The sequence below is a fragment of the Peromyscus leucopus genome, unplaced genomic scaffold (genome assembly GCF_004664715.2).
Source record: "Peromyscus leucopus breed LL Stock unplaced genomic scaffold, UCI_PerLeu_2.1 scaffold_1438, whole genome shotgun sequence".
NCBI lineage: Eukaryota > Metazoa > Chordata > Mammalia > Rodentia > Cricetidae > Peromyscus > Peromyscus leucopus.
Window position 1 is genome coordinate 5,996 of NW_023504598.1, and position 72,089 is coordinate 78,084.

The following is a 72,089-nucleotide window of genomic DNA, read 5'->3' on the forward strand; positions in this document are numbered from 1 at the left end:
GATAAAACCATCCTCCCTTTGAAGACCTAATATGAGAAACATGTGGCTGCAAAGGCATGGCCAAGGAAGATCCAATATTTCAATTGTCATATTTGGAAACAAAAATTAATAAACAAACAAACAACTTATTGTATAATCTTTGAGAATAGAATGTAAATGAAGAATAACATATGATTAAATAAGGAATTTTGGATGGGAAGAGGGTATTTCATGATAAAAATAAGAAGCATAAGAGCTTGAATACACATATCACCTGGGTCATTTGTAACATGAAATCTGAAACAGCATAAAGGAACAACAACACTTACTGTATGTGAAAGTCAGTATAAACGTTTGGCAGATAAGGATGTGGAACTTTGTTGCCTGTATACATAGTATGAACTGGGAAAAATACACCAATGGTTACATCTCCTTCATGGTGAAATTCTTCTTTGATTCTGAAATAACACTCAGAGGAGTTATAGGCATATGCATGACTGTGATTAAACAAGATCCTGATAATAATAACCAAAAGAAAACATCCCAACAACACACATGTCTGCTTAGACATAAGTCTGATGGATCGAGATCTCACAATGTCCAGCAGGTTTATACTTAGCTCAAGTGTTTGTGACCATGTACGCTTCTAATTTGTTGATGGGTGAGGCTGTCACAGTAACCCAGAGAGCTGTCACACTCTGAGCACTTTCTTATACCTCCTCCACTGCCACTGAGAATTCTGGAACTCTTTCTTCCCTTGGGCTATGCATCTGAGGCCCTGTATTCAGGTGAAAAACAAGCTGGAAAATAAGTTTATAGATTTTCTTCTGCACCCATAGGCACCATGATTTCAGCTAAAACAACAGGCAGTAAGAGCTCAGGGATGAATTCCTCTTTGGATAATTTGTTCACAAGAATGAAGCAAGAAACTTTTCATATGAAAACAACTGAGATTGGTGTAAATAGACTACATCAGAGGATGACATTCCAAGTACAGTGGGTAGAGAAAGGGCCAAAATTCCATGATGGAAGAAACCCATCAAAATGATTGAGACATCATGATTTTCCAAACCAAAGCAAGTCAGTGGATTCTACCTTGCTTAGTGTCTGTGTCTCAGAGAGTCTTTGCTTCTAGGATACATCTATATATGAATATTAATATAATGTCCACATCCAGTAAAATCTGTTTCTCACTTTGAGAAAATTAATGATCTTACTAAATTATTTAGTTCCAAATGGACCAAGTAACTGAGACATGAAGTTTCCTTTGAGTAATTAGCTTTGAGCTACTGCACATTTGCTTTCCTAGTTAGTCCTCAGGAAATAATTGGGTAGATGTGTTATTCTGATAAATACCTGTGCCTAGTGCAGTGGGTTTACCAGCTACTTACCCTGTTCTGAGAACATGAGGATGATAGGAAATCCTTCTCTTTTCTCTATAAAGAATAGTAATTTAATAGCCTCTAAATGTACCCTTCACATAATAAACCAAATGAAGCTGTTATGAGCAGCATTCTATTTCCTAGTTCACAGGATAAGTTAACACAGTGAAAGTCTTTTGTAGTATGTTGTATAAATGAGTGGATGCTCCAGCACATTAATAAGTTCCCTAAAGAAAGGATGGAAGAGTGGAGTGAATAAAAACCCACAGACAATTGTCTGAGGATTGATAAACCTTATTATTTCTTTTTCAGTCATGTGCATTAGAAGACAAACTGAAACAACTCAAATAGTCCAGTTGGCAGTGAAATTAGTAAATCCCTACATCATTCGTGCTTCACATATGGAACATAGAAAGAAGGAGGAACTAAGATAACCAAACAGGATATCTAGATGCTGTGTGAATGCCTCCTAAGGGATTGCTATTTATGCACAACACTATTTGGACTTTGTCACTTAGATCCTACAATATGTCGGTTTTTGTTTTAGCATATTATATCTTAGTTTATATTTTGTTGTTACATCTTAGAAGGTCATTCTTTTTAAATGAGAGACAGAAATCAAGTGGATCTCGATATGATGGTAGAGTGGGTGGGACTGGTATGAGTAGAGGGAAGGACAATTTATCAGGATATATTGTATGAGAAAAGAATCTGTTTTTAATAAAAGGAAGAAAGTTAAAAAGAAGAAAGCAAAATGATTTCAGCTTAATGGACTAGTTACTTATTCTTGTTATGAATTTGCTTATCCAGAGCATAATGCACATGTCAAAACTAACATCGAGTGCCTTATTGAGTATCTTACACACCATCATTGCATTCCAGACAGCATTGTTTCTTTGTGTGTGTTTATGTGTGTGTGTTTATGTTTATTTGTTTTTTCTTTTTAAATCCCAATCAGGTTTCCCTCCCTCTCCTCTTCACCAGTCCTCCTCTGTCCCTATTCACCCAACATACACATCCACTTCTCTTTCCCTGTTTCTCTCCAGATACATGGTGGCCTCCCATGGATATCAGTCAGCCATGGTATATAAAGTTTCAGTAAGACTGGGCACTTCCTCTTCTATCAATAATAGAAGAGGCAATCAGAAGGAGGAACCAGGTAACAGAGTCATACACAGCCCCTCAAATCACTGTTAGGATTCATACAAGAAGACTAAGTTATACCACTGTAACATATATGCACAGGGTTAAGGAAAGTCCCATGTTGGAGAGATAATTTGAATCTGGGGGCATTTCTTCTATGAGCTAGAAACCTAGAGCACGGGAGTCTCCCAGGAATAGATGAGGGTGACCCTAGCCAAGTCTCTTAGCAATACAGGATATGGAGACTAAACCAATCATCTCCAGTAACAAGGCACATCTTTCAGTGGAGGAACTAGGACACTAATAGAGCATTATTTCTTACAAAGGAACTCTCTTCACAGGAAGAGAATTATAACATTATGCCCATATTCATGAAAACCAGTAGTTTAATATGGCCTCTACCATCCTTTATCAACAAGCATGGTATAATGATAACATAGCTCTTCAAAGGTAATATACCATTTATGTGGTGTTTGCATAAAGGGCTGTGACAGTGCTTTCCAGAAGGTGGTATATGCTTTGAATCAGGATGTAGTATATTGTATGCTGTCTTTCTTAGCCATCAGTTATGGTTCAAGGAATTCTAGTGTGGAAATTGGAATGTTTCCACTCAATGTCACCTCTTATGACCCAGGGAAAAATGCTTACTGCTGCAGTGACTTTATGGTTTGCTCTCCTAGAAATGTGCTATCAGGAGCTGGAGTACTACTACCTGGAGACACAATAAATATTTCTTCAAATTAGAAACTGACATTTAACCCTGGTCAACTTGAGCTTTCAATGCTCTGATGTGAACATATTACTAAAGGATTAACAGTGCTAGGAGATGTGATGAGTCCACACTACTGAGGGAAACTTGGTTGTTTTCTACAATGAAGGAGTAGAAGATTATGTCTGGATTACAGCAGAACTTTTAGGACTATGGTCTGTATAACTATGTCCTGTGATTAATGCCAGTGGGAAACTGAAACTTGAATTAACCCATGTAGGATGATACAGAGCCCATGATTTTCAGAATGAAGTTAGACATCACACATTCAGGGAAATTATGAAGACTTTCAAATGTACTTGGCTATTGTGTGGAGAAATAAATAATGAGAGGTAGTAGTGTAAGTTCAGCAATATCAGCTAAGATCACATGAACAGCTGTGGAAATAAGGATTTTTGGTTAAGAACAACTTTTGTGTATAAACAAGCATATATATCAGTATTTATGATTTAATTCAATAGTTCTTATGGGTGAAGACAGTGATTGATATATTCATGGTTACTAAAGTTATGGGGGGAAAAGACTAAGTATTCCTCAAGGGACATCACCATCTACTTTTAAATGTATAATGAATTTGACATTGTATTTAAGATTGTTGTATCATATTAGTTGAAACATGTGACCTGGTTATTGTTTTTATAAGGAATAAAACATGACAGAAAGATTTGATTGTGTGTCATATTGATGTAGGATGGATTTTGATTGGTTAACCTTTGTTTACAACTGTATTGTGTCACAAGTAATCTAACAATCTATTAGGAAGTCCTGTAACATATTATCTTAATGAGATTACTGGAAGCAGAAAGACCTACAATAGACATGGGCATCATTTTCTGGTAACAGACCACACAAAGTGTATAGGATAAAAAATACAATTTTTAGAGACATGTCCTCACTCATCTACCAAGTCAATCTCTATTGCTGCTCTGGAATTAGTTCACTGGTATTAGTTACAGAATCTTTATAATTTCAAGACAAAATGACAATCAGCATCTCTCCAGCAATCTTCACAGACTACCAAACCATATTTGGACTGCTGAGACATCTAGTCTCTTGAATTGAATTACTGGATTTTCAGTCTCTAAAGTGTGAGATATGTATTTCCATTGCTGACCAGCATAGAACACAACATGGAAATCTATCTCATAAATCCCATAAATATACACATATATGTATTCATTCTCTATGCTGTCTTACTTTAAAGAATGCAGACTAATACAGTGCACTTTCTGTACCCTCATCCTCAACTGTGTAAGTAGTGGATATTGTAAGTAATTATTAGCCTACTCACCAGACCTACTACTATCTGTCCATTCATATGATGATCTAAAATTTCTCTAAAACAAAGAAATAAATAGTACTATGTGTTTTTATAACCTTCATACCACATAAACTCTCATAAAGACAGAAGTAGATAAAGCAAATACCTAACAGTTATTTTCTGCTGGGCATACCTTTCTTGCTTTGGATACATGCACTGATGTATTTGCAAAATTCTGCTGCAATAATGAAATGCTTGCCGGGTGGTGGTGGTGGTGCACACTTTTAATCCTGGAACTTGGGAAGCAGAGGCAGGCAGATCTCTATGAGTTCGAGGATAGCCAGGTATACAGAGAGATCCAGGAAAGGCACAAAGCTAAACATATATATATATATAATGAAATGCTTGACCTGCAGATATAAACATTACAGATGTGAATTTACTTAATATGTTTACAGTCTGAGAACTCAAACATCATTTCAGTGTCAGAGAAGTACTTGTCACCAATGTCTTTTGGTAGATGTAATGCAATTGAATGGAGAGAGAGACACACACAAAAGGAAACAGAGAGAAAGAAAGACAGATAGAGACAGAGAGATTAAAGAAAGAGTAACATTGAGCATAGTGAAATTTTTGCATGTTATTTTAATACATTGGCATATCTTTGTAATGTAAAAATATTTTAAATTCAAATGTATTTCATTCATGTTCTTTCCCTCTCACAAGTCCTTCCAGAATTTCTCCTTCTCCCTATCCTCCAAATTCATGTCCAGTCTCAAAAAACAAACAAGCTCAATAAAAGAAAACACCCAAAAACCAAGATGTAGACAAATTTCTAAATAGTCTTTTAAAATAAACAACACAGAGCCAAATATAGGGGTGAAGGCCTTAGATTTCAGGAAAGTAGGAATAGCCACCAGCTACCTTACCTCCTCAGCTCTGCAACTTCCAAAATTGAGCTACTTCCTGTCTACCCATGCCTTCATTACCTTGCTGTTCTGCCCTCTCATTGGCTCTTAGCAGAGCTACTTCACTTCCTTGTCACTGCCTGTCTATACAGACCTCCAAGTCTCTATCATTGCTACATGGATTAAAGGCATGTGTCACCATGCTTGGCTGTTCCCTAGTGTGTCTTTGAACACACAGAGACACTGCCTGCCAAGTGTTCGGATTTAGGGTGTGTGCTACCCCTGCCTGAATTGTGTTAATGGCATGTTATTTATATCTACATTAGTTGGTCCAATGTTTACCTTTACCACACCTTCTGCATAATCCAGAAGGGAGGGTCAATGTGTTGTCATTCCTTGAATAAGCATCCTTTCTAGGAATGTCCTGTTTATACTCCCTTTTCAAATAACCTTGTTTACCACAACCACAACATCTGACATTTTAACTCAAAGCTTTTGAAAATAACTCTCCTACCCACATATCACCATGGTCATGAGACTCAATATTAATTATGTCCCAGATCCAATCCTCCAAGGGTGCTGACCTTGCCTTTAATGGGAAGATTATTCTTTTACAAGCTGCATTTGTATTCTCAAAAACCAAAGATTCAATTGTTACCTGTTTAGCTTCTGAATTTGGAATCATTCCATTTACTGCTGAAGACAGCCTTTCTAAGAAATCCATGAAGGTTTCTCTGGATTCCTGTAAAACTTTTGTGAACGATTCAATCTTTTTTCCTACTTTCTCAATTCTGTCCCATGCATTCATGGCTGCCATGTGGCATAGAATAAAGGTTTGGTTATCACATAAACATTGTTTTTGTATATCATAGTATTCATCTCCAAGAAGCTGATGCTGGGAAATGTCCACACCTCTAGTTCTCCACTGGTGTTCTATTTTCTTAGCCTCATACTTAAGCCACATTTGCCACTATAATTGTTGTCCAGACTCCAGGACAGATGTTACCAAACCTTTTCAGTCCTGAGGAATAATTCTATTACAAGTTGACCATGAGTTTACCATTTGCTTTACAAATAGAGAATGCATGCCACATGATAATATAGCTTCCTTAAATCTAACATTTCCACTGGAATCTAATCAGCAAGTACATGCCCATGAGCAAGTAGTTCCTAAAAGGCTATCAGATAAATTTAGTTTGGTTGCTTAAAAACAGACTGTCTCTCTGTATCCATATAATTCAATCCTGAAATAATTTCACCTTTAAATTCATTTGTCTGGGTCTGAATTTCTCTATAATTCATTTTAATAGGTTTTTCTAAAGATTTATCTTGGCACTTAAATTGACCAACATTTTTAAGAGTAAAATAGGACAATTAAACAAATAATATTCATAATTGATGTTACATACATTCAATCAACATTAATTATCCTCCCATTCAGTTTTTCCATTTTCAGACTGCTTAATGTGTTATCAAACAAAGACCAATTCCTTTCCATTGTAAAAATATTTCCCATTTTTAAATGTGGATAAAATTCTTCTTTAACTAGTTTCTCCTTATAAGTTATCTTAATGGACTTACCAAGTCTGCATAGAAAAGTAGAAGTCCAAGGGAATTTCAAAGCAACTATCTAGTGTGGTCGCAGTCTAAAATGTGAAGAGGGAGAGAGAGAGAGAGAAAGAGAGAGAGAGAGAGAGAGAGAGAGAGAGAGAGGAGAGAGACAGAGAGAGAGAGAGAGAGAGTGAGAGAGACAGAGAGAGAGAGAGAGAGAGAGAGAGAGAGAGAGAGAGAGAGAGAGAGCCTACTAGCCACCAAGAGAAAAAACAAGCTTAAGAAAGTCCAGTCACGCCGGGCGGTGGTGGCGCACGCCTTTAATCCCAGCACTCGGGAGGCAGAGCCAGGCGGATCTCTGTGAGTTCGAGGCCAGCCTGGGCTACCAAGTGAGCTCCAGGAAAGGCACAAAGCTACGCACAGAAACCCTGTCTCGAAAAACCAAAAAAAAAAAAAAAAAAAAAAAAAAAAAAAAAAAAAAAAAAAAAAGAAAGTCCAGTCACATGTTCTGGCCTGAGCTATGCAGGGACTGAGACAGGGGCTCTGTATCCCAGTAAGCAGTTTGGCTGCTTGTAGCTAAGGCTGCTTGCACCTACAGTCAAGTGCAGCACTGGCTATATGTAGCCTGGATTGTTTGTAGCACAGGCCGAGCTTGGGGACTTGTAAGCTCCATCAAAGCCAGGGGCCTGTAACCCCTGGCCTGAAAGGCCATCAATGGTTATTTAATGAATTCTTGCTATCTGGGCACCAATTGTAGACAAATTTCTAAACAGTCTTGTAAAATGTAAAACACAGAGCCAAATATGGGGGTGAAAGCCTCAGAGATCAGGGAAATAGTGATAGCCACCAGCTACTTTACCTCACCATCTCCAAAACTTCCAAAAATAAGCTACTTCTTGTTTACCCATTTCTCTATTGCCTTGCTATTCTGTCCTCTCATTGGCTCTTAGTCCAGCTACCTCACTTCCTTGTCACTGCCTGTCTCTACAAACCTCCACATCTCTATGGTTGGTACTGGAATTAAAGGCACATGTCCCTATGCTTGGCTGTTCCCTATTGTAAGTAAACTGGTTGCAACAACTCTGGGTTTGGTTCTGGATGTTGGCACCAAAACATGAGTTTTGCAACTTTGGGAAAGGTGTCCTGACTACCTGGGAATCATGCAACACCTTGATCTGCTTAGAACAGCTCTGATTGCTAAACTGCAAGGTATCCCAGACATCTCAAACTGCTCAGAAAAGCAGCTCTTCCCTGAAGGTGTCCCAGACACCTGGAGCTGTTTAGCATAGCTGTGGTGGATGGAACTGCTAGGAGACAGTTTAGCTCTGGAACAAAGTTTTTCTGACTTTTCAGGAAAGTCAGGCCTGGAACTGCTTCAGCAAGGAAGGGTATTCTGACTGTTCAGGAAAGTCAAGATATCTGGACTGTTCGGGAAAGTCAGGCTATACCTGGTGCGATGGGGGATGGTCTCTCCACAGGATATAGCAACCCTGCTCCTCTTCTGAAGAGCCAATACAGCTCAGGTTTGCTCAGCCCCCACTTAAGGGGCTTCCTAGCAGACCTTTGCTTCTCAGGCCTAAGAAATTGAAAAATGTTGCAATCTCCTCCAGCTCAGGAGAAAAGCATTACTTTTCAGCTCTCTCTTGCTCTGTCCACTGAGGGATGTCTCAGTACAGATCTTCTGTTCAGCCGCCCCTTGATCAATCCACTATGGGATGTCTCAGCAAGGTTCTTCTGTTCAGCTCCCCCTTGCTCAATCCACTATGGGACATCACAGGAAAGTTCTTCTGTGCACCAGTGAATGAAGGTCTTCACACCCAAAACTCTTTTGAGAACGAGATTTATTTGTGAAGGAAGTACAGGGCAATAGCTCCCTCTACCAGGTTAGAGAGAACAGCTCACAACTGATCAGGCAGGGTGGTTTATATAGGATGTCCTGGAGCAGAATCAATCTGTGATTGGTTAGATAAATTCATCTCTCCTAAACATAGGGATCTGTGGGGAAAGTCTGTAGAAAGTTTGTAAAAGCCAGAGTATATGGACAGACTGATGGAAACATTGTTTCCGAACACCACAGGACAAGTGAATAATATGAAGTTACAGTGATTGTGACAGTATTCCCAAGACCTGTGATTGCTTAATTGAGAAAAAAAATCTAGCTTGGCACTGGGAAGTAGGCACAAAATCCCATGTTTCTTTTATTTTTCTTTTATAGAAAATAGATTGATTTCTCAAACAATATATACTGAATATAATTTCCCCTCCCTCCACTCCCAGTTCCTTCTAACAATTCCTCCTCTCTGGATCCACTCCCTTTTTTCTCTCATAAGAAAAGAATGGGCTTCTAAGAGAAAGCAACCAAGCATGACAACCTAGAATATAGTGAGATGAAGAGAAAATATAATATCCAAATTCAATATAGAGTGAGTTGCCTTTATTTGTTCCTGATTTTCCTCGAGTTTTTATGATTTTCTCTCTATTTAAGTTCATGCTGGTTCTGGGCTAGCTGTAAATTGCCTTTATTATACTGAGGTATATCACTTGTATCTCTAATTTCTCCAGTAATTCTATCATAAAGAGGCATTGAGTGTTGTCAAAGGCCTTTTATGCATTCAGTGAGATGATCCTGTGGGATTTTTTTCTTTCAGTTTGCTTATATGGTGGATTACATTTACTGATTTTCATCTGTTGAAGCATCTTTGCATTGCTAGGATGAAGCATAGTTAATAATAGTGAATGACCATTTTGATGTCACCTTGGATCTATCCTATTGGAATATAGTGAGAAAATATTCATCTGTGTTCAGGAGGGAAATTGGCCTGTAATTCTTCTTATTTGTTTTGTGCTCATTTGGTTAGGACAAAGAATTGGACAAAGTTCCTTTCTTTACATTTTGAGAAATAAAATGAGATGTATTTATGTTAATTCTTTTTAAAATTCTTTTAAAATGCTGCACTGAAACCATCTGATCCTGAGATGTTTTTCTTTTTCTTTTTGGTTGTGAGAGCTCAAATGTTTGCTTCTATTACAAAACTAGCTATGGGTCTGTTTCCTTGTTTGTCTGATCCTGATTTAACTTTGGTAAGTGGTAAGCATTGAGAAAAATATCCGTGTCTTTTACATATCTATGTCAAGTGGAATCAAGTTATTTAAAATTTGTCCTTACATTTTCTGCATTTCATTTGTGTCTGCTGTTATGTCCTCCTTTTCTTTTTTAAGTTTGCTAATTTGGGATTTTTTTCTCACAAACTTGTTTAATTTGGACAAGAGTATTTTAGTCTTATCAAATTGTTTTTTATGGAACCAACTCTTGTTTCATTTATTCTAGGATTTATATTTGTTTTAGTTTCTAGTTTATTGATTTAAGCCTTGAGTTAAATTATTTCTTGCTGTCGAAATTTGGGTGTGATTTCTACTTTTTTCTACAGATTTAATGTGTACCATTATGTTAGTAGTATGTTATCTCCACTTTTTCCATGTAGACATTAAGTGCTTTGGACTCTCCTCTCAGTACTGTCTTTACTGTTTCCTATACCTAATTATGGTATGCTTTGTAATAATTTTCAATCAATTTTAGAAAGTCTTTAATATCTGTCTTAACCCTTAACCCATTTTTCATTCAGTAGTTAGTCCTATGTTTTCTAAGGTTTATAAACATTCTCATGTTTCTATTGTTGTTGATTCCAGATATAACCATGGTGCTCACATAGGATGCAAGGTGCGATTTCAATTTTTCTTGTAACTATTGATACTTGCTTTGTGTCTGAGCATGTGGTCAATTTTGGAGAAACTTAAATGAGCTGCTTTGAAGAAGTATTTTTTTGTGCATGTTTGAGTCAAAGGTCCCAAAAATAACTCTTTGAACCATTGTTTTTTTTTTTTAATGTCAGCAAGCTTCAGTATTTTTCTGCTTAATTTTTGTCTGCATGCCTGGTCCATTGATGAGAGTTGGGCATTATAGTCTTCCACTATCACTGTTTGAGAGTCAATATATCACTTAAGACATAGTAATATTTTATTTATGTACTAGTTTATTCTTAATTTTAGTGCATAGATGTTAAGAATTGCAACGTCCTCTAGGTGGAGTATTTCTTTGATGAGTATGTAGCGACATTCCCTATTTCTTCTCATAAATTTTCTTTTGAAGTGTATTTTATCAGATAAGATGGCTACACCTGTGTGCTTGTTAGGTCCTTTGCTTGGAATATATAGTTCTGTTCTTTTTATCTGAGGTGATATCTATTCTTGATGTAAATGTGTGTCTCTTAAGCAGATGAATGGATTCTGTTTTCACATCCATTCTATCAGTGTGTGTAATTTTATTGTGGAATTGAAATCATTGAGACTGAGAGATAGTAATGACAAATGTTTGCTGATTCCTGTTATTTTGTTGTTGTTTTGGTGGTGGTGGTAGTAGTAGTGCCTGTGTTCTGTGTGTATATGTGTGTGTGTGTGTGTGTGTGTGTGTGTATGTATGTGTGTGTGTGTGTGTGTGTGTGTCTTTACTTTTCTGATTTGCTTGTCTGGAATGATTTATTCCATGTGTTTCCTAGGGTGTGATTAACCTCTTCAGGTTATATGATTTCTCTAGTGCCTTATGTAGGGCAATATTTATAGACAGTTATTGCTAAAATTTAGATTTATTATCAAATATCTTATTTTGTCCATCAATGATGACTGTAAATTTTACTGAGTATCATAGTCTGTGTTGGCATCAAAGGTATCTTAGACTCTGTATAATATTTGCCCATGACGTTCTGACTTTTAAAGACTTCACAACGCCCCCACCCAAAATGCCAGGCAGTGGTGGAGCACACATTTAACCCCAGCACCCAGGAGGCAGAGGCATGTTGATGTAACCAACCATCTTATTAAAATAAGAAACACAGAACCAATGTAAAAGAGAAAGCCGAGAGGTCAGCGTTCGGAGCTAAAATCTTACCTCCTGCAGTGCTCCTATCTCCCCAAAAGAGAGCTACTTCCTGTGTGTCTGTCTTTTTATAGTCTTTCTGTTATGCCTTCTCATTGGTTGTAAACCCAAACACATGACTGACTCGTCACTGCCTGTAAGTACAGCCCTCCAGGACTTAAAGGTGTATGCCTCCAATGCTGGCTGTATCCCTGAAAACACAGAGATCTACCTAGCTCTTCTACCAAGTGCTGGGATTAAGATGTGCGCCGCTGCCACCATCACCACCACACTCTTGCTATGGCTCTAATAGCTGTGACCCCCAGGCAGCTTTATTTATTAACATACAATGAAAATCACATTTCAGTACAAATAAAATACCACCATAGAGGCAGGTGAATCTCTGTGAGTTCGAGGACAGCCTGGGGTACAGAGTGAGTTCTAGGAAAGGAGCCAAAACTACACAAATAAATCCTATCTCAAAAAACAAAAAAAAGAAAGAAAGAAAGAAAAAGACTTCACAGAGAACTCAGGTGTTAGGCTCTGCCTTTATGTGTTAATTTGTTAATTGATCATTTTCCATTTCATCTTTTTATAAAATACTTTGTTTTATATTTTCAGTATTTTTATTATGTTCCCAGGGAAATTGTCTTTCTGGTCCAGTCTACTTGTTGTTCTGCTTGCTTCCTGTGCGTTTTTAGGTACTTCCTTCTTTATGTGGGGAAATTTCTTGGTATGATGTTGTTTAAATATTTTCTATGCCTTTGATCTGAGTTTCTTCTTCTAGTCCAATTATTCTCAAATTTGGTCTTTCCATAATATTCCAGATTTCCTGAAAGCTTTGTGCCAGGAGTTTTTAAGATTTTATGTTTTCATTACTAAGGTATCTGTTTCTTATATTGTATTCAGTATCTAAGATTCTCTTTTCCATGGTTTATATTTTGTTGGTGAGGTTTGTATTTGAGGTTGCTGTTTGAGTTCCTATATTTTTAATTTCCTGATTATCCTCAGTTACAGATTTAGTTATTGATTCTATTTCCATGTTCCTCTCTTGAACAGTTCTATGCATTCCTTCCATTGTTTATATATGTTTTCATAGATGTCTTTAAGGGATTTATTCTTTTCATCTTTAAAAACCTCTATTATATGCCTAAATGACATTTTCACATCTTTGTCATGTGATCCAGTTGTGTTGCCCAAATCAATGGATACTGCAGTAGTGTTGTGGGGCTCTAGTGGAGACATAGTGTTCTGATTATTATTGATTGTATTTTTACATCGATGTCTAGGCATCTAGGTTTAGCATGATTATAATTCTAGGTATTTATATCTGGACTAGTCTTTATTTTGTGGACACTGTGTTTTTTAATTTTATTTGCCTTCTCCTATTGTTAGGAGAGTAGTGTGTCTGATGTTACCAGGTTTAAACACTGGCAGGTTCCTGGCGTGTGCATTTTACCAGCAGTATGGTGGAAATGAGGCTTCTGCCAGTGGCACATTAAGCTGTGTGGTAGATTTAGGCTTTACTATTATTTTTTAAAAAAATTAAAAAAAAAAAGGTTTCTGAGCTACACGCTGCTTTGATAAAAGCTTAGACCCACTATTTCTGAGACTTGATGACTCCCAGAGCTGGTGGAAAACGTACCACTGCCATGTTGGGAAGCTAAAGTGGGCGGAGCCAGCAGCCACACAGCCGTTTCAGTTTTAGAATGGTACAGTTTAAAGCAATAGGCTCAAGGTAATATAAAAAATAAGCCACGTAAAGATGACTACCACACAAAAAAAATCTGGATTATGTTCTCTTTGATATTCGTAACTGAAGAAAAACATTTGATTGTAAAAGCTGTTGAGTTATGCAAAAATGTAAATTTTAAAGGTACCTTGACTTCAAAATTTGGATATAAGGATATGTTACTTTGGAAAAGAGGTTCTGCTTTTGTTTCCACAGAAAGCCAGAGGCTATGGATTTGTTCCAGATTAAGATATATCAGGTTTGACCAGCCAAGACCCCCTGAAAGATCTCCGATGACACCATGGCCCAGATGATCCAACATCCAGAACGGTTTCAAGGCAACTGGCTCCCACAATACAGCCTCAAGGACTACCCCATAGTCCTAAAATATTCTTTGTGACCCCATAAGATACAGCGCCCCCCTCCAGCAGGAAGTAGTAAGAGATGCTATGCCCAAATTCCCAAATATACCCAAAAATACAAAGCTGGCTTTAGAGGTGGAATTGGCTCACTCCCCCTCTAAACCCAGACATATTGCTTTAAAAAAATGGTTAAGAGATTCTTGTGTCCCAAATCAGAAGAGCCCTCTGGTGTGGGACAGAGAAAACCAATATTTTTATTTATAACAGGTTGATTATAAATGTGATCTCTTTCTAAAAAAAGAAAAGGGGATATTATATAGATATATAGGAGGATATAGAGATGATAAGATAAAAGGGTAGATTAATGAACCTACTTTTAAAGAACAACTTGTTTAAAATGTTTTACATTGGTATAGATTTTAGTTTATGTTTAAAATGTTTTACATTGGTATAAATTTTAGTTTATTGATACAAACTTGAAGTTAATTTTGTTATACTGTATATATATATATATATATATATATATTCTTGTTTGAGGTATTATGTTTATGTAACTCATTTAAAACTGTAATGGATAATTAAAAATAGATTAATAATTAGTCATCTATGATAATCATATCTGTAGCCATGTTAGTTAAGTCTTCTAGGTATACATAGATATATTTCAGATAGATAGGTAATCTTCAAACACTTCATAGACCTAGAGAATATGGCATTTAAATAACTTAAATTTCTGTTGAGGTGAGACACAATTACTCCTGGCTGCACCAATTGATCCCAAGAGAATGTTGGGCTTCTAAGACATTTCCATTTGGAAGTTTGTCTTTTTGGCACAAAATGGCCTACTGGGCAAAGAACTGCCCTTGCCTTGATGGCTGACAGTACAAATATAATGTTGTCCTTTCTGGACAAGTGGGACACAAGGAAAGGGACCACTGTACCACATGTGGCTGACATAGCTATGAACGTATAGGGTCAAGACCTGTTACAAGAATGTAATATTCAGATTAACATCCCTCCAAACTCAGAAACAAATCATAAACTAGCACATGTTTCTGAGAGAAATATTAGAAGATATTAGTCTAATAAGTGCTCGCCAGCCATCCAGATTGTACAAGAACAGAGCACAACAACTGATGATCTTCCAAAGACACCAAAAGCTCTACCTTTAAAATGGTTAACAGACAAGCCAGTATGGGTTCAGCAATGTTAAAGCCTTTAACAATAGAGAAACTCCAGGCTTTAGAAGAACTGGTAGAAGAGCAGTTAAATGCTCAGCATATTGAAGAATCAAGCAGCCCTTGGAATTCTTCTGTGTCTGTTATTAAAAAGAAATCTGGTAAATGGAGAATGGTAACAGACCTTAGAGCAATTAACAAAGTAGTTCAGCCAATGGGCTCTCTACAATCTGGAATTCCTTTGCCTACTCTTGTTACCTAAAGGATGGCCTCTTATAGTCATGGATTTAAAAGACTGTTTTTTCTCAATACCTTTAAAAAAAGACAGAGAAAGATTTGCCTTTATGATGCCTACTTATAATAATTCTCAACTGGTTAAAAGATATCAATGGAGGGTCCTCCCACAGTGTATGTTGAATAGCCCAACCCTGTGCCAATATTTTGTACAACAGTCATTGGAAGTGATACATAAAAAATTTCCTAAATCTATAATTTATCATTATATGGATGATATTTTATTAGCTGACTCAAATTCAGATACTTCAGAAAGAATGTTTGAAGAAGTAAAGAAATTTTCGCCTTGCTGGGGATTACAAATTGCTCCTGAAAAGATACAAAGATGAGATTCTATTAATTATTCAGGATATAAAATAGAGCTACAAAAAATTAGACCAAAAGCTGTAAATTAGGAAAGATTGATTATGGACTCTTAATGACTTTCAAAGATTATCTGGAGACATTTCTCATCTATGAACTATTGTTAGGGTAAAAAATGATGAACTGAATAATTTATTCAAAACCTTAAAAGTGACAAGGACTTAAAAATCCAAGAGTATTATCACCTGAAGCAGAGAAAGATTGGCCTTAGTAGAAAAGAAAGTACATGAAGGACAGGTGGACTGTATTGATCCATAGCTGGATTGCATTTTGGTTATTTTACACTCTAGGCATTCTCCTATAGGAATTTTAATGCAGAGGGAAGATATTATATTGAAATGGATATTTTTACCAAATAAACCGAATAAAAAAAATAAAAACCTATGTGGAAAAAACCTCTGACTTGATTTTGAAATGAAAATTGAGACTTTGTCAATTAGCAGGAATACACCCAGCAGAAATTGTCATGCCTTTAACTAAGGAGGACATTGAAAAATTATGGGAGGAAGAACCGTGTCAAAGAGCTTGCAATAATTTTTTGGGAGAAATTAACAGCAAATATTCCAAAAGTGATAGACTTGATCTTATAAAGAAAACTGATTGGATTTTGCCTTGAATTGTATGGGAAACACCCATATCTGGAGTTCATACATTTTATACAGATGCCAACAAACAAGGAAAGGCAGGTTACAAATCAGAAAATTTAAGTGAAATGGTTCAAAGTCCTTATAATTCAGTTCAAAAATCAGAATTGTATGTTATTCTGTTGGTATTAATGGATTCTTCATAACCTTTCAATATACTGACTCTCAGTATGCTGAAAGAGTGGTATTACATATTGAGACTGCAGAATTTATCCCTGATGCTTCAGAATTAACTTCACTATTTATTCAGTTACAAGATATAATCAGGAAAAAGAGTTATCCTTTATTTATAACTCACATCTGATCCCATATGTGTCTGCCAGGCCCTCTAGCACAAGGTAATGATGAGATTGATAAATTAATTATTGATAGGAAATGTCCTAGAGGCCTCAGAATTTCATAAAAAATATCAGGTCAATAGTAAAAGTTTAAAAAAGGATTTTTCCATAACCTGGCGACAAGCCAAGGAAATTGTAAGAAAATGTCCTACTTGTTCCTTTTATAATAAGACACCATTACCAGCAGGATGTAACCCAAAGGGTACTCAGAGGAATGAAATTTGGTAGATGGACGTGTTTCACTTTGCAGAATTTGGAAAATTGAAATATGTACACTATACCTTTGATACTTACTCAGGATTTCAATGGGGAAATGCTTTGAGTTCTGAAAAAGCTGATTCTGTAATCACTCATTTGCTAGAAATTATCGCCATCATGGGTATACCTGAACAAATTAAAACTGACAATGCTCCAGCATATGTCTCTTTTAAAATGAAACAGTTTTTTGCTAATTACAATATAAAGCATATTACAGGTATACCACATAATCCTACAGGTGAAGCAGTTATAGAAACATCAAACAGCGCTCTAAAAGATATAAAAAATAAACAGAAAGGTGTAACAAAACCCCTCAGAAATAGACTGCATAATGCTCTGTTAACTTTGAATTTTCTCAATGCCAATGAGAAAGGAACAACAGCTGCAGAGAGACATTGGTTAATAGAAAAAACTGCAGAATTAAATCAGCCTACACACTTAGAGATGTGCTGATCTCAGAATGGAAACCAGGATATGTGTTACATTGGGGACAAGGTTTTGCTTTTGATTCTACAGGAGAAGATAAGCTGTGGATACTATCAAAATTGATATAGGTTCTATTTGAATAAAAGAGACCTCTTAATTAGAAGCGGTGGTAATTCATCAACCAGCATGACCATCCAATTTCAACTAACTTATACCAGTAACACATGCCTTTTCATTTAATCAGATATAACTTGCCAAAAAGGAACCTCCCCAAAGTTAGTCTTGGGGAAAGGTTTTTGTTTTTGTCTTTTAGGAGAATGAAGGCTAAGGAATCTGAAGAACATTGGACAAATGAGACAACTGAAGAAAAAGGACAAATCATCTATTCCAGGAAACAGAGAAAATGGTCTAATGGTATATCATCTATAAAATTTCATAAGTCTTCCTAAATGTTTGCTTCTGCTCTTCTCTAAAGAAATTTATCACTTTTGATCTGTTCCAAGAAAAAGAGTAGAATGGCCTATTGGTATATCATCTATAAAATTTTATAAATCTTCCTAAATATTTGTTTCTGCTCTTTTCTAAAGACATTTAACACTATTGGTGTTCTTGCAGTCCCATTTAAATTAAAATTTAAAGCTGCTTTTGGAGTTAGAGAATGGCTCTCTCCTTAATTAAACCCAAGCATTTTGTTAAAAGTAAAATACAAACTCCCTCTATCATGCCAGAAGAAATAAGGGACTATTCTATTACGCCTAATCTCAATTCTTTTGTTCTATTCTGATTCTTTAAACTTTTCTTAAAGTATGAATTTTTAAGTCAAAATTTACTATATATATATACATACATACATACACACACACACACACACATATATATATAAATAAACTTTGTTAGTATTAATTGACATATAGACTACTAACTAATTCTAGAAAAAAGGCTTCAATTAGCTGCCTATACATGTCTTTGTGTTTGAGTCTTTATCAGGTTTCTGCAGGAAATCATGGCCAGGCCTAACATCTAATTTGAAGTCTCCAAGAAGAAGATGGAGCCCCACAACAACAACAATTCCACGTGGGTAGTAATAATATCACTAAGTTGGCAAACATCATCTACAGATCAGTTTTGGACTACAAACTGCTTAGAGAAATTTTGAGATGGCTAGCTGAGATAATCCAGTTTCAAACACTAATTTTGACCATCTTTACCTGCCTTTAATTAAGCAGGATTATGATTATCATTTCACTAAGGATCACCGCTAATATTTTATTAACTGGAATGACCTTCATTCATGCTTGAATGTCCTCCTTTATAACTCTGGTGGTCTGGACCATTTCCAAAACAAACCTTGGTAATACAGGTCACCTGAACCAGATTTTGTATATTATACCCTGAGCAGAAGCAAGATCCAATCATATCCTATGAATGAAGGTTTATATGGTCCATGATGGGACCATTCATGTTTCTTTCACAATAGATAATAATTTGGGGCTTTACTGATTCAGTTGATATAGTCCAGTGAAATTTAATTTGTAACCTATTCATAGATATGTCATTTGTGATCATTATATTGAGGAAAACATAGCTTCCATGTGAGGAAATGAAAGCCAAGGAACAGCCATCTGCCTCACATTTAGATTTATATTCTTTTGACCAATGATTGCTCTGATAACATCTGGGACACTTAGTAGGTGTCTTTGTGGATGTCCACTTGTTCTGCATTGAGTAGTATCACTTATAATGCCCCATTTATTGACATGACCAACAGGGGGCACTATACTTTAAGGCTGCTACAAGAACTCTGCAATCACTTAGACAGTAAATGTCTGATTCCCTAATTTGTGACATGCCAGAATCCTATCATCCATTTTTTATCTTACCTAACACATTCTTCATCTCTGCTGTGGCACCATCAAAATTAAGTTGGAGTACCAGTAAGCCAGCCTCTTTAGCATGCTGTAGTTTCCTTTCCATGGAACTTTGTACCTGATTCAAACATTTAATAAAAGTTTCAGGTCTCTGTCTTAAGTCTTTGAAACTCGCTGTGACAACTGAAGAGGGTCATAGCCTTCTAGGATCTGGTGTCACACCAACAAACTTGGTCTAAATACTTAGAAAATTCCAGAGCCTGTTCAGCAGGGGATGGTACTAATATTTCTCTCTGTAACACATCCACATGCTCTGCCTGGACTTTACATTCTTTCAGCCTGAATTTCTAATGGACCAGCCTGATTCTTTCTTAGGGTAAGAAGACATTTTGTTACAAGGTCAGAATAAGTTGTTTTTGTTTACTATAAAATGCAATTTTTACTTATACAAACTCTACTATAAAAAGATAAGGTGTTCTGTCAAGCCATCTTGAGATGGGTTCTGTTTTCAGAATGAAGGTTGATCCACACATAGTTCATCCTGATATGATAAGGAACTCTGTCAAGGAAGTTTGCCTTGACCTTTCTTTCCTTCCTTCCTACCTTCCTTCCTTTCTCCCTCCCTCCCTTCCTCCTTTCTTTCTCTTCCTTCCTTCCTTCCTTCCTCTCTCTCTTCTCTCTCTCTCTCTCTCTCTCTCTCTCTCTTTCTTTCTGCTTCTTTTTTTTAGCATATTTCTTGGTCCCTGGTATCTTTTTCTGTGTTTTGTGTGTCTTTTCTATTTTATTTTTGTTAAATCTTCCATGATCTGGGCTTGGTTCCACTGGATGGACAGACAAGATTGACAACAGGACTAAGAAGCCCGACACTCCTTTAAGCTGTGCTTTATTAAATTTTGACACACTTTACCCTCCATAATAAAGTTATTCTATCATCAAGAATCACCTCTTATTGTTCTGTGAAGTGGATGGCTTCCATTTGGGATGTCTGACCCCAAAGGGCACCTTTGACACTCGGGTTACCTGGCCCATGGACTACATTCTTCTTGGTATTCCTGGTTTCCCAGTTCAGATAGTGAATTATCTACCCTGGGCATAAGGATGATTAAATCACCCTCACGGATGAAGGTTTGTAGGAATATAGATATATACATAATACCAATACATAATATATAATTTATATTGTATACATATATAATCTATACATAGAATTTAATTACAATATGAAATTTATATGATTCATATATATATATATATATGCACACGTTCACTCATATATGGAATAACATGTAAAAAAGATTGTACATTATAACCAACTCATGTTTTTAAATGAAGAACACATACCAATTCAAGGAAAAGAAATAAATTGGGAGAAGCATTCAGATGAAAGATGTGTGAATGTCTATGTTTAAAGAGAAGTGGTGGCAGTCAGTAAGACTTAAAATATGCTTTCACAGTGTAAAGAAGGGGTTCACATAGTTAGTCCTAAGTTACTTGCTCTGATGGACTGACATTTGACATTGAGTAATAAAATAAAATTCTTAGTGAGTCTACATTTTAACTTAGATGCATTATATTATGCAATGATTGATATAATATTGTGTTCATACAAGATTATGTTTAAATTTTGAAAACCCTGTATTCTTAAGCATAATCACACAAACCCAAAATGAAAGAATAATAATTTAATGAAGGGCCTTGTGGTCTTAAGAAAAAGATTGATGTTCTTGTACAAATATGGTATATTAAAAGTTGAAAGTAAAATAAAAGTAAAAATCTACATATTTTAACACAGTGATTGAATGACCTGCTGAAATTTTACAAGGGTCCACTTTCCAAATTCAAGATATGTGATTCATACAAGAGGAAAAGAGAATATACATGGAGCTCTTGAGAAATTTAAATCAGTAACATGAATATTAAATGTCTATTTTAAGGAAGAGTATAAATTTTCATTATGAGTCAGGTGTGGGGCTGGCCATCCTTAATCCCAGAAAAGTAGGGAGAGAGATAGGAAGATCTCCATTAATTCAAAATATCATGGTCTTCACAGAAGGTCTCAGAAAAGGCCAGATACATAATGAAGTTCTGCTCATATCAAAATATAACCTGGATTTTAAGCATAGAAAATTTCAATGGCTCCAGTATAAAGAGGCTCTAATACAATTGGATGAACAAAGAACAGCCCAAAGAATCAAACCCATACTATTATTGCATAACACATTTGCAATAGATATCAACTGGTCTTCATCTTTGCAATTCATCTCTTAAAATAAGAAGTATGTTTACTTTTGAACTAGGTTTTGAGAAAGGTATTCCTTCTAGAATGTGGCCTGTTCCTGATATGATGAAGTGAATTCTTCTCTGGCCTTATTAAGATAATATAGCACTTAGGGACAAAAATGAAGCCAAACAAGGCTGCACTAGAAGCCAAGATGGAGAAGACTTCCATAGCCACCATGACCTTCCCCTTGGTGCTGTGGTAGACAGGGAGGAATGTGACCCAGACACAGAAGAACACCAGCATGCTGAATGAGAGGAACTTGGCTTCATTGAATGTGTCAGGCAGATTCCGGGACATGAATGCCATAGTAAAGCTCCCAAGTGCCAAGGAGCAGAGGTATCCCAGGACTCCATGGAAGGCAAAAGTTGAGCCCTTGTTGCATATGATGATGATATTTTCATGTTCAGCATGATAATCTTGCTCAAGGAATGGAGGAGAAGTCCCTAGCCAGATTCCACAGAGGACAAGGTGGATCAGAGTACATATGGGAATGATGAAGTTCGGAGCCTTTGATACTATTAACCACCTCACCACTCTCCTTGGAAAAGTGACCTTGAAGGCAATAACCACAGTCATAGCTTTAGCCAACACAGTGGCAAGAGCCACAGTGAAAGCACCTCCAAATATGATCTGCTGTAGGATACAGGTTGTGGTGTTGGGATGGCCAATGAAGAGCAAGGCACAGAGGAAACAGACAGTGAGTGTGATAAGCAGTGTATAACTAAGGGTCCTATTATTAGCCTTGACAATTGGAGTGTCTCTGTGCTTCACAAAGAGTCCAAGAACCACAGCTGTGAGTATAGAGAAGCACAGAGCTATGGTTGTGAGAGTCATCCCCAAGGGGTCCTTATGATCAAGAAAACTCACAGCTTTCTGGAGGCAGTCTTTCTTCTCTATGTTTGCATAATGACTTTCTGGACACTTCATGCACTGATCCACATCTGATCAGAAATGAAAGTGATCCTTAGTCCAAGCTGAAGGCATTCATTTTTTTCTAAGCTCTTTCTCTGGGCGTGTTGACAGGACTATTACCTACATTACTTTGCTTCTTCTCAGGTATAAAGAAATACAAACTTTGTGGTGAATAATTTATTTATACCACACAACATTTTATTAAATATTTTGGTTATTATTTATATGTATATATAACTTGTGTAAATCCAACTAAGCTCTTTTTCCTCCTGTTCCACTCCTCACCTTCTCCCACTTTTCCCTCACAACATAATGTGCTTACTATTTCTCCTATTTAGATATTAATAAACAATGAGCGTATTCAGTGATGCTAATATATACATGCTGTGGGGGCACTTACTTAAATATCCGTAACATTTCAGAGTTCATAATGTTAAAGAAAAGTGATGTTCCCCTTTTGGTAGTATTCATCAATTTCCACCAGATTCTCATACAACTCATCTTGTTTATAGGGATATAAATCTAACACACCTTACACCTTTTATCTCTTATAAACTTTTGCTGCCACTAGTGCTATTGGTGCAACTCTTTTGGAAGTCATTAAAAGACTGAGTCTACCAGGTAGTCCTCGGGGGAGGACTTGTCCTGGAGGAGGTGGGAATGGGAGGTAGGCTGGGGGTAAGGGGATGGTGTGGGATGGGGGAGAATAGGGGAATGCATGGCTGATATATAGAACTGAATGGTATTGTAAAATAACACACACACACACACACACACACAATATATATATATATATGAATAAAAAAATACTGAATTGCAATACATAAACCTACTTAATTTCTGATACACATCATAAGTTATATTCACATTATGAATTGGACATATGAATACTGCAAAACGCTTTGAAATTATTTTCATAAAATGGTGTTTTTAAGCATGAGTTTCTAATTTTCTTATCTTTATAAAATACTTTGACTATTCTCTGTTGAGGCTTTAATGAATAGGCATTACTACATTGCTAAATGCTTGAATAGTTCACAAATAACTGTTCTTATTCTTATTGGGGAAAGGTCAGACCTATTGAAACAGTTTTAAGTTGTGAAATAAAACACTCTTATTATATTCTTCTCTTGAAAATTTGTAAAGTTCCTCTTGAATTTGAAGTACATGAACACTGATTTATGCATGCCAGATTTTCACTTTCATTTTTTGTGTGCATTTTAAAAACTTATAACCAGACTTTCAATTTTATTTTGTTGATAAAATTTATTAACAGATAATCTAATTTGATTTATTAGAATAAAACTTATTATACTTGCACTTTAATCAATAGCAACACGATCTTATGACACTTACAAATAGTAGAAAAAAATACAGAAAACTTCTCGAAAAAAAAAAAAAAAAACTTATTTCTATATATCTACTAAATATTGTTTCCTTGAATTACTGTCACTCATTGATATACCTGTTCTCAGGAACTAATTTCAAGATATGATGTCATGCTCTGTTACTTCCTTCTCTTTTTATGTGTAGGTATTTACTTTCTTTTGCTTTTAAACTTTATAAAGAATGACTGACATGTATAATTCCATCCTTTACTAAAGACACATAATACTCATAATAAAACACACACACACACACACACACACACATATATATATATATATATATAAATATATATAATCTATTTGAAGCTACTGTAAACTTTTTGTATATTAAATCAGTAAGCTATTTTACCTCATAGCTAATATAACATGAAAATTCAATCTTTTTGTTTATTTATTTATTTTTATTTTTTGATTAACTTCTTTCTGTAGTGGGAGATTATCTAGATTATTTTTCCCTTATTTTATTTAAGAAATGTCTTATTCATTTTACATACTAACCACAGATACCCTATTCATCCGTCCTTCTGCTCTCCCCCAGCCCTCCCATTCTAACCCACCCTCCATCCCTCCTCCAAAAGGGCAAAGGCTCCCATTGAGAGTCAGCAAAAACTGGGACATTCAGTTGAGGAAGGACAAAGCCCCTCCTTCCTGCATCAAGGCTGAGCAAGGCATTCCACCAGAGCAAATGGGCTCCAGAAAGCCAGCTCACACATGAGGTATAGATCCAGATCCACTGACAGGGGCTCCTAAAACAGACCCAGTTGCACAACAGTCTCCCATATGCTGAGGACCCAGTTCAGTCCCATGAAGGCTCCACAGCGGTTGGTCTAAAGTTTGTGATTTCCTACCAACTTGGTTCATTTGCCTCTGCAGATTTCCCCATTATGACCTTGACCTTCCCTGCACATACAATCCCTCTTGGAGAACAGTGGATGATATATCTTGATAGAGGAAGATATTATGAGGTTAGAAAGAAACCAGGTGCTGGGGAAATACACAGGAATCAATGAGGATGACCCTTGATTAGACTACAACCAATAGTGGAGAGGATGCCTGAACTGGCCTACCCCAGTAATCAGATTTGTAAATATCTAACTGTGATCATTGACCCTTCATCCAGTAATTGATGGAAGCAGATCCAGAGATCCACAGGGAAGCACCAGGCTGAATTTTGGGAGTACATCAAAGAGAAGGAAGACCCAGTCTTTTAGAGTGTGGCTATTGGTAATTAGTCCATACTCAACAAGGGATCATGCACCAAAAAGTATTAGAGTAACAAAAACTGAATTCAATGAGTCTTCCTATTTTTTTAAAGAGAGAGAAGTTAGATAGGAAGAAAAGTGGAAGACTTCAGAGGGTATGAAAATGAACAAAATATATATATGAAATTCTTAAAGAATAAAAATTAATAAAGTTTTCAAAATTGATATACCCCTGGTCACAAATTTATTATTACATAGGGAAATACTAGTTTTAAAGATTTTTATTCCCAGTGTAATATGCTGTGAACCTCTTATTCAAAATGGAGATTCTATTTTCGATTACAGCTCTTAGGTACAGCTCTCTATAACAGATTATCTAAGCTGCCTTGAGGATATCGTTTCATATATCATTTCTCAAAGTTGGAACAGAAAAAAGACATAATCATACTCACTAAGGAAATTTTGGTTACACTGTACAATCAAAAATTATATACTGGTGGTATCAAACACAGATTTCTAATCTTCTGTTCTGTATGAAAAAGCTTGCTGGGAAGAATCATTATGTCAATAACCTATCCTACACTTAGGTGAGTCAAAATCATTATTGAAATAAGTAAATCATTATTGAAACATCCACGTTTGTTATTTTATTACCATGTGTTAAATTACAGGGGGAAATAAAGCATAATGATCATTATAGAGCAACAATATCTGAAGTTGATCATGAACATAAATCAATTATAAATTTCTATGCCAATAGGCATGATTTCAAGACATGGTGATGCACATTTCATATCCTAAATAAGAGAAGGAATAAATTTATCAACTTCTCTCCAGATATTTTTCAGATAAATGTGAAACTATTATCTGTAAGATTTCTGCTTACCTGTCTCATTGGAAATCTCATTGTCTGCACATGGAGTGCAATCATAGCAGCAAACAGCCTTGCCCTCCTGGGAAACTTTCTTGAATCCAGGCCCACAGCTCTCACTGCACACAGACTGAGGAATCTGAGAAAAATGGGAGCAAAGTTAACAAATGCTCATGGTTTATTGAAAACTACAATAAATATTGTTTTTCAATATCATGTAATTAACTTCCAGGTTTTATTTCTATAAATGTAGAAAATTATTTTGAACATCTGTGCCCTACACAAGGTTGGTCTGAGAATTATCATAGTGTTGGACAGTTTGTAGCTTACTGAGGAAGGAACAAGTTTGATGCAGGTAGGTCAGTGAAGACATGACCTAGAAGGTCAAGTGGTCTTTCCAGAAGGATCCTGTCTGTGTAGTTACTTCTAATGTGTTGAAAAATGTTACTTCCACCATGATTGTGAATCTTGTTTTCAACCTAATAGGACTTATAATCACAATGGAAAATTGTTAGGCATTTCTGAGTATAATCTTAAAGGGAAGTTTAAATGGTTAACTATAAAAATGAGTGTCACCATTCCATTGATGGTTGTCTCAGAATGAATGAGAATGAGAAAAAGTTGATCTATGGTACTTGCTTATATCTACTTACTGAGGATATGAAGTCATCAGGCACATCATGCCCTAAAGCAATAAATTTCAAAAGATAATGGCTGAAACCTCATACTGTCAACCACAGAAACACTGTCTTAAGTTTTATTAGGTATGCCTTTATTTGCAGTACTAGAACAGGAGAGAAACATACACACATGCACACTATAGTATTTTCCCTTTCAAGAGATAGAGGAAAGGAAATAACTGAGTATGGTCTGTAACTTTCAAGCATGAAATAAAAATGACCTACTCAATTTTAGATACAGTGAAGGACTTCTAATGGAGACATGGACATTGGTTTGAAGGAAAAGCAGCAGTTATAGGGACAGATATGTGACTACACATTTCCTCAATGGTGGTGTTACCTGGAGAGTTATTGAAATTTTAAGATGTGAATGCTTATTGGTATAATTATTTCAGTGTTGGTGGATTTTGAACATGTATGAGCCTTACTCCAATTCCAGTTTTCACATTTTGCTTACAATGTGTGGCCTGAGAAACTTTGTTTCCAGTTCCTTCCCATCTTTGTATGGATGCCACACACTGGCATGCCTCTTGACCATAAAGGATCCCTTGTACCTCCAGAATCATAGTCAAATAAACTCTTTTTTTCAAAAAGTCACTTTTGGTGATGGTGACTGATCATAGCAAGAAAACATAACTTATTTAGTTTTGTGCTGTGAATGTAGAGATTTTCTATATCTGAGTGTCCTGTGAGACATTATGAGGATTGTACATACCACTTCTCAGGTGTACTTAATTTGTGTAACATTAACAAAAATCTAACCCATGGATGACTGAATATTAACAGACATTTACATCTAAAAACTTATATTTTAATTATCAGGGTATGATAAAACACTGTCTTGTAGTAGTTATTTTTTATCTTTCTTTACTGGTAGTTACATAGTAATAGGTTTTAAAATAAAATCAGGAGTTGTTATACTGGGGGATGTATTTGTTGTAAAGTAAGTATAATTAATTGAATAATACATAACTCACTTCTGAATATTTTTCTGGCCATCTTATCATCTGTTCAGACAGTGACAACTGTTGACCTTGGGGAGCATGGGGCGAAAAAATTCCTACTTTCACTTTTTGTCCAAGACCCTTTGGAAAATTCCAATAGTTGAGAATATCATACTTATCATCTGACTTCTGTTTCCATTCTAAAGTCATCTTGGCCCCCACATGGATATTCTTCAAGAAAGGATGAAGCTGAAAGTGAACAAAGAATATGTTTTAAAGTAGGTCACAGATGTTCATAAAAATGGATTATAGAACTACTCTCATTGTTCATAATCTCTGTTGTAGGACATAACAGTAATGTAGGTTCCACTATGGCTGAGCAATGGTAACCTAAGTTAATGAGATGTCATTATACTTCTGAAGTACAGTCAGCCTCAGGAAAATCTTCTAATCATACTCAGGAAAGGAATCAGTAAGTACTGGTTGAAGTAAATCTCAATTTTTTTAAACAAATCTATACCCTTTTACATCCAATGTGCATCTCAAAGTACAGAGAGTAAAATGTGCATACTGATGACTAAGTGGTAGTTAAAAGAAATCATTTATGTACTAATAACTTGGGGTGAGCTGTCATTGTTTAACTCATTAAGAGAATTCTTAGTTTTCTAATGTAATCAATTAACATGAGAAAATTGTGCAGCTATTTGTGACACAGATTTTATATTTAGTAAAATCATTTCTACTATGCCACTAGTACCCTATTCTTCAGCAACATGCACATAAAGATCAGCACTGACCTGGAAGATAAAATAAAAAATGAAGATTTTTCTGTGAAGATATATATGCTGAAATATGTAATACCTAATTTGGTGCCCCTGAAGATGCCCAAAATATCACATTGTTGATACTCTAGTACACTGGAAGGAATATTACCTGCCAGGGATAGAACACCATTCTTTCCCCACTCCCTAATTGTTGCATTTGTACTTGCTGAAGACTCAGCTCATGGAGACTGTGGGCCACAGTATAAACAGCACTGTATGTATTATAGCTATCTTCATTCATTGCGATATCAAAAATGTGTCTAGGCAGTAATTCCAAGGAAGCATTGGGTTGGCAGTTCTCCAAAAGATGACAATCAAGCTCTGAAAATGAGCACTTGAAGAACAAGAACCACAATTTAGGAAGGTAATTGTCTTCTGGGTATTTATAAGGATTAACTGTTTGGATAAAATTTTTAAATTCAGCCACCTGCTCATGGTGTTGTGAAAAAATGAGACTTCCATGGAATGAATCTAGCAAGAAATAATCAACAATATTAGTAACATCCCACTGGGAGGTCATGACCCAGACTTTACTGGTCAAAATCTGTTGCCCTAGATTTCTCATTAAACCTTGTAGTGAATCAGTGTCACCATAAATGATGATGATATTGGCCAATGATTCCTGGACCATGCCAAGACTTTTCCAGTATTTGTAAGGAAATGAATTCCAGGTGCTTTGGATCATTTCAACAAAAGCTATGCAGACTTGATTTTTCTCCATATTTCCTCTTATATCTGCTAGAAACTGAGTTCCTCTGTGGTCATCTGGGACAATAAGACCAATCCAGGTCCAACCAAAATGAATCATCAAAGAGACCATGGCAAGAGCCAGAGTTGTGCCTTTGGGGGCCATCTGGTAGAGAGAATGAAACTGATCTTGGTCACTGAAGATAGCATCAAAAGGACCAACAGTAAGCTGAAGAAAAAACAAATGGAAACAAGAGGAAGAATAATGTCATAAATCACCATTTCTGTTCTGCAGGAACTGATGTCAATGGTCAACATGAATATGGGTTCATTCTGATTTTAAATGCAATGTTCTCTCACAGAATTTTTCAGAAATTTATTAGCCTGTCCTCCATTTTTATTAATCCCCCTGCCCTGCATCCTCCCCTTTCTTTCCCAAATGACTGAAATTAGATCTGTTTTCAATTGTCTGGGCACTTGTCATCAATAGCTAAGTAATTCAAGTATCCCTCATACCTTTACATGCCTTTGAAATGTCAGCAAAGAGATCTGGCTCTTTTCCCCATACAACTCCTCACCTGTGGAAATTTGTAGAGCTGAAGCAGTGTTGCAATATGGGTAGATCTTGCCCATAATGGTCCTGTTAGTGCAGCAGCTGACTTTCTCTCCTTTACACAGTTATAATTAGAGATGGGAATACTCAGGCCAGTGAGCCAAATAAGGGCACTGGCAAGAATGCCTTTCTCAGTGAATGGGACATTATAAAAATCAAATCCCAGAGATATGTTTGGTAAAAGATGAGGGTTCCTGTTGATCTCTTCAATGGCAAATACCAGGGTCAGAACCAAATGGTATATTTTAAAATTGTACCTGCATAAATTGAAGAAAAGTACACTTGATATTATAGACCACACATAGCTACAGATTAGTGCAATAATTTTCTAGTTCAAATATTAGTGTTTATGTAAAATCCACATTTAAAATCTCTTAATAAATGACTGGAATTCAATTGATTGTGTTACTTTGATATGATGACATAAGATCATGTGAATATGATCCTTATAATTGGCTGTCCCATGACTGCTTACTAAACTTTCTGTTGTATTTGGTACATTAAAATTTTGTCCATGAATGTAAAAAAATGACCTTACAAAGTATAATATTTCCTGCTTTATTGTTCCTTGTTGTACAACTTCTGCACTTAGAAGAAAGTAAATATTCCTCCATTAAGACACACAGCTTTCCAAGAAAATATCTTCAGTACATAATGCCACTGAATTATTGTGACTCCTATTTGTAAATAGTTGTGATTACTTTGACAATATTATCTTTTATGAGTTTATGTTGCTTTGGTGCCATTTGTGTTTTTATGTTGTGTGTGTGTGTGTGTGTGTGTGTGTGTGTGTATTGCCACTGTGAAAATGTTCGAGTTTCAAATGATATGACCACAAGATAGAGGACAACCTCCACTAGCAGTTCTGTACAGTTGGAGGTGCACTCATGAATTATCTGTGGATCTGAACTCAGGTAATCTCACTTGCACCTGAAAAATTTTAACCTACTGAGATATTCCTTATTTTATTGTCAATGTCTGAAATTTGGAAAAATATGTTTCATTAGAATATCATGAAATAGTAACAAAATTCCATTGCCAGGCATTGGAAACCTGTTTTTGAATTGTTATTTTTAGGAGAATCCAAGAGACTTCCTCCAAAAATAAAGGCTGCGGCCCATGTATTTGTATCTTCCAGAAAATGACACACACTTCAGACAGTATGTGAAAGTGAAAGTATCTATCTGGATTTACCTGGAAGCCTCCCTACTGAGGACCAACTCCCATAGTTACAGAAGTCATGCAAGCTCAAAATGAAGAAAAGCCATCAGCAGTCCTCAGTAGTCCTATCCATCTGGAAGGTCAATGAGTGACAACACTAGTAAGCAGAGTCATATATTCTGACAGGTGTAATTCTGACACTTGTAGCCTTGGATAACTGTCAGTTATGTAAATGGAGTTAAGGCATGATGGGATAGGAAGGAAGCCATGTCTTTCACTGTGCTTCTACATATGGACTCTGGACAAGAACCTATTACTACCAGTTTTCTAAACTATTATAATCTCTAACTGTAACCTAATCTTAACCTTATATCTACAGATAAATATAGCTCTTCCCCTATATACAGACACTTCTTTATATGGTAGACACAGATCATTATAGGATGCCATAACTTTAAAAAAACCCAATTAATATATTTACCATAAAACATCTACACTTAAATATCAGGAAACTTTGTAGTAGAGGAGTTATAAGACTGTTATGAGACAGAGGACCAGGAGAACTGTTGCAAGATATTCTCTTCAAATTAAAAGAGACAACATGAAGAGGGGTTAAGGGAGTGATTTTGAAGGATTTGGAGGATTTGCAAGTGTCAGTTATTAATGTGACTGAGATAAATTATTTGAAAATCTCCATGTATTAATAAATATGTTTATTCAAAGTATTTTATTTTGAATAGTTGTTTGTTTTTCTGAACTTGATGGATAGATGGTATTGCTAAAGACAATATATAGCTGAGTCATAGAACATGGAGCTATCAAGCAGGTATTGGACTTGACTCTTCAACCCTGCTGGATAACTTTCACAATTCAACTAGTGTACCAGGAACCCAGATCTTAGTGGGCTCTCAGACTTTAGCACAACTGATTCAGTCATGTAGGGTCCATTAAGTCTCTAAAACTCAGTAGATAGAGAGCACCACCTGTCAAAAATGAAAACAAAGACCTAAACCATCAAAGTTCATTGTTCTGGGAATGTGTCTAAATATACTATCTTGCTTTTTGCTTGGGTAACTGGTCTGGTTAACTGAAATATGCAAACTCAGAAGTTGATTTTTGTGCTTAAGAGCTCATCCTGATAAAGTGTTAGTGATAGACTGAGATCCTAAGCACCCAGTATAGTAGTAAGCCAGCTAATAGAGACTTTCAATTGCCTTAAACTCATGTCCAAGCAGTGACCTATGGTGAATATCTACAACGTTTCTTGAGATTCCACCAAGATGTCAGAACAAGATCATGAGGCATAGGTGTCTGAGAGCCCCTCCAAGCAAGGAAAAGTGCAGTTGTCAAGGAACACATAGGGAGTTTGCAACCAGAGTTCCATGTCCCCAGGATATCCTTCCAACAATTTCTGCCTAAGGAATCTGAGGAATCTGACACCTCCACACCAAAAGGAAACAAATTAGAAAGACTCATGGCCTGTCACATCTGCAGGTAAGTCAGATTAAAGTGCCTTCTCTTGGGACACATAAGAGAGAGGTCAGAGATGGCTGCTGACCCAGTGTTCAAGAACCATGTGAGATGACACTGTATCCCTCTATCTGTTCACGTGTAAGAATGTGTGTGTGGTGGCCAGTCCAGGTTGTTTTTACTGTGTTTCTGTGCATGTTGATCAAGACTTAGGGGCATTAAAAGTTCCTGTTTCTGAATTAAAATAAACAGATTCCTTTGCAGAAATTGCTCTACAAAATTGGAGAGCCTAGAGTGCTCATAAAATAAAAAAAAAGTATGTATGGTTTTGGGAAAAACCTGTTGTTGCTTTGTTAACAGATCAGGAAAAATTTGTCATGGTTGGGAATAATTGGTCCCCTTGGCTAGCTACACTATATTAGCATAGGCTGGGCCTATAATTCTCATTCCAATTGGAGTAAGTATGGGGCCTACATCATAATCTAAAATAGTTCATGATTTGACTCATTCACTAAGACCAGTGGTGAATGTAATAGTGCTCCAGACTTTAGTAGGCCTCTAGACCTTAGCACAACTGACTGCATGGTGGGAATGCCATTCAGTTTGTGAAGCTCAACAAATAGACAGCAACATCTGACATAAATGAAAATAAAGATTAAATCCATCAATGCACATATTTATCAGAAAGTTACTAAGTGTAGTAAACTTGCTTTTGGCTTTTGTATTTCTATTTCTGGCTAACTATTCTTGTTTTCTGATGTACGTTAACACAGAACACTTATTTTGTACTTAAGAGCTTATCCTGATAAAGTCTCCATGCTACACTGGGATCCAGATCACCCAGTATAGTTTCAGGCTGGATATGAAATCTTTTATACTGCCTTAAACCATGTTTGAGCAGTCTTCTCTGGTGTATACCAGAAGGAAAAAAATAGTCAATGTCATCTGGTTGTGATCCCTGCAATGCAAAAACAACTGACCTAAGAAGACATGCCCTTTGATGCAGTAGCAAAAGAAATGTTATATGAGTATTCAAGTAATTTTCTATTTGGATCTAGGGCCTATTCCATGAGAAGAAACTCATTCCTTGCATGTTTATTTGAAATATGAAAGTGTTACTAGTGAGGTCCTAGGCCCAAGGAGAGAATATAATAGTATTATTCTTCTATATGTAGTTAGGATTAAGATGATTACTAATAAATTATTTCTCAAACCATACATCAGAGCATTGATTCACCCTTGTCAGAGAAACTTTTCCTGGCAGATGTAAATTAACAGAGACCTTCAAGTGGTCATTTTGGAGACAATGAGGCGATGGATAATGCTCAGCTGCATATGGGGCATACATATCATACTCGGCCACAGAAGTCTCTGTGACTGTACAAAGGTTATAGATAATTACAAGAAAATCATTTTCCAGAAAGAACAGAGATATTTTGCATATGAGTGCATAGATATTGTGACACCAGATCTGGAAAAACTCATGCTAGGGAAAAAAACAAGCATGGATAAGAGATTTAAGTGTGGAATCACACTATGAGCCATAAGTATTTTTAAATTGATAGTTTTGTTATAGTAAGTTATTATCAATGCTTTGAATTCCACTACGTTTACCACAGTCTAGAAAACACTCCAGTTTTATGAGTAATTCAACAACATAAAGAGGCCTCTTTGGGGAAAAATGAAGAATTTCAAACTTGGGTGAATAGGAAGGTTAGCATGGTTAAGTGCATGCTGAAAGAGTCAGGGGAGGAGTGAAACAACGACCTTGGAAGCATCAGGGAAAGTTGAAGCCCATATTGAATGGTGAGAATAGACAGGCATCACTGGAATCCTGTCAGTCACCCTGGAATACTCCTTTCCTGCTAGTAAAGAAACCTGGGACCTCAGATTCTCATGAGTCTGATTCCTCCAGAGATAAAGTTGCATACACTCCTGGTCCTGAATGATATATTCTTTAGACTCACATTGGCAGAGGTGAGTCATCCCATCTATGCTTTTAAATGGACAGACCAAGAGGGAGGTCTACAGTGCAAAATTTACCTAGATCAGAATGCACAAAGGATTTTAAATACACTCAAATCCTGTTTCAGGAGACATTAAATGCTGAATTCCTACCATTCCTTAAGATGTTTCCTGGGAAAATAATTTATAAAAGGGACACTAGAGACTGTTACAAGATTTGGCCTACAGAATGTCAGCTGAAAAGGCCAAATTTGTAGAATTCTACCTCTCTTAGCTACGAGCAGAAGGAAGGAAAAAGGAGACTGTCTCGGTATGATTGCTGTCATCCTTCAGACTCCAACTCCAAAGACTAAGGAAAAGGTTCTAGAATTTCTAGGTGCAACTGAGTATGGCAGCCTGTGGATACCAGAATTTGTGGAAACAACAATGCCTCTATACACAAGCACAAAGCAGAGGAACTAAGTGCCTAATTTTTACCAAGACTAAACAAAAGGCACTCAAAGCTTGAAAAATAGCTCTGAATTTCACTGCAGCACTAGAACTTCCAGATGCCTCAAAACCTTTGCATCTGTCAGCCCATGACACAAAAGACAATGGGGGTTTTACCCAAATGATGGAGCCATGGAAATTCCCTGTGACACATCTGTCCAAATGATTGGACCCTGTAGCCCAGGATGGCACACTAGTCAAAGATTTGTGGAGACTACTGATAGCTTATTAAAAGAAAGCAAATGATTTCACTGTGTCATGATCTGATACTCATAGCATCAAGCACATATGATGTCTTTCTCTAAGGAATAAAATATCACCAATTGGTTAAAAATTGTGTGGCCCAGTACAAGACCCTATTCCTAGCCACATCTTGAGTACAGTTTGATATCAATCCAGCTATCTTCTTTCACCAGATGAAAGATGAAATGAGATAAAAGTGAGATGTAGTAGTCACTTTAAATAAAATGATTTGTGCCCCAACCAGGTATCTAATCCCAGGTAGAAGAACTGATTCATCTCATCCAGGATCTCATATGGGGAAAAGGAAAGTCAACTACCATATACATGGACCGTCAGTTGGTATGCTTTTACAACTGGGTATGTCAACTGTATAGTCTATAGAGAAAGTTGGCTTCTGAGTGCTGAGGAAAAGAACATAAAATAATCTTGGCCCCCTTAGAGACTATGTGGTTTCTCCTAGATATTGTTGTGCTACACGGCCAGGCAGTTGAACTCACTGTCTGACAGATGACCCTAAGATCACTTGGGCCTATTGGTGTTCTGATGACACAAACTAAAACATAGTGCTACCTGAGACTGCATTATAAAGAAAAAATGGACAGAACAAAGCTATATGTTAATGGAGAATACTGGAGGAAAAGAACATTCTCTCAGAAGTAACTGCCTGGACTCAGGTAACTACCCTTCACCAGGCTACTCATCTGGGGACCACAAAACTTTCTGAGTTGTTCAGACCAAGGTATGCTATACCTATACTAGACACAATAGCATGGGATTTCTCAGCCATATACCAGGTTTATGCCCAAGTAAATTGAAAGAGAGCCATTACCCAGAAATGGGTCCAAATGAGAGACCAACACCCTGGGAGGCTTTGGAAAGACTGACTTCTGCCTAATCCAGCTCCAGATGAGGGCAGGGTCTGAAGATGGGTGGATGCAAGAGTGGCCACAGGAAGAATCACACATGGGACACTTCTTAGTTTTGTTTTAGGAGAGATAGACAGAGAGGAAGCACATCTTGATATGGCTTGTCCTACTCTGATGGGAGCCATTCCTGGTGGGACAGGTTGCGGCAGAGGATGTAAGGAGTTGGCAAAGGAAATGAGGTGATCCAGGCCATAGTAATTGGGAGAATCTTGCAGCCTGACTAACTAGCAGCCAGAGTGCTTTTTATTCACACAGAATTTGATAAGCAGGGATATATTCATGATGTTCCAAAAACATAGACTATATCATTTTTGGTTTTGGACATGTGTTTCACTTTCTTTTACTCATTCATCTTTTAGTCATCATTAATAAACTATGACAGAAGAGAGTCATCATTTCCAATCATTTTATCTAAAGTTTGATGTCAGTAATAAACAGAGTTATAATTCTAACTCATTAACCCTGTAACCCAATTTTTAAGACTCTAGAGACATATGATAGCCTGTTCTCAGGCTGTTAGCTCTGGTTTCTTTAGGATGCTACACCAAAACAAAAGTTCCAAGCCACCCAGGGCATATTGCCATGTCCCAAGCAGTGTGTTATTGACTCTTAATGACCAAAGTGCCCAGGAAAAATCCTCAGGCCAAAGCTTGCTGTAGTTATTATTCAAATTCTGGCATGACACAATGTTCACATTTATATCTTTATAAGATTTGTTTATAAGTCCTATCCTGGCATTCTGTCTTCCCTTTGTCAACCACCACCATTGTGGCTCTACATGACCTAATTTTTCTAGGAAGGGGAGGTCTTGACATCTCATACTTTTATCATTTTTCTATATCATTCTTTACCTGTCAGTATAAGTTTCTGTGTAAGGCAGAAGTAAAATCAGTTACTCTAACTTTGTTATTATATATGCCAAGTAATTGTCTGAGTGAATTGTGGGAAGGAGTATGTAATCTGATCTGTGGTCAACTCCTCTAGCCAAACAAATCTTGTTGACCTTCTAAGTTTACTTTGTTTTGGTTATCTTGTTTTTGAATAAGGGACAGATGTTTCAAGAAAGTCTCATAGCCTTATAACAAGACCTCTGGCTTCTTTATGTGTGTCACAACTTCCAAGGTGTAAAGAAGACCTTTGAGCAGATAAGGATATCTACTTAGAAGCAGGCATAGGGGATGATAGTATGTTTATGACTCTCCTGGGGAACCTTCAAAGCAGTATTCCATGGGGAAGGCATAAATGATTCATAAGAAAATTTCCATCTAATTTCCCTAATTTATACAAACATTAAAAGTGTTCCTAGTATGCAACAGGTGGACATGAAAGAAGAAGGTAGCATGGAGGCCATCATGCAGGTCAGGTTTTCTGAATCTTTGTCAAGCAGCTGTCCTGGCTTTTTGACTTTCGCTGTTCCCATCAGATATGCCTTTAGCAGACTTCAACAAAGATCTGGCCTGCTGTGGGAGGATAAAAATACTTGCTAATTTCTTAAAGTTACCTTTTTTGGATGGGCAGAAGTTTCCCACCTAGACTGAAACTGCTCAAATTATACCTAAAAAGCTCCTGCATGAAGGGGTGCCATGATTTGGCCTCTTTATAGCAAGAAGTTCCAACAACAGGCTAACTTTCAGAGCCCAACCCTCTCTACTAATAGCTATGTTTTTAGACCTAGAGTGGAAACTCCATTGTACACCTAGACCTTGGAGTTCTTGGATGGTATCGAGAACAAATAGGACATCAAAGGAAACTCCAACTAAACTCTCATTAGAGTCCAGAGAAAAATGGATAGGCCTCCTTCCTTTACTTTGCCTCGATTTCCTGAATCCCATTTAGGAAATAATAAACCTCCTATGAGATTCTATGGAAAAATTTCCCAACTGCTTCCCAGTCTCCAAAACCAGTAGTTGACAAAAATCTCTAAACATTCATTTTGCAAATAACTTGAAGACCCTCCAGTTCTCAGCTTACTCAATCTGAGATACTCAGCCATCCCTGAGTCCACCACCAATTTCTCCCAGGTCAAGTCCAGTGACATCCTGGATGTCAAGTGAGTAGCCAAAGGGACACCAGACTAATGTGGAAAGGAACCTACAAGATGATTATCTTGTCTTCTATGATGGTAAAGGTAGGTGACCTTACAACTTAGACACACCACATCCAGATAAAAAGTGGAAGCAACAGATGTTGCTCTCAAATGGACTGTATCTGGACTATAGACCAAGTAATACTAAGGTTCAATTGGGCTCCAGATTCTTCCACTCCCTGCTCCTATACGTCTTACTGAGCCTTATATTTTTCACTCTTGGTATAAATACAGGCTCAAGGTCCAAACCCCATTGCTCTCAGGCATGGACTGGAAATTGAAGAAGACAGATACACAGAAGGTATTAGCTAGTAACTACAGACCATTAGATTATATCCCATCTTGACTTTTTTGCTGATGCCTACTTTAAATGTTTGGTTGTATTAGAGAATGTAAAGGTATTTTTAAATAGGAATACAGAGTTTATGATTCCATGCATTTCCTGTGGCTTGGTCCTCCAGTTGCCAGAAACTGGAAACTGGTGATTCCTAAGAGGATTGTTTTAAAAAAGATGTTTGTCTTTGGGAAATAGGAATAACCTAATACTCTATACTGTAGGAAGGTACCCTAGGGATAGAGTTAATCATTCCCAGCCAAAATCACCCAGGATTGCTGGTTATGTTTAGATACCTTGCCCCCATACTACATAGGGATATGAACTAAATGGACTGTCTGTCCATGGACTGACAATATGTAAAATAACTGGGGCATCCTTAATTAACATTAAGGGACTTACAAGGAACAAATAGTCTAATATTGAAAACTTTTGAGCTACACACGTTTCCTTATTCTGATAGCTGCTATTCAGCCTCATGTATCAGTTCATATGTATAAAAGCCATATCACTGGGCCTCTGAGACTACTTGATGGACATATAATAATAGATTTGCTAAATGGTTCTTCTAATGCTTTGAAAACTAAGTAGGTAGGTTGATCAGGACTTAGAGGCATTAAAAGTTCCTGCTTCTGAATTAAAAAAAAATTAAAACAAAAATTTAAAAAAATGGATTCATTTGCAGAAATGGTCCCATGAATTTGGAGAGGCTAGAATTCTCATGAAATAAAGTGAAGTGTGTATGGATTTGGAAGAAACCTATTGTCTCTTTGCTAATTGATCAAGAGTAATTAGAAAATCTTGGCATGGTTGGGAAAGTGATTGGTCCCCCAGGCTAACTACTGCAATCAGCACTGGCTGAACATCTAATTCTCATTTGAATTGGATTAAGTGAGGGGCCTGAAACATAAATTAAAAAAAGCTCATGATTTGACTCATTCACTAGGACCAGTGGTGCATGTAATAGTTCCAGACCATAATAGACCTCCAGACCTTAGAACAACTGACTGCATGGAGGAAGTGCCATTCAGCTTGTAAAGCTCAACAAATAGACAACACCACCTGACAAAAATGAAAATAAAGATGTAATCCATCAATGCACATGTTTCTCAGAAAGTCTCTATGTGTAGTAAACATGTTTTTGACTTCTGGAATTCTGCTTCTGGCTAACTGTTCTTGTTAACTGATGTATGTTAACACAGAACATATTTTTTTTTGTACTTAAGAGCTCATCCTGATAAAGTCTCCATGCTACATTGGAATCCTGAGCACCCAGTATATTTTCAGCCCGACTGAGAAAGATTTTCTATTTGCTTGAACCATGTTCTTCTTAGGTGAATATGCTATAACACTAAATGCTATGGGTGAAACCAGAAGGGAAAAGTAGTGGATATCATCCAGTTATGAACTCTGCAAGATGCATAACAACTGACCTAAGAAGACATGCCCTCTGAGGCAATAATAAAGAACTGCAATGTGAGTATTCAAGTTATTATCTGTTTGGGTCTAGGATAGGTTCCATGAAAAGAAAATCATTCATAGCATGGATTATTTGTTATATGAAAGTGTGACTAGTGAGGTCATAGGCCAACAGAAAGAGTATAATAGTATTATTCTTGTAAATGACATTGAATTGACATCATTCCCAATAATTTATTTGTCAAAATAAGATCAGATCATTGATCCACTCTTGTCAAAGAATATTCTCCTAGTAGAAGTAAATTAACAGAGACTTTCAACTGGTCATTCTAGAGAAAATAAGGCACTGGATAGTGCTCAACTCCAGATGGGGCATACATATCGAACTTAGCCACAGAAATCTCTGTGATCTTCCAGATGTTGTAGATAACTACAATACAGTCATTTTCCACAAAGAACAGAGCAATTGTGCCTATGAATGCACAGCTATTGTGACACCAGATCTGCAAATCTCATGCTAGAAAAAAAATCCCAGGCAAGGAGAAATAAGTTAAGTGTGAAATCTCACCATTAGTCATGGAGATTTCACATTTGATAGGTTTTGTAATTGTCAGTTACTATCAAAGCTTTGAACTCCAGTAGGTTTACCACAGTCCAGAGAAGGCGCTAGTTTTATGAGTAATGCAACATGAACAGGACTCTTCATGGATAAAAGAAGAAATGTGAAAGTGGGTGAACAGGAGGGTTAGTATGGAGGAGCAATATGGAAGGAGTTAGTGGAGGAGTGAATGTGGTCAAAACACACTGTACTTAAGTTCTCAATTAATTCATGAAAGCATTTAAAAACCAAAAAGAAAGCAGCAAGACACACCAAAATGATAAATAAAGAAAGGAATGTACTGGAAGGCAAATGGACACAAAAGTCCTTCATAGTGGAAACTAAGAAAAAAATAGTGCAAAGTTTTCTTTCCTACCAGAATGTAGATTTAAATATATGTTATATTATTTTATTTAATAAATAAACTATAATAGTATATATATTATATTTGATTTTATATAGCATAATATATATATTAACAACACACACAAACACACACACAAAAAAATGCATACACAGTGAGAGTTTCTTACATGTATGTAGTTTTATGAGTACATTATATTCATAATCCCTGTTATATTTTCCATGAAAAGACAGCAGAGGTGCTCAAAGCCTCCAAACACTAAGCAATGATAAGTGGATGAAAACTTTAATCATAAAATCTGATCAGTATGTATTGGATCTCTGTTTTTTTCTATATATAGAACATCAAAAATTATATCTAGTTCATATATGATACTAAAATGTGGGATTTTTTGCAGTTTGAAAGCTTTATTATTAGATTTTTAAAAATGAAAAAGCACCAAGATCAGTCTGGAAAACATCATCACAGTTTCTTGGAAGAGGACAAAGGGAGAGAGAATAAAGACAGCCATGCTTAAGTACGTGAGTTCAGAAAACATGGAGGTCAGACAGAGATGGAGAAGCCACATTGCAGGGAAAATGGCTTCAGAGAAAGAGAAAGGGAGCCCAAGATATCACAGAAGCATAGTGAGGATCTGACCAGGACCCACAAGAAAGAAAATAAAATGAAATTAGGATTTTCTGAATGAGCACTCAGCTGTGTTCAAAACCAAGGAAAGTTATGACATACCCAAGTACATAAATGTTGTGATCTGAATATTTCACTGTCATTATACACAAGAAAGTTTAATCCTATTTCCTATGTATTAGTTAAAATTGATTTTGGATTTTAATATATTTCATGCACATTAATTTTTAAAAATTTTGACTAACGTGAAAAACTTAAGAAATTGGCAACACTGGTAGATATAAAAATGCAAGTTTCTGTCTCTTCATAAATGTATTTTAGTAACCTATAACGTACAGTATTGACACTGGATGACAGATGTAGAAGATGGACAGACATATTGAAAGGTTTAGAAATCTGAGAATGTGTTGTAGGAATTATTGTCCCTGCATTGCATAATTTCAACTGGAAATCAGAGATGTCATTATTTATCTATTCGATTATATTAAATACGAGGTTGACACTGAATAATTTAATATTTTTTAATCTTATTAGACAAAATCAGTATGAAATGGTCCAAATTATTACTGAATGTGAATACAGTGATATATAGACACATATATTTCTGCAAGTGACACATTGAGGCAAATATTAAAAGAATTCCCATAGTGCTAACAATGACAGCCATCAGTACTCACCTCTGTGAGAACCCAAAAAACATTCTTACACCTGGTAGGCTTGTGTGTCTTTGATTAGCTCTATGTGTGTTTCTTGCTGTGTTGTAAAATACCATGGCAGATTACATATTCTTTGTGAAACATCCTAAGAAAAGGGGAGCTAGCAAATAAGATCTCCATGCTAGCTTTAACAAAGTGAGGTTAAACAAAGCACAGTGGCTACAAGTAATGGACACCAGAGAAGGGCTTTCTAATAAATTATTGCAATTCACATAGACCTTCCTATAAGGATGTAGAGAGCATTCAAAGTTCACTGTGCCAACATGAAGAGAAAAGGCCACAGAGCTTCAATGCATGGAAAAAAGAGATTAGTTATGAGGCCACAGGCAGCAATGGAGGGAAGAGCTCAGAATCGTGATATAGATAGGCATCAAGATATTTTCACTGCTAAAACATAAAAGGAAGACAGATTGTGGGGAAACATGAAAGCTGACATTCCCTGTCTGAATTACGCTACAGAAAACTGATAGTTATATCTCTTTATTGCTTTTTTTTAATTCCCCAAAAATATAATGTACATATATTTATGTGTATGTGGTGTTACTCTTAACGATTTGTCTTGAAAGATAATAATAACATTTATTGCTATTATTAAAAAGCAATGTTGATAAGTCTTGGTCATTCCAAGTTAGGTTATTTGTTTGAAAATTATGACATTTTATAATTAAAGTCTTCTCCTGAAACTTTCATGAACATGACTATCTAAACATGTTATAAATAAAGAAGACAATAATAGATATACCAAAGTGGCTGGGAGAAAGATCATAAAGTCTTATTTCTATACAAAGAACTAGAAGCAACTAAGGAATATCAAAAGTCAGAGAAATAGTATTCTACAGGGAAAAGCAAAGCCATCAAATATCAAATAGCAAATGGTCATCCTCAAAACTATACATAGGAGTACATTTATGTGGACTGATCTGCTTGTAGTTAGAAACACACACACACACACACACACATACACACACACACATACACACACACACATACACACACACACACACATATACACTTATGTTTATGTATTAATAATTGTTTAAACAGTCCATAAGTTTGGAAGGAACGAAGAGGAGTTATGTGACAAAGTTTGGAGATAAAGGAAAAGAGAAATATTCCAATTTAAAAAATAAATGAAGAAATAAAAAAATTAAAACAAGCATCCCACTGCAAAGAATTTTAGAATAAGCTGCAAGGAAATCCTTTTCCATTTTGATATGTGAAACTGCTTACCAAAGGGCATATATTTATAGTAGAATAGAATAACTCCTAGCATCCAAATTGTAAAAGATGATATTCATATGATACATGGATTTTTGTCACATTATTAACATAAGAAATGTTTGGAAACATGGGGTAATCTACTTTGACATATCTAGTCAACCACAATTTAAAGTCAATGGGATGGATATGTTCTTCACCACATACATTTCTAGAGACAGTGCCAATTTCAATTTGGAAGGATAACAGGCACCATGCATAAAGGATTGATCATAAAAAAATAAGGTTCACCTAGGGCAAAAACCTAGCACTGATTATGGGATGAGTTTGATGTCAACACACACCTGGTGTGAGGTTAAGTTGTCCTTCCACAGATGATCTCTCACCTGCATGTGAGACCCGAGGCATGAGTGTGCATGGACACAAACAAAAATTGTGGTAAAATGCCTTGAAAAGTCTGTATCATGTGCAGTCCACATAGACTAATTCATGTTGTCCCAAAAGATAACTTATATTAATCTGGAAATTGATATATAATTGTATGTTTGTGTATCATATCATCTGAATAGTTATAATAGCCCTTAAGTAAAATCTGTTTAAAAATTTAGACCACACAAAAACCAATGTGGTGAAGCAAAATTCCTGCCCACAGCTAATACAGTTTTTATAATCTTGATAATTAAGATGATCATTTCTAGGCATGTCAAAATTTTATGCATGAAAAGAGACAAAGAACCTTAGAGAGCAGACATATTCCCTCTTTGAAAACATATATGCACTCTCACAGTGTAATAAAGAATGTAATCAGAAGCCTTATAAAATAATTTTAGATTTGAGATACATACAGTTCTTGTTCCCCAACTTGTATGAAAAAATTAGGAAAGGTATTGTACAATGGAAGATTTTGAAGGAGGAATGGAAAGGGAGAAAGACACACATATTACTCTTTTGTAGTAACAAAAATATTTCCCTACCACAAACTTAGTTTTATTTCTGACTTAGTAAGAAACAACCCTAAGTGGCCACAATCTTGTCATTGTGTCTTATGACCACATCCTTGAAAATGAGATTAAAAACTTGTTATGAATGCATGGAAAGACATGTAAAAGAGAAAAATGCTTCTGGTAGTAAAATATTAGTAAATAATTAATTTAACTAAAAACCTTTGAAGACTGGCATAGCTGTTTTGACAACAAGAAACTATTGCCAACTTCTAAATCTGACACCTTACTCCTAAATCAGTGGTATCTAGCAGATGCAAACTTGTTACTCTACTATCACATCCCTCCACAGTAACAACTTCTGGTGGCATCACCACTTTTTACATGAGTACATGTGGATTTCTAGACTGTCCTGAAGAGCCAAGTAAACTTTGATAAAACAATCCTCCCTCTGAATGCCTAATATGAGAAACATGTGACTATAAAGGCATGGCCAAGGAAAATCCAATATACCAATTGTCATATTTGGAAACAAAAATCAATAAACAAACAAGCAACATATTGTATCATCTTTGAGAATAGAACTTAAATGAAATAACATACAATTAAATAAGGAATTTCAGATTGGATGAGAGTTTTTCATGATAAAAATAAGAAGCATAGAAGCTTGAATACATACATCACCTGGGTCATTTGTAACATGAAATCTGAGACAGAATAAATGAACAACACTTACTGTATGTGAAGGTCAGCGTAAAAGTATGGCAGATAATGATGTGAAACTTTGCCGCCTGTGTAAAAAGTATGAACTGGTAAAAATACACCAATGACCACATCTCCTTTATGGTGAAAATCTTCTTTGATTCTGAAATAACACTCAGAGGAGCTGTAGGCATATGCATGACTGTGATTAAATAAGATCCTGATAACCAGAAGAAAACATTCTACCAACACACATGTCTGCTCAGACATAAGTCTAATAGATCCAGATCTCACAGTGTCAAGAAGGTTTATACTTAGCTCAAGTGTTTGTGACCATAAGCGCTTCAAACTTTGTTGATGGTGAGGGTGTCACAGTAACCAGAGAGCTGTCACACTCTGAGCACTTTCTTATACCTCCTCCACTGCCACTGAGAATTCTGGAACTCTTTCTTCCCTTGGGCTATGCATCTGAGGCCCTGTATTCAGGTGAAAAACAAGCTGGAAAATATGTTTATAGATTTTCTTCTGCACCCATAGGCACCATGATTTCAGCTAAAACAACAGGCAGTAAGAGCTGAGGGATGAACTCCTCTTTGGGTAATTTGGTCACAAGAATGAAGCAAGAAACTTTTCATATGAAAACAACTGAGATTGGTGTTAACAGTCTACATCAGAGGATGACATTCCAAGTGTAGTGGGAATAAGAAAGGGCCAGAATTCCATGATGGACAGAACCCAGTAAAATGATTGAGACATCATGATTTTCCAAACCAAAGGAAGTCAGTGGATTCTACCTTGCTTAGTGTCTGTGTCTCAGAGATTCTTTCCTTCTAAGATACATCTATGTATGCATATTAATATAATATCCACATCCAGTACAATCATTTATTTCTTACTTTGAGAAAATTAATGGTACTGCTAAATTATTCAGTTCCAAATGGGCCAACTAACTGAGAAATGAGTTTTCCTGTTTAGATTCTATGCTTTGAGCTACTGTGCCTTTACTGTCCTACTTAATCCTCATTAAATAATTGGGTAGAATTGTTGTTCTAATCCATACCTGTATCTAGTTCTGAGGGTTTACCAGCTACTTACCCTGTTCTGAGAAGATGAGGATGATAGGAAATCCTTCTCATTTCTGTATAAAGCATAACGATTTAATAGCCTCTAAATGTATGCTTCATCCAATACATCAAATGACATTGTGATGAGCATCACTCTCTTTTTAGTTCACAGGATATGGTAATGCAGTGAAAATCTTTTGTATTATGCTGTATAAATGAATGGATGTTCCAATACATTAATAAGCTCACTGAAGGAAGGACAGAAGAGTAGAGTGAATAAAAACCCACAGACAATTGTCTGAGGATTGATAAACATTATTATATAAACATTATTTCTTCTTTATTAGAAGACAAACTGAAACATCAAAATAGTCTAATTGGCAGTGAAATTAGTAAATCCCTCCATGACTTGTGCTTCACATCAGAAACATAGAAAGCAGGAGGAACTCAATGAACCAAATAGGATATCTAGATACTGTGTGAATATCTCCTAAGGGATTGCTATTTTTGCACAACACTATTTGGACTTTGTCACTTAGATCCTATGATATGTTGGTTTTTGTTTTGGCATATTATACCTTGTTGAGTATCTTATACACCATCATGGTATTCCAGACAGCATTGTTTCTTTGTGTGTGTGTTTGTTTATGTGTGTGTGTGTTTATTTGTTGTTTCCTTTTTGAATCCCAATCAGTTTTCCCTCCCTCTCCTCTTCATGAGTCCTCCTCTTGTCCCTATTCACCCAACAGACCCATCCACTTCTCCTTCCATGTTTCTCTCCAGATACATGTGGACCTCCCATGGATATCAGTCAGCCATGGTATATAAAGTTTCAGTAAGACTGGACACTTCCTTCTATATCAATGCTAGAAGAGGTAATCAGAAGGAGGAACCAGGTAGCAGAGTCAGAGACAGCCCCTTATCTCACTGTTAGGATTCACACAAGAAGACTAAGCTATACCATTGTAACATATATGCAGAAAGTTCAGGTCAGTCACAGGTAGGAGACTATTTAGAGAGACAATTGGAATCTGGGGACAATTCTGTAATGAGCTAGATACCTAGAGCACTGGAAACTCCCAGGAATAGATGAGGGTGCCCCTAGCTAATTCTCTCAGCATTACATGATATGGAGACTAAACCAGTCATCTCCTGTGACCAGGCAAGTCTTTCAGTGGAGGGACTATGACACTAATAGAGCATTATTTCTTACAAAGAACTTTCTTCACAGGAAGAGAATTGCAACATTAGACCCATATTCATGGAAACCACTAGTTTAATATGTCCTCCACCATGCTTTGTCAACAAGCATGGTATAGTGGTAACACAGCTTTTCAAAGGTAAGATACCATTTATGTGGTGTTTGCATAAAGGTCTGTGACAGCCTTTCTGGAAGGTGGTATATGCTTTGAATCAGGATGCAGTATATTGTATGCTGTCTTTCTTAGCCATGATTTATGGGTCAAGGAATTCCGGTGTGAAAATTGGAATATTTACACTCAACATTACCTCTCATGACCCAGGGGAAAATGTGCTTATTGATACACTGACTTTATGTTTTGCTCTCCTAGAAATGTGCTTTCAGAAGTCAGAGCACTACTGCCTGGAGACACAATCATTTTTTCTTCAAATTAAAACCTGATATTTCATCCTGTTCAACTTGTGCTTTCAATGCTCTGATGTAAGCATGTTCCTAAAGGATTAACAGAGCTAGAAGATATGATTAGTCCACACTACTTAGGGAACACTTGGTTGTGTTTCTACAATGAAGGAGTAGAAAATTATTTCTGATTTACAGAAGATCCTTTAGGAATATGGTCTGTGTTACTATGTCTTGGGATTAATGGCTGTGCGATACTCAAACTAGAATTAATTCAAGTAGGATGATACAGAGCCCATGATTTTTCAGAATGAAATTAGCGATCATGCATTCAGGAAAATAATCAAGACCTTCATAAGTGCTTGGCTATTGTGTGGGGAAATAAATAATGAGATGTAGTAGTATAACTTCATTAATACCATCTAAGATGAAATAAACAGCAGCAGAAATGAGGTGTTTTTGTTAAGAACAACTTTCTGTGTATAAATGAGCATATATATCAGTATTTATGATTTAATTCAATAGTTCTTATGGGTCAAAACAGTGATTAATATATTCATGCTTACTAAAATTATGAGGCATAAGACTAAGTATTCCTCAAAGGATATCACCATCTACTTTTAAATGTATAATTAATTTGACATTGTATTTAAGATTGTTGTATTGTATTAGTTGGAACATGTGACCTGGTTATTGGTTTTATAAGGATTAAAGCATGACAGAAAGAGATTTGTTTGTGTGTCAAGTTGATGTAGGATGGACTTTTGATTGGTGAACCTCTCTTTACAACTGTATTGCATCAGGAACAATCTAACAAGCTATTAGGAATGCCTGTAACATATTCACTTAATGAGATTACTACAAGGAGAAAGACTTACCATAAACATGGGGATCTGCTAACAGACCACACAAAGTGTATAGAACAAAAAACTTCCATTTTCAGAGATATATCCTCACTCATCTACCAAGTCAATCAGCATCTCTGCGGGAATCTGCACAGACTACAAAACCAGATTAATTGGACTGTTGAGACATCCAGTCTCTTGAATTGAATCACTGGATTTTCAGTCTCTACAGTGAGATATCCATTTCCATTGCTGAACTACTTGGAACACACTGTGGGAATCCATCTCATAAATCCCATAAATATACACATATATGTACTCATTCTCTATGCTGTTTTACTTTAAAGAATCCAGACTAATACAATGTATTTTCTGTACTTTAATCCTCTACTGTGTAAGTAGTGGATATTATAAGTTCTTATTAGCCTACTCACCAGACCTACTACTATTTGTTCTTTCATATGATGGTCTAAAATCTCTCTAAAACAAAGAAATAAATACTACTGTGTTTTTATAAACTTCATACCCCATAAATTCTCATAAATAAGCCAGAAGTAGATAAAGCAATTACCTAACAGTTATTTTCTGCTGGACATACCTTTCTTTCTTTGGATCCATACCCAGATATATTTGCAAAATTCTGTTGCACGAATGAAATGCTTGACCTAAAGATAAAAACGTTACAGATGTGAATTTGCTTAATATGTTTATAGTCTGAGAACTCAAACAGCACTGCAGTGTCAAAGAAGTACTTGTCACCAATATCTGTTGGTAGATGTATTGCAAATGAATGGAGAGAGAGACACAGAGTGAAACAGAGAGATAGACAGACAGAGACAGAGAGATTAAAGAAGAAAGAGTAATATTGAGCATAGTGAAATTTTTGCATGTTATTTTAATTCATTGTTATAATTTTATAGTGAAAAACTATTTTAAATTCAAATGTATTTCATTCATATTGTTCCCCTCTCACAAGACCTTCCAGATTCTCTCCTTCTCTCTATCCTCCAAATTCACATTCAGTCTCAAAAAACAAACAAGCTCAGTAAAAGAAAACACCCAAAACCCAACATGTAGACAAATTTCTAAATAGTCTTATAAAATAAACAACACAAAGCCAAATACAGGGGTGATAGCCTTAGATTTCAGGAAAGTAGGAATAGCCACCAGCTACCTTACCTCATCAGCTCTACAACTTCCAAAAGTGAGCTACTTCCTATCTACCCACATCTTTATTACCTTAGTATTCTATCCTCTCATTGGCTCTTAGCAGAGCTACTTCACTTCCTTGTCATTGCCTGTCTGTACAGACCTCCAAGTCTCTCTGGTCGCTACTTGGATTAAAGGCATGTGTCACCATGCTTGGTTGTTTCCTATTGTGTCTTTGAACACACAGAGACCCTGCCTGCCAGTGTTCAGATTAACAGTGTGTGCCATCCCTGCCTGAATTGTGTTAATGGCTTGTTATTTATATCTACATTAGTTGGTCCAATGTTTACCTTTACCACACTTTCTGCATAATCCAGAAGGGAGGGGCATTGTGTTGCCATTTTTCCTTGAATAAGCATCCTTTCTAGGAATGCCCTGTTTATACTCCCTTTTCAAATGGCCTTGTTTACCATAACCAAAACATCTGACATTTTAACTCAAAGCTTTAGAAATTAACTCTCCTACCCACATATCATCATGGTCATGAGACTCAATATTAATTGTGTCCTTGATCCAATCCTCCAAGGGTGCTGACCTTGCCTTTAATGGCAAGATTATTTTTTTACATTAAGCATTCACATTCTCAAAAACCAAAGATTCAATTATTACCTGTCTAGCTTCTGAATTTGGTATCATTCCACCGCTGAAGACAGCTTTTGTAAGAAATCCATAAAGGTTTCTCTGGCCCCTGTATAACTTTTGTTAATGATTCAATCTTTTTTTCCTACTTCCTCATTTCTGTCCCATGCATTCATGGCTGCCATGTGGCATAGAATTAAGGTTTGGTTATCATATAAACATTGTTTTTGTATATCAGAGTATTCATCTCCAAGAAGCTGATGCTGGGAAATTTCCACACCTCCAGTTCTCTACTGGTGTTCTATTTTCTTAACCTTCTACTTAAGCCATGTTTGCCACTATAATTGTAGTCCAGACTCCAGGACAGATGTTACCAAACCTTCCCAGTCCTGAGAAATAATTCTATTACGAGTTGACTACAAGTTTAACATTTGCTTTACAAATAGAGAATGCATGGCACATGATACTTGGCTTCCTTAAACCTCCTTAAATCTAATATTTCGACTGGTGTTCAATTAGCAAGTACATGTGCTTGAGCAGGTAGTTCGTGTAAGGCTATGAGATGAATTAAGTTTTGTTGTTTGAAAACAGGCGGTCTCTCTTTATCCATATAATTCAATCCTGAAATGATTTCACCTTTAAGTTCATTTGTCTGGGTCTGAATTTCTCTATAATTCATTTTAACAGGTTTTTATAAAGCTTTTATCTTGGCACTTAAATTGTCCAACCTTTTTTATACTAAAATAAGTATAATTAAACAAATAACATTCATAATTGATGTTACAGCCATCCAATCAACATTAATTATCCTCTCATTCAATTATTCCATTTTTAGACTGCCTAATGTATTTTCAAACAAAGACCAATTTACTTCCATTGTAAAAATATTTTCTATTTTTTAATGTGAAAAAAAACCTTCTCCTTCAACTATTTTCTTCCTTTAAGTTATCTTAATTGACTTACTAAGTCAGTGTAGAACAGTAGAAGTCCAGGGAAATTTCCAAGTAGCAATCTAATGTGGTAGCAGTCTAAAATGTGAATCCAGAGAGAGAGGGAAAGAGAGAGAGAGGGGAGAGAGAGACAGAGAGACAGAGACAGAGAGAGACAGAGCCTAGTAGCCACCAGGAGAAAAAAAAAACTTTAAGAAAGTCTAGTCACGTGTTGTGGCCTGAGCTGTGCAGGGCCTGAGCCAGGGGCTCTGTATCCCCATAAATGTGTTTGGCTGTTTTTATCTAAGGCTGGTTGCACCTACAGTTGAGTACAACTCTGGCTGCATGTAGCCCAGATTGCTTGTAGCTCTGTCTAAGCTGGGGGCTTATTAGCTCCAACCAAGCCAGGGGATTATAACTCATTGCCTCTAAGGACACCAATGGTTATTTAATGAATTCTTGCCACCAATTGTAGACAAATTTCTAAACAATCTTATAAAATATAAAACACAGAGCCAAATATAGGGGTGAAAGCCTTAGAGATCAGGGAAATTGTGATAGCCACCAGCTACATTACCTCATCATCTCTGAAACTTCCAAAAGTGAGCTACTTCCTATCTACCCATGCCTCTATTACCTTGCTCTTCTTTCCCCTCATTTGCTCTTAGCCCAGCTACCTCACTTCCTTGTCACTACCTGTCTGTACAGACCTCCACATCTCTATGATTAGTATTGGAATTAAAGGCAGTGTCACTATGCTTGACTGTTCCCTATTGTAAGTAAATTTGTTGCAACAACTCTGGGTTTGGTCCTGGATGTTGGCACCAAAACAAGAGATTTACAGCTTTGGAAAAGGTGTCCTTACTGCATGGGAGTCAGTCAACAACTTGAGCTACTTAGGACAGCTCTGATGACTGAACTGCAAGGTATCCCAGACACCTTGACCTGCTCAGAACAACAGCTCTGCCCTGAAGGCATCCCAGACACCTGGAGCTGTTTAGCACAGCTCTGACAGCTGGAACTGCTGGGAGACAATTTAGCTCTGGAGGGAAGTTTTTCTGACTTCTCAGGAAAGTCAGGCCTGGAACTGCTTCAGCAAGGAAGGGTATCCTGACTGTTCAGGAAAGTCAAGGTACCTTGACTGTTCAGGAAAGTCAGACTATACCTGGTGTGATGGGGGATGGTTTCCCAGCAGGATATAGCAATCTTGCTCCTCTTCTGAAGAGCCACTACAGCTGAGCTTTGCTCAGCCCCCACTTAAGAGCTTCCTAGCAGAGCTCTGCTTCTCAGGCCTAAGAAATTGCAAAAATGTAGTTCTCTCCTCCATCTCAGGAGAAAAGTATTACTTTTAAGCTCTTTCTTGCTCTGTCCACTGAGGGATGTCTTAGTACCAATCTTCTGTTCAGCCCCCTTGCTCAATCCACTGTGGGACATCACAGAAAGGTTCTTCTGTGCACCAGTGAATGAAGGTCTTCGCACCCAAAACTCTTTTTAGAAAGACATTTATTGGGAAGGAAGTCCAGGAGAGTAGCTACCTCTACCAGGGCAGAGAGAACAGCTCATAATTGACCAGGCAGGGTGGTTTATATAGGATGTCCTGGGGGCAGAGTCAACCTGTGATAGGTTAGTTTTTTTCAGCCCAGGGAATGGCCAGTTTTGTGGGCAAGGGGCAGAGATGGCCCTGATTTCAGGGCCAAGTTATATTTCTTTCACTGTCCTTTCTTGGGTTTTCTGACACTATCTCTAAGGCCAGGACACATTTCTTTCACTGACTCTGATTCTAGGGACGAAGAGTTTTATTTTGTCACTAGTTTCAGCATCAGGGCATATTTTCTTGGTTCTGGGTTTGGGGATAAAGTATTCATTTCTCTGTCTCAGGTCCCAAATGCAGGCTGTGTTTCTTTCCCTGGTCCTGGGATCTGGGGCCAGGATTCTATTATCCTGCTCTGTGATTGGTTGGTTTCACAAGTCAGTTAGCCAGGGACAGAGATGTTTCTGATCTGAGCCAAATTGTGTTTCTTTCACTGGCCTTATTTGAGCCATCTTTCCCTAATTGTGGGCTTCAGGGTCAGGGTGGGTTTCTTTAGCCAGCCCCTTTTCCCTACAACTAGTGTGTCCTTGAACACAGAGAGACCCTGTCTGCCAAGTTATCAGATTAAGGGCATGTGCTACCCCTGCCTGACTTGTGTTAATGGCTTGTTATTTCCACTGATCTCCTGGCAAACTTTATTTATTAACATACAAATAAAATATCACCACATTTCAGCACAAATACAATATCCCACCTATGGAAGGAAATAAAACACTAACAAAGAGTAAAGCCCCACCAAACTATAGCCAAATAAAAATCACCATCACAAAGAACTGTGGAGTCCATAATATTGACCAACAACTCCTGAACGTGAGGACTACCCTATGGTTGTTGATATACACACTGTCACTCCATAGAAGAAAATTGCATTTCCCTATCACACTAGGTTAAAAAAAGATTTCAAAGTTCAATATTTATGTTATTAGAAAAGTTTTCATTCATTCACTATTTCATTCACTCATTCATTCCCTCATCCATCCATTTACATAAAACAATATAAAATATAATGAGATTAAACAAATCTGTCACATCGAAGTTGAAGAAGACAAAGTAAAAAAAGGAAAAGTGGCCCAGAGATGGCACAAAAATCAGAGACCTACTAGTTTTCAAATTTAGAAATCTAATAAAAAACATGCACTGTAAGCTACACCACAAGCAAGGAGACCAGAAGCAGCACTCTGCAAGCCCTGTGTATGCTGTTTTAGTAACTGTAAGTTCATATGAGCTTTGATCATGTATGTTCAGAGATATAATTTTTCTCCTCAATCCTCGCTGGATATTACATGCTCTCTTCCTTCTCATACATGTGGTTACCTGAGCTCTGAGGGGCAGGATTTGAGGGAGACAACCCATTTAGGGCTGAGTGTTACAATGTCTCTCATTCTTTGCATAATATAAGGGGGTCATATTGATATTTGTTCCATTTTGCAGCAGGATGAAGCTTCTTTGATGATAGCTGAATAAGGCTCTATCTATGAGTATAACAGAGTATCACTAAGAGATATTTTATGACTACATATATATATATTCTTCATATATATAAATATCTAAATATATAATGTAAAATAAATTATAAGAGAAAATTTTATATGATTATTTTTTATTTTATCTAATTGATACTATATATTGTATAATAAAAGACAAAATACATATTTTTTCTTTATTAAGCCATTATTATTTGCTTTTATTATAGTTCCCTAGGTAATCTAATCTCAGTTTCTTGGTCACCCAGTCAGTGTTGGATATGGATTTTATATTGGGGAGTGGGCTCTGAGTCAAATCTCTTAAAAGATGGTGAATCCCACAAGCGTTGTGCCTTCAGTACCATAGTATATCTTGTAGGCAGTACACCATCATAGATATAGGGTATGTGGCTAACTTGTTTACAGTTCTCTTTTGGCAGCATGCAGAGTAAGTTTCTGTACAAAAGATGCTAGAAAGTAAGGGTAAATATTCTTCATAGTCACCAGTTTGACTTTTTTTTTCTGAGACAGGGTTTTTCTGTGTAGCTTTGTGCCTTTCCTGAAACTCACTCTGTAGACCAGGCTGGCCTCAAACTCACAGAGATCCTCCTGCCTCTGCCTCTTGAGTGCTGAGATTAAAGGCGTGCACCACCACCGTCCAGCCCAGTTTGACATCTTAATGCTCCATGAGTTGTATAGATATTGTCTTCAGGAATGAGACCTTGTTATCAGTGTAAGGAGAAGAAACTTGCCTTGGTCATTGCCTGGATTGCTTGGAGATTCCAGGGTGACTCTTGGACCAAGAACCCAATTTGATATAGCCCAATCCTATTCTGCAATCTTCATTTGGGACAAGAGATGGTCAGTTGGGATTCACTTCCCTTTATATGACAACTTCCTTTAGATCACCTACATATGCATGTGTGTGTGTGTGTGGGGGTGGAATTTTTAGTGTATTAAGTTTCCATACTCATACTATCCCTCATATTCCCCTTAATTTTAGTTGTCTCTCCATGTGTTCTCTCTCACAACTCCCTCTTCTTTCCCACTCTTTTACATTGTCTTCCATTCCAGCTCCTATACCAAAAAATATATACTATAAAAAAGAATGATCAATTTTATATCTGTTTATCTATTCCAGAAAAGTATAATGCATTTTTCTTAAAAATTATGTAGTTAAGTAAGTAACCTTTTATCTTTCTCAAATTATACTTAAGTATTCATTCCTATTAGTAAGAAAAAAAGTTATGAATGTTGGTATATAGGAAAGTTGGCATGCATTTCAAACTTTGATGTAAATATGTCAAAAGTGAAAAAAAGGAACATAAAAAAGTAAAGTGTTTTGTAACCTCCTGTGTAGTACAAATCTTTAAAGGGCTTATGAATAAAATCATACCTTGCCGGGCTGTGGTGGCGCACGCCTTTAATCCCAGCACTCGGGAGGCAGAGGCAGGTGGAACTTTGTGTTCCAGCACCTGGTACAAGTGAGTCCAGAAAGCAAAGCTACACAAGAAACCTGTCTGAAAAAAAAAAAAAAATAAATAAATAAATAAATAAATAAATAAATAAAATCATACCTGAAGCCAGGTATTGGGGTGAATGCTGGATGATCAGAGAAGCAGAAGAAGCTACAGCCACCTCACCTCACCAATTCCTCAGCTGATCCTGTTTCCTCAGACTGAAGCTTCTGTGTCCTCTTCTAAATGGGTCTCAGCTGAACACCTGATCAAAAGCCTCAAAGCTTAACAGACTCTAGTTCCTGGTTTTCATGCCTTTTGCACCTTTCTGCTTCTGCCATCACTTCCTGGGATTAAAGGCATGTGTCACTATGCCTGGCTGTTTCCAGTGTGACATTGAACTCATAGAGATCTGGATGGATCTCTGCCTCCAGAATGCTAGGATTAAAGGTGTGTGTGCCATCATTTTCTGGCCTCTAAGTCCCTCTAGTGGCTGTTCTGTTCTCTGACCCAGATAAGTTTATTAGGGTGCAATATTTTGGGGAACACAATATCACCTGAAGCAAATATTTATTATATTAATGCATAAAAGTGCTTACTGAAATGTTATATATATATAATATAAAATGATATTGTTATAGATATATAGTGGACAAACTGCTAAAATTCTAATTTTCAAATATATATTCCTATGATGTATGAGGATTTATGATGCTATTAAAATAAGGAATGGATGTGTATTTGCTGTAATCCACATTAACATAACAAGTAAATCATAATTTCAGTAACTGTAAGAGAAAAGTACTCTGCTACATACCTAATTTAGAGATATTTTGACACTTTGAGGAATAGCCACCAGGCATATATTTACCATATGGGTCACCAAGATTGCTCAGTTAGTTGAAAATCCTTCTCATGATTTTGACAAGCTGAGTTTAATCCCAGCATACAAATCAGGGTAGAAGATAATCTCTTATTGTTATACACTTGAGAAATAGTACATGAATATGTGGGGGAAATGAAAAAAAAATAATGAATGGGCCGGCGGTGGTGGTGCACACCTTTAACCCCAGCACTTGGGAGGCTGAGCCAGGCAGAACTCTGTGAGTTCAAGGCTAGCCTGGTCTACAGAGTGAGTTCCAGGAAAGGCACAAAGCTACACAGAGAAACCCTGTCTTGAAAAAACAACAAAAAACAAAATCTTAAATAAAAAACTCTACAATTTATCTGATCACAATATAAACCACTGTTACTGTGGAATAATGCTTTTGTACACTGGTTTAATAAAATGCTGATTGGCCAGTAACCAGGAAGGAAGCATAGGTGGGGTAAGCAGACAAGGACAGTTCTGAGAAGAGAAAGGCTGAGTAGCAAGACGCAAGCCCACCCTCCAGGAAGCAGCATGTAACGACACATGGTTTAGCTACAGAACACGTGGTGACAGATAGATTAACAGAAATGGTCTGAGTTTAAGTGTAAGAGCTAGTCAGTAGTAAGCCTGAGCTAATGGCTGAGCAGCTTTAATTAATGTAAGCCTCTGTGTGCTTACTTGGATCTGAGTGGCTGCAGACTGGGCAGCACACAGGACAACTTCCAACTACACACCATTTGCCTAGAAATCAGTTACCTTAATTAAAAGCCCTATGTTTATGCATGTCCCACATCTAACAAGTAATTTTATGTACCATCTAAAGAACTGTAACAGCATGAAAATAAGTGCAATTAGAAACTTGAACCATACCAGCTTCTGGACCAGAGGTGAGTATCCGGGTCCAACCCGGACCCCATCTCTGGGCTCCAGTCACCCTGGGAAGACCTGCCCAACTTGGCCCCAGATTCTGGCCACAGGGCAGTTCCCCTTCTAGCCCCACCAGGAGGGATCCCCTTTTCCAAGCCCCCTGGCAGCCCCTGCAATCTCCATGCCCTGCCCCCATGCCCATCTGCCAGAGACCCCAGCCACTTCCTGAGACTTAGAGACCAGCCCCCAGCTCCCATCCTGCCCCCGACTTCCCTTCTGGACCAGAGGTGAGTATCCGGGCCCAAGCCGGATCCCATCCCTGGGCACCAGCAACTATGGGAAGACCTGTCCAACTTGGCTCCAGGTTCTGGCCACAGGGCAGTTCCCCTTCTAGCCCCACCAGGAGGGATCCCCTTTTCCAAGCCCCCCAGCAGCCCCAGCATCCCCGCCCTGCCCCCACACCCATCTGCCTGAGACCCCAGCCACTTCCTGAGACATAGAGACCGGCCCCCAGCTCCCATCCTGTCCCTGACTTCCCTTCTGGAGCAGAGGTGAGTATCCGGGCCCAACCTGGACCCCATCCCTGGGCACCAGCCACTCTGGGAAGACTTGCCCAACTTGGCCCCAGGTTCTGGCCACTGGGCAGGTCCCCTTCTAGCCCCACCAGGAGGGATCCCCTTTTCCAAGCCCCCTGGCAGCCCCTGCATTCTCCACGCCTTGCCCCCACGCCCATCTGCCTGAGACCACAGCCACCTCCTGAAACTTAGAGACCGGCCCCCAGCTCCCATCCTTCTCCCGACCTCCCTTCTGGACCAGAGACTTCTGGTGTAGATAAGAGCTTCCATCCTGCCCCAGAGTTCCCAATTTGGACAAGAGAACTCCCCTCTGGACAAGAGAGAGAGACTTCCTGAATCTGTCAGCTCTTTCTGAACCAAGTACACTGATAAGACCAAGAAGGAACCACAAGGAGATGGGCAGATGTCAAGCCAGAAGTACATACAACAAAATGAAGAGCAATACAGCATCACCAGAACATAGCCCACCTCCAACATGTAGACCTGAACATCAAAAATTGGAAGAAGCAGAAGAAAGTAGCCTTATGAGTAACATCATGAAGAAGTTAGCGGCTTGCGTAGAGGAAAAGACAAGAATTGTCTTTTGGACAATTGGAAGGATGCTAAAAACAACTAGAGTAAAGGGCAAACAAATTAGAAGAAAACAATAAAGTCCTGCAAGAAAACAATAAATTCCTGCAAGAAAACAATAAAGTACAGGAAGAAAAAAATAAAGTACTGAAAGAAAATCATGAAAAAGCAATGAAACAAATAAAGGAAACAGTCCAAGACCTGAAAAGGGAAATTGAAAAAATAACTAAGACACAAACAGAGGGAATGCTGGAAACAGAAAACCTGAGTAAAACATCGGGAACTTCGATGCAAGTATAACAACAGAATACAAGAGATGGAAGAGAGGATCTTTCCAGAGGGCTTGGAAAAGGGATCCTCCTGGTGGGCTAGAAGGGACCTGCCAGTGCCAGAACTGGGGCAAGTTGGGCAGGTCTTCCCAGAGTGGCTGGTGCCCAGGGATGGGGTCCAGGTTGGGCCCAGATACTCACCTCTGCTCCAGAAGGGAAGTCAGGGACAGGATGGAGCTGCGGTCTCTATGTCTCAGGAAGTGCTGGGTCTCAGGCAGATGGGTGTGGGGCAGGGCGGGTGATTGTGGGCTGCGGGGGCTTGGAAAAGGGATCCTCCTGGTGGGCTAGAAGGGGAACTGTGGCAGAACTGGAGCAAATGGATACAAAGTAGGACCATTGCGATACAGTAGAAGAAATAGTTTCATCAGTCAAAGGAAGCACTACAGCCAAAAAAGTCATAACACAAAATGTCCAAGAAATTTGGGACACCATGAAAAGACCAAACCTATGAATTATAGGGATAGAAGAAGGTGAAGAATACCAACTCAAAGGCACAGAAAATATATTCAACAAAATTATAGAAGAAAACTTTCCCAACTTAAAGAAGGAAATGTCTATGAAGATAAAAGAAGCCTATAGAACACCAAACAGACTAGACCCCCCAAAAAGTTTCCTTGACACATAATAATTAAACAACTAAATGTACAGAATAAAGAAAGAATTTTAAGAGCAGCAAAGGAAAAAGGCCAAGTGGCCTATAAAGGTAAACCCATCAGAATAAAACCCGTTTTCTCAATGGAGACTTTGAAAGCCAGAAGGACCTGGACAGATGTAATGCAGACACTAAGATACCATGGATGTCAGCCCAGACTAATATACCCAGCAAAACTTTCAATCATCAAGATGGAAGGAACAAGACATTCAAAGACAAAGTCAGATTTAAACAATACCTACCCAAAAACCCAGCCCTACAGGAAGCACTAGAAGGAAAATTCCAACCTATAGAAGTCAGATACACACTCCAAAACACAGTCAATAGATAAAGCCACAACAGCAAAACCCAAAGAAGAGAAGTACACACACACTACCACCAAAAATAACAGGGATGAACAATCACTGGTCATTAATATCCCTTAATATCAATGGTCTTAATTCACCAATAAAAAGACATAGGCTTACAGAATGGATACAAAAGTAGGATCCATCTTTCTGCTGCATACAAGAAACACATCTCAAATTCAAAGACAGACACTACCTAAGAATAAAAGGCTTGGAAAAGACTTTCCAATCAAATGGTCTTAAGAAACAAGTGGGTGTAGCCATCCTGATATCCAACAAAATAGACTTCAAACTAAAATCCATCAAAAGAGATCAAGAAGGCCATTACATCCTCATCACAGGAATGATCCACCAAGATAAAGTTTCAATTCTGAACATTTATGCCGCAAACACAAGGGCACACACATAGGTAAAAGAAACATTACTAAAGCTTAAACCACATATAAAACTCCACACATTAATAGTGGGAGATCTCAACACCCCACTTTCACCACTGGACAGATCTCCAAAATCAAAACTTAGCAGAGAAATAAAAAACTTAACTGATGTCATGACCCAAATGGACCTAATAGATATCTACAGAACATTCCGTCCTAACAAAAAATAATATACCTTCTTCTCAGCACCCCATGGAACCATCTCTAAAATCGATCACATACTTGGACACAAAGCAAATCTCAACAGATACAAAACAATTGGAATAACCTCCTGTGTTCTATCAGTCCACCATGGTTTAAAATTAGATTTCAAAAACAACACAAAGTATAGAAAACCTACAATCTCATGGAAACTGAATAATGCTCAACTGAATCACCAATGGGTTAAGGAAGAAATAAAGAAAAAAATTAAAGACTTCCTAGAGATCAATGAAAATGAAGACACAACATACCCAAACTTATGGGACTCTATGAAACCAGTGCTAAGAGGGAAATTCATAGCACTAAATGCCCACATAAATAAGTTGGAGAAATCCCACACTAGTGACTTAACAGCACACCTGAAAGCTCTAGAACAAGAAGAAGCAAAGTCTCCCAGGAAGAAGAGACGCCAGGAAATTATCAAACTGAGAGGTGAAATTAATAATTTAGAAACTAAGAGAATAATACAAAAAATTAATGAAACAAAGAGTTGGTTCTTTGAGAAAATCAATAAGATAGACAAGCCCTTATCCAAACTAACCCTAAGTGAGGAACATCTGGAAATTAAAAATTACAGATTTTATTTTTATGAAATCTTCTCATTTTGCTTTTTCCTCCCTCTACTCCACCAAGTTTCTCCCTAGTTCCCCTCCCATCTGGATGCACACCTTCTGTCTCATTAGAAAACAAACAAGCTTCATGGGGGATAATAATAAAATAAAATGAGTCCAAAAAACAGTGGAGCAAAACAAAGTCAGCAAAGAGATGGAAAGATCCCAAGAAAATGAACAAGAAACACATAGTCAGAGAGAGAGCCTCTTTTTCACACTCAAGACTCAAAATAAAGAAGCTACAATATTTATATATGCAAAGCACCTGTATGTCCAAGATATGAGAGAGAGAGAGAGAGAGGAAGAGAGAGAGATTGAGAAGAGACACAGAGAGGAAATAAATATAAAAGATAAATTAAAATTTTAAAATGCATTTGAAAAACAGAAAGATCAAATTTAAAATATTTTTTAAAAGTCCTGGCATAACACAGTAAACAGAGAGCCTCCTCTCTACTCTGTGAAGATAGAAGAGCTGTTTCGACACAAAATCATCAAGGAAGTCTTTTCAGCCACAAACAGCCATTGTCTGTGGCACTCCTCTACACAGGGGAGTTAACAAGTTGGCTGCAACCTAGTGCTGCCAGATCCAGTCTGTGGACCTTAACCTGCACCCAGTGAGGTAAAGAAAGAGAAAATGGTAGAAGAGAGAAGAATTTCCCAGGATTCCAACCACAGTCTATGCAAAGAATATCACCTCCAAGGCCATCTAATTGCAACCATGTTTCAAATCCTGCTTGTTAAGGATGAAACTGTGCCTGAAATTGTTAAGCACAGACTGTATGCAGTCTCTCTGTGTGAAACCAAGTCTTCCAATTCATAGTCTCTCACTGTGCTTCTCTAACTTGTTAGGTCTTAGCATAAAGATTTATTTAAAAGAATTGCTTTATAATTTTAGACACATAGTAGTGTATAGGAATCTACTATGAATGAATTACTCAATTGTTCCATGAATATCAATTAATTGAAAATCACTGCTACAGAGAAAAACAAAGACATCTTAAGGTTTGTAGGCAAATGAATGGAACTAAAAAATATCTTGGGTGATGTAATCCTCACACAGAAGGACAAATTTAATATGTATTCACTCATAAGTAGATACTAGATATAAAGCAAAGGATAACCAGAATGCAATCCACAGCTCCAGGAAGGCTAGTTAGTAAGGAGGACCCTAGGAAAGATGCAAGCATCACGTAGCAATTGAAAAGTAGATGAGATCTACATGAGCAAACTGGGGTTGTGGGAGGATAATGGAGGGCAAGGGACCGGGGAATGAGAGCCTAGGAAAGCAGGAGGTTTGAACTTGAATGGGAAGAGAATGGGAGAACAAGGAAAGAGATACCATGACAAATAAAACACCATGGGGGTAGGGAGAAGCAGAGTGCTAGGGAGGTTCCCAGGAATCTACAAAGATGACTCCATCATAGACTACTGGCAATGATCAAGGGGTTGACTAACTTGACCTACTCTGGTTATCAGATGGGTGAATACCCTAACTGTCATTATAGAACTCTCATCCAGTGACTGATGGAAGCAGATGCAGAGATCCATGGCTGGGTCTCAGGCAGAGCTCCAGGACTCCAATCAACCAGAGAAAGGAGGGATTCTATGAGCAAGATATATCGAGGTCATGATTGGAAAAATACAGAGACAACTAGCCAAACTAGTGGAGACACATGAACTGTGGATCAATAGCTGAGGAGCCCCCATGCTACTGGACTAGGCCCCCTGAATAAGCGAGAGAGTTGTTCAGCTTGAACTGTTTAGGGGGCCTCTAGGCAATGGGAATGGGACTCATCCTTAGTGCATGAGCTGACTTTTGTAGCCTAGTGCCTATGGTTGGACACTTTGCACTTTGTGCAGCCTTGGTGCAGGGAGGAGGGGCTTGGACCTGCCTTAACTGAGGCTCTGTGGACTCTCCATGGGAGACCTTGCCTTGGAGGAGGTAGGACTAAAGGATAGGTTGGGAGGGAGAGCTTGGTGGTGGGAGGAGGCAGGATAGGGGAAACAAGGTGTGGTATGTAAAAGGAATACAAAATCTCAATTAAAAAAAGAGGGGAAAAAAGAAAAAAAAGAAAATCACTGCTACAGATAAATTACACTAGTAAAGAAAAGTGAGAGAAGTTTTGCTCAATTAAAAATTTGTATATTAATACTTGATTAGTGTGATCAGATAGGATTTAAACTGAAACAAAGATACAGAAATACAGGACATATAAGTATCTCAAATAAAACATTGGTTAGTTATAGAAATAAAGAGCAACACAGACTTATTTTAATACAATTACACCATTTTAATCTACCATTGTATAATTTGTAGTAAAATGCTCCAAATTTAAAATTTATTACTAGGCAAAATGAAGGTATCTCCATACATGGAGGAAAATAGAGCTAGAACCTGTCTCATGACAGGTGTGTGTTGTTAGAAAATGGTCCAAGGGGCTGGAGAGATGGCTCAATGTTTAAGAGCACTGACTGCTCTTCTAGAGGTCCTGCGTTCAATTCCCAAAAACCACATGGTGGCTTACAACTACGTTTAATGAGATCTGGAGCTCTCTTCTGGCCTGAATACTGTGTACATACTGGCAGAATACTGTGTACATAATAAATAAATAAATAAATAAATAAATAAATAAATAAATAAATAAATAAATAAATCTTTAATTTTTTAATTTTTATTTTTTTATTTTATAATTTAATTTAATTTTACATATCAGCCACGGATTCCCTTGTCCTCCCCCCTCCCACCCCACCTTCCTCCCAGCCCACCCCCCATTCCCATCTCCTCTAGGGCAAAGACTCTCCTGGGGATTGAGTTCAACCTGGTAGATTCAGTTCAGGCAGGTCTAGTCCCCTCCTCCCAGGCTGAGCTAGGTGTCCCTGCATAAGCCCCAGGTTCCAAACGGCCAGCTCATGCACTGAGGACAGGTCCCGGTCCCACTGGCTGGATGCCTCCCAAACAGATCAAGCTAATAAACTGTCTCACTTATCCAGAGGGCCTGATCCAGTTGGGGCTCCTCAGCTAATGGTTTGTTAATGTAACCAACTGTCTTATTAAATAAGAAACACAGAAACAATGTAAAAGAGAAAGCCGAGAGGTCAGAGCTCAGAGCTAAAATCTCACCCTTCCTCCTGCTGTCCTAGCTTCGCGAAAGAGACCTACTTCCTGTCTGTTCTTTTTTTTATAGTATGTTGTTCTGCCTTCTCATTGGTTGTAAACCCAAACACATGACTGCCTCGTCACTGTCTGAATGTACAGCCCCATAGGTCTTAAAGGCATATGTCTCCAATGCTGGCTGTATCCCTGAACACACAGATATCTATGGGATTAAAGGCGTGTGCCACCACCGCCACACTCTTGCTATGGCTCTAATAGCTCTGACCCCCGGACAACTTTATTTATTAACATACAATCAAAATAATATTTCAGTACAATTAGATTACCACCACATTTCCCCTTTTCTATTTTAATAAAAAGAAAAAAAAGCAAAAGGTTATAACTAACAAAAGAAAAACTATATACAAAAGTACAATAACTATACACAATATATACAAGTAATAAATACCTAAAGAGGTATTTGACAAATCAGAGAAAATAATTCCATTATCTATCCTATTTTGGTAATTCCAAGATGTATCTAATGTACTTTCTATCCTAATTAGTTTTCAACTATAACTAACTAATCTTCAACCATAACTAACTAATCTTCAACTCCCTCAGAGACCCAGGAAGGGAATAATTAGCTAACAAAAATAAAAACAGGAAGTGCATGCAAGCAACTTCCAAAAATTTTGTGAGTTGACAGAAACAGCCAGCTGCCTGGGCAGTCACCTGAGGTTTCTCCGTAGTGTTGGGGCATCATCTTCAGCCTATAGGCTTAGTGTATCTGACAGACTCATTTGTGAAGTAGGATGTACACAAGGTCAACAGTTCAACCTCACATTGGGTGAGAGCAGTCCACGTACCAGAAACACCTGAATTCCACTAGTGTCCTGTCATGATTCAGGATTTTAAATTCTGGAAATTGTTGACAGTTTTTAAATTCAGCTGTCCATTCTTCTTGGCTGTGTATATATGGCTTCATCTCAGCATTCCCTTCTTCTCCACATCCCTTTATTAAATGCCAGTCTACTTTTGAGAGGCATGAGCTTTCAGCTGCTGTTCCATTGTACAACAGAATCCATCGGCCCTCTGCCTGTTAAGCTGCCTTTGAAGAAAAGGGCACCGTACCTTTTCTGGATGCGAAGGCCACTTCAGGGATGGGGCCATATTGTCCTGGCCTCAGAAGATGCCTTTTGATAAAGCCATAACCACACTTGTTTTGGCAAGAATCAGTAGTCCCTTGTTTCGTGATCTGTCTGTCCATTTTGTCCTGTTGATTCGAGGATACTTTGTTGTCCAGTGGCTAACTTTTGCCAAAATGAAAGTTGACTCCATATGCAGTTTCTTCAATGCCCATATTTTCTCTGAAGTAGATTAGTACTGCCAGGAGCCGACATGTCTCAAAAAAGAAAAATTTTCTAAGTTATTAAAACATTTTAAATGCCATATTCTGTGGATCTCTGAAGGGTTTGAAGATGACCTGTCTAAAACATCTCTGCTTAATTTTTAAAACATATCTAATATGACTACAAGTTCTATGATAATGTCTAACTACCAGCTTTCATTTCTTTATATCCTAATAGTTGATAATAATAACATTCAAGGATCAAAAATTTGCATTACATTGTTAAATGAATGGAATAAATATAATTAGAAATATACATATAGCATTTTCTAACAATATCAGTTTCAAATTTGTATACAATATAAAACAATTCAATCCAATGTAAAGTATTGAAAACTAGTAATTGTCTTTTTCTTTTCTTTCTTTTTTTCTCTTTCTTTCTTTCTCTCTTTCTTTCTTTCTTTCTTTCTTTTTTTAAACAAGAACCTTAATTCTAATCTCCTTTGCTTAGCCTTTTTCTTAACTCTTGACAATAACTTGTAACCAACCCCCCTAAATACTGAAAATTATCCCAGACCCAAAATCCATTAAAAAGACCAAAAAACCACCCGCCCCACACCACCTCTTTGAGAATGTGGGCGTCGCATTCTTAAAATTGCTTCCTGCTGGGTATGGGCGAAGTTTTCTTTATCCTGAAAGAAAAATTTTAGGTTAATTGTCAAATTCTAGGAGAGGTAACTATATCCTTCATTATCCAGTCTGTGTATAATGCCAAAGTTCAGGGTTTATCTCAAGTCCTTATTCAAGTAGTCTTTGAGACTGGATCATCTCAGCTAGTCATCTCAAAATTGCTCTGAGCACCTTATAGTTCAAAGCTGATCTATGGATGATGTTTGTCAGCTTAATGATATTATTATTGTCCACGTGGAATTGTTGTTGTTGTGGGGCCCCATCTTCTTTCTGGAGACTTCAGTTGATGTTAGGCCTGGCCATGATTTCCTGCAGAAAACTGATAAGAGACTCGAACACAAAAACATATATATGCAGCTAGCCTTTTTTTCTAGAATTAGTTAGTACTCTATATGACCATTCATATCTTAACAAAGTTTAAAATGTATATATATATATATATATATATATATATATATATATATATATTAATCTTGTAAATTTTGATATAAAATTTATACTTTAAGAAAAGTTTAAAGAATCAGAATAGAATCAAAGAGTTGAGATTAGTAGTAGAATAGTCCCTTAATTAATTTTGATTTTGTCCTGTACCATAGCAGAAGATGGCTCTTATTCTGGCATGATACAGGGAGTTTGCATTTACCTTTTAACAACATGCTTGATTTTAAAGAAGGAGAGAGCCATTCCCCAACTCCAAAGTCAGCTTTAAATTTTAATTGAACTGGGACTGTTAGAAGACCAATAGTGTTAAATCTTTAGAGAAAAGCAGAAACAAACATTTAGGAAGACATAAAATTTTTTTAGCTAATATATATCCATACACCGTTTTACTCTGTTTCTTGGGATAGATGATTTGTCCCTTTTCTTCAGTTGTCTCATTTGTCCAGTGTTCTTCAGATTCCTTAACCTTCATTCTCCTAAAAGATAAAAACAAAAACCTTTCCCCAAGACTAATTTTGGGGATGTTTCCTTTTGACAAGTTATTATCTGATTAAATGAAAAGGCATGTGTTATTGATACAAGTTAGTTTAAATTGGATGTTCATGCTGGTTGATGAACTATCACCTCCTCAATTAAGAGGTCTCTCTTGTTCAAATCGAACCTTTATCAATTTTGATGGTACCCACAGCTTATCTTCTCCTGTAGAAACAAAAGCAAAACCTCGTCCCCAATGTAATACATACCCTGGCTTCCATTCTGAGGTCAGCACATCCTTAAAGTATATAGGCTGATTTAATTCTGTAGTTTTTTCTATTATCCAATGTCTCTCTGCAGCTGTTGTTCCTTTCTCATTGGCATTCAGAAAATTCAAAGTTAGAAGAGCATTATGCAGTCTATTTCTGGGGGTTTTTGTTACCCATTTGTGTTTATTTAGCATATCCTTTAGAGTTCTGTTTGATCTTTCTATAACTGCTTGACCTGTAGGATTATGTGGTATGCCTGTACTATGCTTTATATTGTAATAAGCAAAAAACTGTTTCATTTTAACAGAGACATATGATGGAGCATTGTCAGTTTTGATTTGTGCAGGTATACCCATGATGGCCATAACTTCTAGCAAATGAGTGATTACAGAATCAGCTTTTTCAGAACTCAAAGCAGTTGCCCATTGAAATCCTGAATAAGTATCGATAGTGTGGTGTACATATTTCAATTTTCCAAATTCTGCAAAGTGAAAAACGTCCACCTGCCAGATTTCATTTCTCTGAGTACCCTTTGGGATACATCCTGCTGGTAATGGCGTTTGATTGTAGACGGAACAAGAAGGACATTTCTTTACTATTTCTTTGGCTTGTTGCCAGGTTATGGAAAAATCCTTTTTTAAACCTTTACTATTAACGTGATGTTTTTTATGAAATTCTGAGGCCTCCAGCACATTTCCTATCAATAATTTATCAATCTCATCATTGCCTTGTGCTAGAGGGCCTGGCAGACCAGTATGGGATCGAATGTGAGTTATATATAAAGGATGATTCCTTTTCCTGATTGTATCTTGTAATTGAATAAATAGTGAAGTTAATTCTGAAGCATCAGGGATAAATTCTGCAGTCTCAATATGTAACACCACTCTTTCAGCATACTGAGAGTCAGTTACTATGTTGAGAGGTTCTGAAAAATCCATTAATACCAACAGAATAGCATACAATTCTAATTTTTGAACTGAATTATACGGACTTTGAACCACTTTACTTAAATTTTCTGATTTGTAACCTGCCTTTCCTTCTTTGTTGGCATCTGTATAAAATGTATGAACTCCAGATATGGGTTTTTGCCGTACAATTCGAGGCAAGATCCGATCAGCTCTCTTTATAAGATCAATTCTATTGCTTTTGGGATATTTGCTGTTAATTTCTCCCAAAAAATTACTGCAAGCTCTTTGCCAAGGTTCACTTTCTATCCATAATTTTTCAATGTCCTCCTTAGTTAATGGTACGACAATTTCTGCTGGGTCTATGCCTGCTAATTGACGAAGTCTCAGTTTTCCTTTGTAAATCAAGTCAGAGATTTTTTCCACATAAGTTTTTAATTTTTTATTTGGTTTATTTGGTAAAAATATCCATTCCAATATAATATCTTCCCTCTGCATTAATATTCCAGTAGGAGAACGCCTAGAAGGTAAGATAACCAAAATGCAATCCAGCTTTGGATCAATACGATTCACGTGTCCTTCATGCACTTTCTTTTCTACCAAGGCTAATTCTTTCTCAGCTTCAGGTGATAATTCTCTTGGACTATTTAAGTCCTTGTCACCTTCTAAGGTTTTGAACAAATTAGTCAGTTCATCATTTTTTACCCCAACAATAGTTCATAGATGAGAAATATCTCCAAATAATCTTTGAAAGTCATTAAGAGTCTGTAGTCTATCTCTCCGAATTTGCACCTTTTGGGGTCTAATTTTTTGTAGCTCTATTTTATATCCTAAATAATTAATAGAATCTCCTCTTTGTATTTTTTCAGGAGCAATTTGTAATCCCCAGCAAGGCAAAATTTTCTTTACTTCTTCAAATATTATTTCTAAAGTATCTGCATTTGAGTCAGCTAGTAAAATGTCATCCATATAATGATAAATTATAGATTTAGGAAATTTTTTACGTATCACTTCCAATGGCTGTTGTACAAAATATTGGCACAGAGTTGGGCTATTCAACATTCCCTGAGGGAGGACCCTCCATTGAAATCTTTTAACCGGTTGAGAATTATTATAAGTAGGCACTGTAAAAGCAAATCTTTCTCTGTCTTTTTCTTGTAAGGGTATTGAAAAGAAACAGTCTTTTAAATCAATAACTATGAGAGGCCATCCTTGGTAACAGAGTAGGCAAAGGCATCCCAGATTGTAGAGAGCCCATTGGCTGAATTACTTTGTTAATTGCTCTAAGGTCTGTTACCATTCTCCATTTACCAGATTTCTTTTTAATAACAAATACAGGAGAATTCCAAGGGCTGGTTGATTCTTCAATATGCTGAGCATTTAACTGTTCTTCTACCAGCTCTTCTAAAGCCTGGAGTTTCTCTGTTGTTAAAGGCCATTGTGGACCCATACAGGCTTGTCTGTTAACCATTTTAAAGGTAGAGCCGTTGGTGTCTTTGGAAGATCATCAGTTATTGTGCCCTGTTCTTGTATAATATGGATGACTGGTGACCACTCATTAGAACAATATCTTCTAATATTTCTCTCAGTAACATGTGCTAGTTTATGATTTGTTTCTGAGATTGGAGGGATGTTAATCTGAGTATTCCATTGTTGCAACAAGTCTCGACCCCACAGGTTCATAGTTATGTTAGCCACATATGGTTTTAATTTTCCTCTCTGTCCTTTTGGACCTATACATTCGAGCCATCTTGCACTCTGTTTCACCTGAGATAATGTCCCAATTCCTAACAGTTGAACGTTTACCTCCTGAAGAGGCCAAGTTGGATGCCAAAATTCTGGTGCAATTATGGTAACGTCCGCACCTGTGTCTACCAGACCAGACAACAAAACACCATTTATTTTTATTGTTAATTTTGGTCTTTGTTCATTAATAGAAGTTTGCCAAAAAATTTTCTTTATGTTTTCTCCTGAATTTTCTATTCTCTCTGTTTCATCATCCTGACCAGCATGATTTATTCCAATAGGCATTTGGTTATTTAATCACTCTCCAGAGCAGGCATTTCCTCTATGGCTGCAGGAAAGGTTTGAACTGGATTTGCACTGAGGGCCTGCCTGAGGCCCCTCTGGGAGTTTCCCGAAGACTGAGGCAAAGGATTACCCTGTCTGCCCTTTGTTGATCTACATTCGTTGGTCCAGTGTTTTCCCTTACCACACCTTCTGCATACTCCAGAAGGAAGGGGCATTCTGTTGCCATTGTTTCTTGAAGAAACATTGTTTCTGGGAATGACCTGTCTACAGTCCCTTTTCAAATGTCCTTGTTTTCCACATCCAAAACATCTAACACTCCTCAAACCTTTTGAAATTACTTCTCCTACCCATGTATCATCATGCTCATCAGCTTCAACATTAATTGTTTCTCTAATCCAATCTTCTATAGGTGCAGATCTTGTCCTTAATGGCCTGATTATTCTTTTGCATGCTGCATTCGCATTCTCCAAGGCCAAAGATTCAATTATTGCCTTACCAGCTTCTGAATCCGAGACCATTCTCTTTACTGCTGAAGCCAGTCTTTGTAAAAAATCTGTAAAAGACTCTTTTGGGCCTTGCATCACCTTTGTAAATGACTCAGATTTTTTTCCTGGTTCCTCAACTCTGTCCCATGCATTCAAGGCTGCCATTCGACATAAAATTAGGGTTTGGACATCATATAAACATTGTGTTTGTGCTGAAGCATATTGGCCTTCGCCCATAAGCTGATCCTGGCAAATTTGTATTCTTAATCCCTCCATTGTTTTTCTATGTTTTTAGCCTCCTCCTTAAACCAAGTCAGAAATTGAAGTCTCTGGCTGGGTTCCAGAACACCTTGTGCAAGGTCCCGCCAGTCCTGTGGTACTATCCTATTATATGTTGACCAAGAGTTTAACATTTGCTTTACATATGGGGAATGCATGCCATAAGATACTATTGCCTCCTTAAACCTTTTTAAATCCAACATTTCAATTGGAGCCCAAGTATTTTGTGTAGCCATTTGATCAGGCATCTGCTGTATGGTTATAGGATAAATTAAGGGTGACTGTGTGAAAACAGGCTTTCTTTCTGCAAACTTATGATCCCGACTTGAAACAACTTCACTGTTAATTTCTTCTGTCTGAATTTTTACAGGTTTAACGAGTTCTTCTAAAGCTGTTATCCTGGCACTTAAATTGACTATCTTTTTAAATATTAAAATGTGGATTAGCATAGTGATAAGCTGCATAATTCCACCAATACTAATATTATATAGTTGTTCCATTGCCAGACTGCCTAAAATTTCGAACAAAAACCAATTTTCTTCCAATGTACACATAAAACCCATTTGTTTTTTAATGTGGAAAAAAATCTCTTTTAGATAGTTTCCTTTAAAATATCTGATATGTTATGACTTACCAAATCTGCGTAGAACAGTAGAAATCCGAGGGGATTTTCAAAGCAGCCACCTAGTGTCCCAGGTGTAAATCCAAAGAGAAAGAGAGAGAGAGAGAGAGCAAGAAAGCATAGCTGGCTAAATTTTAAATGCAGCCACGTGTTCCCTCTTGTGCCGAGTCAAGGCTTGGGTCTGGCTTCCTTAAGCTCTGACCACGTGCCTTGACTTTACAGGCA

General features: G+C 37.2%; 1 protein-coding gene across 1 annotated transcript; it reads right to left on the reverse strand.

Annotated features, from left to right (window-relative positions):
• Positions 1-21,658: 21,658 nt before the first annotated feature.
• On the reverse strand, positions 21,659-45,296 carry LOC114688831 (vomeronasal type-2 receptor 116-like). Its single transcript, XM_028863334.2, has 6 exons — positions 45,061-45,296; positions 29,733-30,024; positions 28,577-29,383; positions 27,677-27,892; positions 26,035-26,158; positions 21,659-22,587 (listed from the first exon to the last, which is right to left on the reverse strand). Exons 1-6 carry the CDS (start codon positions 45,294-45,296, stop codon positions 21,659-21,661), a joined length of 2,604 nt encoding a protein of 867 aa, XP_028719167.2.
• Positions 45,297-72,089: the final 26,793 nt, after the last annotated feature.

What these genes read in the sequence shown, in the direction of transcription:
- LOC114688831 (XM_028863334.2), bottom strand. Translation starts at nt 45,296, where the DNA reads ATGTCTGAGCAGACATGTGTGTTGGTAGAATGTTTTCTTCTGGTTATC. An exon ending in TACGCTGACCTTCACATACA is followed by an intron (nt 30,025 to 45,060) that starts GTAAGTGTTGTT and finishes CAATTTATGCAG; the next exon opens with GTACAATTTTAAAATATACC. An exon ending in TGAGATTTCCAATGAGACAG is followed by an intron (nt 22,588 to 26,034) that starts GTAAGCAGAAAT and finishes ATTTCTGATCAG; the next exon opens with ATGTGGATCAGTGCATGAAG.